The sequence below is a fragment of the Heteronotia binoei genome, chromosome 21, assembly GCF_032191835.1.
Source record: "Heteronotia binoei isolate CCM8104 ecotype False Entrance Well chromosome 21, APGP_CSIRO_Hbin_v1, whole genome shotgun sequence".
NCBI classification, from domain to species: Eukaryota; Metazoa; Chordata; class Lepidosauria; order Squamata; family Gekkonidae; genus Heteronotia; species Heteronotia binoei.
In genome coordinates, this window is record NC_083243.1 from 156,049,227 (window position 1) to 156,121,315 (window position 72,089).

A 72,089-nucleotide genomic window follows, 5' to 3' on the forward strand; every position below is an offset into this window, starting at 1 on the left:
CAATGTGGCTACTCATTCTGTCCTTGATAATGGTTTCTACCAACTTTCCCAGTATTGAAGTCAGACTGACTGGCCTGTAATTTCCCGAATCTCCTCTGGAACCCTTTTTTAAAATGGGGGTGACATTTGCTACCTTCCAGTCCTCAGGAATGGAGGCAGATTTCAATGAAAGATTTCATATTTTTGTCAGAAGATTCACAAGTTCAGCTTTGAGTTCTTTCAGAACTCTTGGATGTATGCCATCCAGACCTGGTGACATTAGTTTTTAATTTGTCTATCAGTTGTAGAACCTCCTCTCTTGTCACCTCAATCTGACTCAGGTCTTTCAACACCCCTTCCAAAATAAGTGGTTCTGGAGGAGGCAAACACTTCTCATCTTCCACAGTGAAGACGGAGGCAAAAATATATGTTTATTTACTCATTTATGAGTTGTCTCCAGGTTCATTGCAGTTATATATCAGCACCAAAAACAAAGCTTTAAATTATAGAAGCTAATTTTTCTGACAAAGGGTGGCATGGGCGGAGGAGGGGGCTCTGGCTCTCCCCCCCCCCCCCAGCCTTTTGCCTGATTCTAAAGAACCCCAGTGGAAAGTTTTTCACATATATTTGGAGTTGCACATAGACTGGTTGGAGAACTCACTCCTTGACACATAGCACTGAATCAGAAGGACAGAAGGGATCTCGAGAGATGTAGGCCTACTAATAATTTTGAAATAGATTTCTCAAGGCCCTCTAGGCCTCATGGCTTAGGCCCAGGCCCAGGCCCAGGCCCAGGGCATGACAGTGTTAATTAACCAAGTTGGCATTCCATCATAATCTTAGATTTTTCGCTCTCTGCCTATAGCAGCAAGAGCTATCATGTTGTCATAGACTACCCTGGTTTAGCATGGAAAGATGAGTCTTCGTTGGAGGAGAGGGAGGATGACCCGTCCCCATGCCATGCCTCGGCAGACCCTCCCTATGAGCTCAAAGGCTTCCTCTTGAGTTAGCACCATTGCTGTTCTCCGAGCCAGCAGGACCCTCAAGCCAAAAGAGATTCTAGCATGGACCCACCCACTGCCAGACCCATCCCAGTCTGCTGTAGGAGCCCAAGAGCAGAGAAGGTGAAGGGCAATGGCTGCGGCTTGGATGAGGCACAGGAGTGCATGCTTGGCAGCCTAAGATCTCCTCTCTGCTGTAGGAATATCAGGAGAAACTAATAAGCCATTGTAGGATCTGGCCTCCACTACTCATAAGTAAAGAAGCTAATTCAGCTTGACAAGGAAGCAGCCTAACCTGCAGGGAAATGTCCTATGTAAAGATACACTGAGGTTAAAGCCAGTATGGGATCAATGTTTCTGCAGCATTGTGAATGGTCCCATCAGTTGTCTGACCTACTTGAGGTTCATTTGTGGAACCTCATCAACTGACTTATATCCTGAGAAACCCTCCTGTGAGCCCCTGTGGTAGTTGGGACTTGCCTCCCATCTGAAGGCCAGGAGACATGTGCAGAATTGCCCAGTAAAGTAGATGAGATAAGAATAGCCTGGTATGGGTATGTAGATGAACAATCATTGAACCATCCACCACAAATAAATTTCCTTCAAATCATGTCTCAAGTGATCAAAGCTACCAAGATGTGAATGGCTAACTCAACCAAACCATCCAGTCAAATGGAAAATGTTCCCCTATCCAAAGCCAAAGTTCATAAATTAGAATAGATATCTTTACTTAGAGGAGGTTTTGAAGCTCATCAATACTTTCAGAATTTCTTCCATATTATATTCAGATGAAAACAATGAAGAAAACAGGGCTGAGATGTATTAGGATTAGAAATATGCAACTGCTTGGTTGGCCCCTTTCTTAATGACTATCATCTGGGTGCAAGGGCTGTGAGATGTGAAACAATTTCTTAATGTACACTGAGCAAAGGAAAGCCCTAAAGCAAGCATACCAGCAGAACAATTAGATGGTTAATCATAATTCTGGCTAGGGGACTCTTTCTCCATTTTTTCCACTTCAAAGAAACAATTATTTATAAACAGTGTTGTCTCTCCTTAAGCAATGACTCATTTTCCAGCCCGCACTGGAGTTATCCATATACTGCTTCACATTTCAGGGTTGCAGTATTGAATGTCAGGATGTACAATGACACATTGCTTAGATTCCATCTTGAGAACTTCTCATTAGTGCTTCTGAGTTGAGGTTTGTCTCCATAATTGTAATGAAGAGTTACCATAGGAAGAGTGTATGCTTCACCCTGGGGTTAGTTCATTATAAACTATGTTGCTTGCTATGCTGAGTCACTATCATTCACTGGTTTTGTTGGGATCTCCATACCTGGCCTCTGCATGCCAGAGACAACAAACATTACAGCTGTTTATTCGATCATATATCTCAGGATAAGAAGATAAATTAGCCAGTCAGAATGCTTGGCCTTTACTAGGGCTCTTTGAGCTCATTGAGGCCCACCACTGTAAAAACAAATCAAAGATTTACTGATCAGTCAGCTTTGCCATTTAGGAGTGCTAGCTCAACACAGCAATTACACTGTCTTCCATCCTTCTCCCAAGATATGACTTGGGAGGATCTGATGGACTATCTTCTCCCATACGTTCCTGAGAAATAGGGGCTGGACCATTGACACTGCAATCCCAGGAGACAGCAGAATAGAAAAAGGAAATCAGGATTGATCACTAATACCAAGACCTACAAACAGAGCTAGGGCATATCCAGGAGAAGAAAGTTACCATCTTGTCAGTTGTCATTGGAGCCCTTGGAGCAATGCCTAGAAGTCTCAAGAAATGCTTATTCTGGACATTAAGCAAATAACACCAGCTCAGCTCCAGAAGACAGTGTTGCTTGGAACAACAAGAATTCTGAGAAGACACATCTGCAATTCCGAAGAACTTGGCTAGATCTCGAATTGCAGAATGCCATCTACCAGTTTGTTTTAAACATAGCTTCTTTCTCATGGAGTGTTCCTTTAATTTCCTCTATGGACTGCTCTTGTGGTTTTCAGAAGTACCATAGAATCATAGAGTTGGAAGGGACCTCTAGGGTCATCTAGTCCAACCCCCTGCACAATGCAGGAAACTCACAAACACCTCCCCCTAAATTCACAGGATCTTCAATGCTGTCAGATGGCCATCTAGCCTCTGTTTAAAAACCTCCAAGGAAGGAAAGCCCCCCATCTCCCGAGAAAGCATGTTCCACTGAGGAATCGCTCTAACGGTCAGAAAGTTCTTCCTAATGTTGAACTGGAGACTCTTTTGATTTAATTTCAACCCTTTTGGTTCTGGTCCTACCTTCCAGGGCCACAGAAAACAATTCCACACCATCCTCTTATTGACAGCCCTTCAAGTACTTGAAGATGGTGATCATATCACCTCTCAGCCGCCTCCTCTCCAGGCTAAACATCCCCAGCTCCTTCAACCTTTCCTCATAGGACTTGGTCTCCAGACCCTTCACCTTCATCATTGCCCTCCTCTGGACCCTTTCCAGCTTGTCTATATCCTTCTTAAAATATGGTGCCCAAAACTGAACACAATACTCCAGGTGAGATCTTACCAGAGCAGATACCATCACATCACGTGATCTGGACATTATACTTCTGCTGATACAGCTCAAAATTGCATTTGCCTTTTTAGCCACCGCATCACACTGTTGACTCATGTTCAGTGTATGATCCACTAAGACCCCTAGATCCTTTTCGCACATACTATTGCTAAGACAAGTCTCTCCCATTCTATAACCATGCATTGGATTTTTCCTCCCTAAATGCAGAACTTTACATTTATCCCTGTTAAAATTCATTTTATTGGTTTTAGCCCAGTTTTCAAGCCTGTCAAGGTCATCCTGTATCCTGTTTCTGTCTTCTTCTGTGTTTGCAACCCCTCCCAATTTAGTATCATCTGCAAATTTAATAAGCATTCCCTCTATTCCTTCATCCAAATCATTCATAAAGATGTTGAACAAAACAGGTCCCAGGACAGATCCCTGAGGCACTCCACTTGTCACTCCTCTCCAAGAGGATGAGGAACTATTCACAAGCACTCTTTGGGTGTGATCTGTCAACCAGTTACAGATCCAGTTAACAGTAACAGGATCCAAACCACATTTTACCAACTTGTCAACAAGGATAGTATGTGGAACCTTATCAAAAGCCTTACTGAAATCAAGATAAACGATATCTACAGCATTCCCCCGATCCAGCAAGGTAGTCACTTTCTCACTTGCTCCATCTTGGTTCACTCACTTGCTCACACATTCTCTCCAAGAAAATGATAGGGTGAACACCACAACCCCCATGTGTGCAGTTTCCTCCGAATGATTGGGGTCCTATAGAGAAACATATAAGGGCTCACTGCAGACATGAGGCTGGCCATACAGACATCAGGGATAGGGTCAGTGGACCAGATCACAGTGTGTGCGTTTAGTGAATGGACAGGGAAAACCTCTGAAGAGCATTTTAGATTTTGTCAACTCAAAACTGCCCAACATTCACTCTCTCACACCTCCCCACACCCTACACCCTGCAGAACACATCTCATACTCCCATCTCTGCAGGCATTCTGCCCATTCAGGAAATATTCACTGCCATTAAACAAACATTAGTGCAGTTTTGTCAAATCCCATCAATGCAACATTTAAGGCAAATCCGCATTGACCCAATAATCAACAGGCAAAACATAATAATGTGGTGCCACCCTTGCCTTTCCTACTGATATCCAGGTTTTTGCCCATAAGACAGCACAGTAAGACACCATTTTCCTCACAGCTGTCCTCAACTTCAGAGCAGCATTTCCCTCCACTTCAGTCAGTGCTCTGGCTTGAAGAAAAGGGCCTATTAACTTGGGTTTCACTCTGCTGGGCCTCTATTCATTTCCCGGACCAAAGCTCTTCAAGGCCAAACCTGGGCTGTGTTCCCAGCTTAAATTTTAACTTCCACTTCAATATATTTCATACTTAAGCTGCTGTAAATTATCGTATGACAAGCCCTCCTCCCCTGTATTTTGGCACATTTGTACATAGACCATATATATCCTTCCCTAACCAATTCTTCCTTTATATAGCTGTTAAGTATATTATTAAAACACTAGAAGCTTGCAGCCCAAGAATTGGCAGTCTAATTCAAATCAATAAGTGGAAGTACCTTTCTCCCTTCACCCAGTCTTTTGGCCCTCTTTGCTCCATTTGTGTCGCTCTGTCACAAGGCTTCACTGAAACCAGAGCTGGCAAATTTTTCTTCTCTGAGGCCAGACCTAATAACCATATGCCCCCATGACTCCCTGGCCTACAACTCCTCAGCCTTCCAAATCTTCCTTGTAAGTCCTACTAGTATTGCATTTCTCCAGTCCCACTTCTCTAGATAACTGAACATTTCTTGTAAGAAGCCTGCTTAAAATCTACTAGGGACAGGGCCTTCTCTGTTATGGCCCCTACATGGTGGAACCAGCTGCCGGAGGAGGTGAGGGCCCTGCGGGACCTTACTCAGTTCCACAGGGCCGTAAGACAACCCTTTCCAGCTAGCCTACACCTAACTGACATAGGAAATTAAATGTAGCTCTATCAGACTTTTGCTATGCATACTGTCGCAATGTTTAATGTTTTAAATGTTTTGAATGTTTTAAATGCTGAAATATTTTAAATACCTAACTTAAATTTATGTCTGATCTACCTGTTGTAAGCCGCCCTGAGCCACCTCGGTGGGAAGGGCGGGATATAAATCATAAATAAATAAATAAATTGTAAACACAACACCACCTCCCATTCTCCATCAACAACTTCCTTGCCACAAGCAGAATACGAAATAGATAGTAAAATATTCACAAGACCCTTGGTTAAGGCAATGAACTGATAATTATAAATCCTAATACCATAACACTCACTTTTTACAGCATAGGTAAGGTTGCCAGCTCCAAACTTGGAAAACTCCTGGAGATTTGGGGAGGGCAGGATTTTTTTTGGTTTTTTTGGGGGGGGGGTGGTACTCCAAAGGTACCATTTCTTCCAGAGGACAACAAATTCTTGAAGAAATCCAGACCCCTGGAGTTGGTAACTCTAACACACAGGAGAAATTAGTTTGCTAGGCTATGTCTGCCAACTGGCATGAGCAGTCATTTCTAGGAAAAACTGGAAGTGATGTCATGTAGCTCTAGGAATTGCCAGATAGAATTTGCTGCAATTTCTGGAGTTACATGGTATCACTGCCAGGTTTTCCCAGACATGACATCACCAGGGCTTTTGGGGTAGAAAAAGCCCAGCAGGAACTCATTTGCATATTAGGCCACATCCCCTGACACAAAACCAGCCAGAACTGTTCCTGTGCATTTCTGCTCTAAAAAAAACCCCTGGACATCACAAAATGCATGACACTGGCATTTTTTTTCCTTCTACCACAGCTTGGAGTTGCAGCTGGCAACGAAGGTTGCTAATAACCCTAAAGGAGATACAATCAGTGCTGTGTGTTTACTTATTGCATAAAATAACAGAACAGAAAGCAAAGTGGAGTTTATGCACAGCATAATTCTATTGTCTTGATGCTTGAGAAATAGGTTTACATTTCTCACTGTATGAGAGCTCCATTCTGGACAGTAAAGGCAGAGTAAAGGATTCTAGCTATCTAAGCTAGGATGAAGAGAGATTGTAGAAAACATGTCCAGCCCTCATGGTGGACAAAGGGAGAGAGAGAGGAGGGAACAGACCAGAAGGAAAGAACTCCTGAGAGCAGCATTCTGAGTAACAAAGGGACAGCAGGAGTGGACAAAGGAAAGGTCAGAGACTTTAGCCCTATGCTTACTCTCTACTGCCCTTCCCTGGGGCTCCAAAGTCTGTTCTATCACTAAGTGACAGCTTCCAGTCTATTCAAGACTGGAAGATCAGACACCTTAATTAACTCCTTAATTAAAAGCCTGGGTGAACAGCAACATTTGGGCCTGCTGCTTAAATGAAATCAGACCACAAGGTAAGCTTCAAGAAGGACATTCCATGAATGAAGTGCCAGTACTGAAAAAGCACTGTCTTTGGTTGCTGCTGATCTTACCTCTGAAGGCGCGAGCACAGAGAGCAGGGCTTAACTTGTGGGCTGGACAAGATTGGAGGAGATGGTCTTTCAACTACTCTGGCCCAAAGCCATTTAGGGCTTTAAAGGTAAGAGCCATCACTTTGAATTGTGCCCAGAAACAAATGTGCAGCCAGGGCAGATCTTTCTGCACTGTATCCTGCCCCTGACTTTAGCTTGATTGCTGTATTTCAGATGAGCTGAAATGTCAAACCAATTTCAAAAGCAGCCCCATATAAGGCACAATACATTAATCTAACCTGGATGTAATCAGAGCATGGGTCATTGTGGCCAAATCATACTTTTTGAGTGTGAAAAACAGTGTTTTAATATTATTTAGTAGCACAAGTATCTCATGTATATTTAAAACATCTGCTAATCAAATTAAAAAAGGGTTTCAATTCAATGTAATTTTAACATGCTGCCAAAAATAAAGTCTGCTTACAAAAGAGCTGCATTTCCCATCCCTGATCATTAGCTAACATTTCACTTGCCTTACTAAACATTTTCACCACTCAGCTGTAGGAAAGCATAATGCTTTAGGATGTATTCATTAGGGTTGCCAGGCATGGCCTATCAACTGGCAGCAGCTGGGAGGACTTGAGGGCAATGGTGGCCTACGCACTAGGCAAATTAGGCATTTGCCTAATTTGGCATTTGCCTAGGGTGCAGGTGGTGGGGATGCCGAATTGGGCCTTCCACCCTGCCCTACCTCCCAGGCAAATGCCTAAATGCCCCCTCACCCCATCATCTTTCTCCACAGCACCCTCGCCTCACAGCACTGTTGAAAAGGCTGCATGACGTCCAGCCACCATTTCTCTGCCTCCCTTCTGGAGGGGCAGAAGGGGAAGGCACTGGCACACATGGACTCCTGCATGTGGAGGTGGCCAGGCAGCCAGAGGCCTCCAAAGTTCTCATTCTCCTCCAGCTGGGCCATGCTGCCACCGCTGCTGCCATGAGCCAGCCATTCAGATCCTCCTCCACCACCACCTCCTTCTCACCTCAGACAAAGCAAGCAGCACCTCCTCCTGCCCTCCGGGAGCCCGGGCCGAGGAGGAAGAGGAGCTGGCCACACCAGTGGCTTCAGCTGCCTGCCCGTCCATCCATCCTTCTGCAGGAGCCAGCTGGGGTGCAGCGCAGTTGAGCGCCTCCCAGTCAAGGGAGAGCCTTGGAGGGCAACGTGGCTGCAAAGCACTGCCTCCTCCAGCCAGTCACTTCATGTTGGCTGATGTCTCACCTCTTTGCATAGGGAGAAATCCAAAAGTGGCATCACACCTTTTGAGGAATCACTGTAAGTCCGCTGGTAAAATCGCAGAGTTCCTAGTGGTTCCCAGAGAGGTGTAACATCACTTCCAGATTTGTCCTGTTTATTTTCTGTTTGTTTCTTGTTTATTCTTCTCCTACTGCCACTCTCTACATCCCCAGCAGGTAGATGGCAGCCCTGGCAATGATATGGGGTGGTCCAGTATATCTGTGAAAAACACATATCTGAACATTCTAAATATTTTAGCTTCCCGTAACAATGCAAAATGCTAATTTTTATCAATGTTGTGTAGAGCAGCATGAGGCCCTATGATAATTTATGAATTATCAATAATTATAAAAAATATAAATAATATCTTCAGAGGAAGCTTGCTGTATGCAACGAAGGAACATTACCAACATCTGAGTTCTATTTCTGAAGAACCTCTGGATCTCTGATTACAAAATGGTCTCCTAAGGACACGCACCCTAACCTAACTGTTGTGTATGAGGACTCATGTGAGGACTGAAATGGGTGATCCTGCCAGGCTCATTGGAACCATACGAACGGAGCTTGGGGACTTGGGGAAAATGGGCAGCAGGATCCAAATGCCTGCTGCCCTGCACCAATCACGGACCCCCTGCTGGTTTGAATGACCCAATAGCGTGCTTGCACGGGAACCCTGAGTTGTATATAGTTGGCCCCGTTGGCCCAGTTCCTCAGTCTTAAAGTGCAGCCTACCTAATGCTGTACCTAATAAAGAGCTAATTTACACTACCACCTCACCTCTTCCATGCATTGAACCCACTGTATTATACTAACCATAATCCTGGCACAGACTTGTTTGACTTTCAGGTAATCAGAGAATACAATTTTTTCTGACATGCTTTTAATTGTACTGATTTGAGTTGTGTGTAGGGTTGTCAGGCAACCAGTAGGCGCCTGGGAGGGGGTATGCAGAGGCAAAATCAGTAAATGTGTGATTTCATTTCCAGGGGAAGCCCAGAAGTGATGTCATCTCTCAGTTTCTGAAGCCATAGAGTTTTCAGCAATTGCTAGAGTAGACTGATGTCACTTCTGTGTTTTCCCCAGAAGTGACAACACATTGTCACCCACAGCGTTTTTAAAACATTATTTTTCCCTTCTGGCCACAGAAGCAGCGGCAGGACACAGGAGATAGGAGAGGAAGATTCCCCACCACTGGGAGGAAAATAGCAGCCTTAGTTGTGTGTGATTATACTAACAACTAAGAATAAGGTCCATTGTGAGAGAAATACAATGGGTTCTAGAAAGAGGCTCGGGGCAAGTGCCCCCACCACTCTATCCCGTGCAAGCACCCTTCTCAAGGACTGAATATTGCTTTGGGAGCTGGGAGGAGGGTGATTGTTGGAGGAGAGGAAGCCAAGCCCTAGAGCTGTGGGGAACAGTGTCAGGGTGGGGAACACCTTCCTTTCTCCTGCTAAGGAGCCACCTTTCTCTATGCCAAAGCAAAAGCACCAGGGCTGAGTCAGCAGTCTGTTTGCAGCTGGGTTTTATATCTTTTGAAGGGCAGCAATAGCAAAGTCCAATGGCTGAGGAGAAAGGAGAGAGTTCAGGTTTGTCTCCTGCTGCAGAGCCCAGTCCTTGACGTAGAAGCTGGTGCAAGTGCACCTGGAGGAGAAAGCATCAGTGGCAGCAGCTATGATAGCAAGTGTTTCTGCAGGATCACTCACAGGGAGGAACTGGCATCAAACTGCTGCCTTGCAAGGTGAGACTACTCTGTAACACCCCTCCAACCTCCTGAGCCTAGAAGAAGGTCCAGGGGACTCTTCTCCATTACAGCAACCATTTCCCTTTGCAGCTGGCCATGGCAGCTGTGGGCCATCACCAGTGCACATGGCCATGACTTGCCAGCACTATTGCTCGGGCAATCCATGGTGGCACTGGGGATGTTACCACTGAGCGCTGTTGGTGGGACAACCCAGTGGCGACCTCCTCCTGGTGAGCCCTCATAGTGGTGGCACTGGGGATATTACCATTGAGCACTGTAGCTGGGGCAACCCAGTGGTGGCCCCCTCCTGGCAAACCCACATAGTGGTGGCTCCAGGGATGTTGGTTGTGGTGGCTGAGGGGGCTGAGCAGCACTCTATGGCAGTGGAGAGAAGTGCAGCAGTAACATCAGCAAGGGGGCAGAGCCAGGCATGGAGAGGCTGTGGTTTGAACAGTAAAAGATTTCTTGAGTTGTGTGTGAGGATTGCACCATTGATTATTGGTAGCAAAAAGCAGCTGTTGGAACAATGAAAGACATTTGATGTGAATGTATTCAGTTGATGTGTGAGGGCTGGAACTTTGTCTATTGGTAACAAGTTCCATCTGGGAAAAGCACTGGGGAAACAGACTACAGGTTGACGAGTTTATGGGTGGTGACTACAGAACATCCTTGCCTGGTTCCCTTAGAGTATTATTAAAAGAAGACTTTGGACTTTAAACATCATTATAGAGGTCTTCAATCCATATATGGCACATATAGCAACATGTACTCTGGTTGTATAAGAGCATTCATGGTTGTAATAGTTATATATGTTAGTTATAATATTGTATTAGGTGACACATAAAGACTTTGTTGTATACTTTTTGAGGAGATTTATGTTTTAGTGAATAGTGATTGTGACAGCCCGTTGGCTTTTTGTGTTTGACTTCTATATCACTGTCCCTCCCAGGTTTGGCTTATAGTTTAAAGTTTAGCATTCCCTTAGTTCTCAACGTTTGAACTAGGGATGGCCACAAATCAAAATACGAATTGTGATTTGTGCCTAAAATAAGCCAATTTGTGACTCGTTCCGAATCAGTTCAGGTACTCACACTATGCACGATTTGCAAAACGAAGCGGCTTCTTTTGGGGGGCAGTTTGTGTTGTTATCAGTGGGGGATCCTCCTCATGCACTGCGATGTGTCCAACATGATAATGTCATCTAGAAGTGACGTTATCATGCCAGGCACATTACCCCAGCAAACACACCCAGTGCAATAGCATCACTTCTGGGTAATGTCATCGCACCAGGCATATTTGTGGCACGCCAGTGCTTTCTAGCCCTCCTGAACCAAATGAACCAATGAACCACAATTCGTTCAGAAAATTTAAAAAAACACACAAAAAAACCCTGAACCACCAATTTGGGCAAACCAACGAACCACAAAATAAGCCACCATTTCTGTGTTCCTTGCTCATCCCTAATTTGGACTTCCTATTGTCCCTTACCACATGGTTGAGGGACCGTCTCCTCCATTATGTCCCCAGGTAGAGCGCTATACTCTGCTAGCAGCAATTTGCTGGTGATCCCCAGCCCCAAAGAGGTCCAGCTGTCTTCAACAAGGGCCAGAGCTTTCTCAGTTCTGGATCCAACTGGTGGAACTCTCTGCCTTTATCTGCCTTGTCAGATGGTGTTTCTTTCCATTTGCAATGATGATTTATAACCTCCCATTAGGAGAGATCATGTTCCTGCACAAAGGTTGTTCTGATATTCCTATCTCAGAAGGCTGAATTATTGGATTGAATTTTAGAGTGGAGCGCATTTCTCTACAAATGATACGTCTGGGAAAGTGTTTGATGGAGTTTGCAGGGGTGAGGGAGACACACTGAAGTAGGAAGGGGTTAACAAGAAAGCCCAGTGACTTTCTTCACTAGTTTCAGCAAAGGGGGAATATTTGTCATTACGGAAGAAGTCTCCCAAACATGGTTTTCCCGTCCTCATTTTCCAGCAGCCAATGGCAAGCGGATTATACAGTTCTGACTTAGGGCCATAAAGCAGCAGGGGAAAGAACAACTATGCTGAAAACTGGAATTGGCGAGACAAGGGTTTAGTGAGCATCTAAAGGCCCATTTCTGTTTTCAAAAACTAACCACAGTGAAAATAAGCCATGGTTTTGCATTATGTCTGAACTGACCCCAAAAGTCTTTGCTGACTTTTCTGGCCAGGAACACAAGGCAGAGAATGGGAAACGGGGGAAAATCATGCAGTAAACAAAAGCAATTCAAACACCCCAATCTGGAACCAACACATTATTTGGAACCCCCCACCACCTCAACAAGAAGCAAAACAGAAAGATTACTAAAAATGTTTCCTGTTTTGCTTTCTCACTCAGCTGTTCATAGGGTTGCCAAGTCTAATTCAGAAAATATCTGGGGACTTTGGGGGTGGAGTCAGGAGACTTTGGGGGTGGAGTCAGACTTTCCCATTTCCAAAATAAATGCATAAAAATATAGCAGTGCAGTTCACCTGAATAGTCATCATTTCCTCATCCCCCAATAGCTGCAATTCTAGTAAATGAAAGTGTAAACATACAAAAAGCAGCCAAAATGCACAGAGTTTGCAAGCTCACATTTTTGTGATCTCACTGGGACTTTACTCACAGGAACTGCTGTTCTTCAGCCTAACACAGGCAAACGAAAGAGAGAGAGAGGTGGAGTTTTCCTCTATCCCATAAACAGGCTCCTATACAAAGACTCTAAAAACAATGCAAAACAAGCACAAAGAGAGACACATACTATTACTGCCTCCCCTATAAATACTTCTGAAAAGTACTCTCTCTCTCTTTCTCACTGGGTCTGGTTCCACCACAACGTCATCTGAAAATTACAGGGGCTAGGCTGCTCTCTCTCTCTCTCTCTCACACACACACACACACACTCTTACTCATTCTATTAGGTGGGACACTTGGACCACAGATTTGTGGAACATTATGGGAGAGAAATCAACGCCTTGATCTAAAGTCTGTAATGTCACATGATGTAGTAGAACACAATTCTATCATGTGACATTACAGACTTTAGATCAAGGCGTTGATTTCTCCCTCATAATGTTCCACAAATCTGTGGTCCAAGTGTCCCACCTTCCTGCTGCCTGCTCAACTTTAAAGGCACACATACACACAAAGAGACATTTTAAAACGGGACCTGTTTGCAGGATTCTTAGCCTGCGGAAGATCTAGAGGTGGCTGTGGGAGCGTGGCTTCCCCCGCCGGCCAACTGGCTGGGGGCAGAGGGAAGCCTGTAAAACCGGGGGATCCCCCGCAGGGACCTGGGGATTGGGAAGCCTAGCTGTTCAGCTCCATCCCAAATCAATTTATGCCAAAAAAAGCCTGCCTCTGTTTTCTGTTCATAATAGCTATTTAACTCCAATACCAACAGCTAATTAGCTATACAGATGCTAGAATGCATCCTCATTTATATGGTGATCTAGGGCAAAATACCAAAAACATTCAGACATCCAGCATAAATAAAAGCTATTTTAACATGATAGAGAACTACATGGTGGACAAACATGGAAATTTGGATAAACCTGGTTCAAATAAAGATAAATTGGCAGCAGGAGAAAAGGGTTAATATGAATGCCTAGTAATTTCCTTCATTAGTTTCAGCAGAAGGGGAATGCTTGCCATTATGCTTGCCATTATGGAAGAAGACTCCCAAACATGGTTTCCCCATCCTCATTTTCAAGCAGGGATAGAATTATGTTCTACTGCATCATGTGACATTACAGACTTTAGATCAAGGCGTTGATTTCTCCCCCATGATGTTCCACAAATCTGTGGTCCAAGTGTCCCACCTAATAGAAACATTCAGCAAAGTCCAGTTGAGGAGGAAGAAAAAAAAAACGCAATAGATTGTGGTGCAGAGCTAAACTGTGGCCTGCATACCAAGCTGCTCCATCCCTTTCAGGGTGGTCAGTACTTTATATAGCCTTGATGACACATTGGCACATGTTGGGATATACACTTATTAATTGACTGTTACATCCATCATAATTTCATTGTGAGAGCTAACTACACAGTACTGATACATTTTGCCATGTTGGCATCAGTTCATTGGCTACAAACTGTGGCATAGCAAAAAAAAATTCAGTACTCATGTATCTTGACCAGTTAAATCTGGTGTTGGGACTAAGAACCCCCCGCCTTCTATTTTTACTTAGAAAATTAGTAGATTCAGTAGGGCATTGTGAAAGTTATGTTTCTGCTAAAGATAAGGGTGGAATGTTAGTTGTCTTCTGTCTTCTTTTCCAGACTGTGTGTTAACCCTTAATATTTTACTTCTACAGGCTTGCAGTCTTCCTAACTAAAACTGTGTCCCACAATAATGTCCCTAGTAATTCAGGTGACCTCTTATATTCTTTCATTTCAGCAGTGGTACTTAAACTTCAAGGTCACAGCTTTGCTCCGGCCAGCAGTCAGAATGCATTTTACCTAGCAGCTACTCTAGACTCCTGTTCTCATACCTATTCCCCTGCTTACAGGGTAGGGGACAGCTTCAGAAGAAAAGAGATCAGCAGAGAAAGGACTAAGCATTTCTTTCTCTTTCTCAAGGGTCCCTCTCTCATCACTCTTCTCCAAAAATCACTCCAACCTGTGGGCATTTTGTAAATTGAAAAGGGATTGCCAAGGTTTCCTAATACAGCCCATGAAGAGAACAATCCAGCCAGTAAAACACTTTAAAATCTCACCATATAGAGGTAACCAGGTGCTTAACTCTTCCACTGAAATTCACAAGACTTCAGAATGCTCATCTTTGACAGAATCATACCATAAACCAATGGCATCATCTACAGTGGAACCCCATTGTTCTAGCTCCATCTCCTGTTCTTCTTAATGGACCTTGCCAGTTGCAGGAAGCTTGAAAAGTACAAACATTTGTGTTATGTTTTGGTCAATTCTATACTTGTCCTAATTACTCATCCAGGAAATCCTCCATTAAAAATATAAGGCAGCAAGACTCAGGGAGGTCTGTTGCAAAAATGTGCAGGACAAATGGGGCTGCCTTTGGGAAACTTTGCTTTACTGAGCTACATTTATGCAATGAGTTGAAGAGAAGTCCAAAATGTAACTAATATGCAATACACAAGCTCAACTAGAACCTTAACAAATAATAAATAACATGTTCCATATGTGTGGCTCTCACTAACCACCCTCCTCCACACACACTTTTTGGCCAGTAGGTAAGGAATGTACAAAGTCTGAGATTTGCTGGCAAACTGGGGGAAGGGGAAAGAAGCAACCAGACTTTTAATTTTAAAAATTGAATAAGGAGTTATGTCCTTCCCAACATGTCCACATCACACCTCAGTTTCTTCTGCAGATTCACCTGGTTAGCTGCAATGGCCAGGAGTGCCTTTCATAGGTCACTATGTCTAGCCTAAAAATCAGCAAGAGACCAGGGGGCAAGGACCGGGGGGGCATTTCTGAGGAAATCCAGAAATTATGTCAGTCCTCTCTAGAACTTGCCAAAAACTCGCTAAGCAATTCCTAGAGAGGTAGATGTCCCTCCTCCAGAAGGCATATGGCATCCCTAGGTCACTTTTATCAGCTGTGGTTCTTGAGCCACCTGAAGTAATTTTCCTGAGTAAAAAAAGATCTTGCCACTGTGGTATATGCAGTGTGAACCTCTAAATTAGATTACGGTAGCCCTGACCTGAATAGACTAGACTAGCTTAATTTCATCAGATCTCTGAAGCTATGCAAGGTTGGCTCTGATTAGTATTTGGATGGGAGACCATCAATGAATTCCAGGGTCACTGTGCAGAGGAAGGCAATAGCTACTCACTGCTGTTAGTATCCTGCCTTAAACACCTTATGGGATTTCCATAAGTTAGCTGTGACTGGATGGCACTTTACACATAGAATCCTCTCCACATGGGGCTACCCTTAAAGAGTATCCAGAAGATACAACTAGTACAGAATGCTGCATCAAGAAAGCTGACTGGAATAGGTTATGGAAACTATATCAAAACATTCCCGTTCCATCTACACTGGCTTCCAATTTGCTTCCAGACCCAATTCAAGATATTGATAGGCTCTATAGAAGAAAAGTAGTTATTTATACCCTGCTTTTCTCTACCCTAAGGAGTCTCAAAGCAGCTTACAGTTGCCTTCCTTTCCTCTCCCCACAACAGCCACCTTATGAGGTAGGTGGGCTGAGAGAGTTCTGAGAGAACTGAGACTGGCCCGAGATCACCCAGCAGGCTTCATATGGAGGAGAGGAGAATCAAACCAGGTCTGCCATTCTTAACCACTGCATCATGCTGGCTAGACAGCTTGGGACCACCTTATCAAAGTACCCAACCATTACAGTCATCTTTCAGGGCTTGATTTGGGTGGTTTGTCATTTGAGGTGAGATGGCTGGCAATCCAAAAAATGGCTTTTTTCAGATGCGGGACCAAAGTTGTGGAATTCCCTCCCAGGGAAGATTCATCTGTCCCAGCTGTCATTATCTTCTGCAACTGAGTAAAAGCAGGTGAAGACCTTTTGATTTCATTTGGTGTACCTGTATTGAAGCCCCTTCCTATTTTTTATTGTTATTACATATAGGCACACATTTATGTATTTTTTAAAGTTGGTTTTCATTTTTAACTGTTTGCCATGGAGAGAGAAAGAGTACATTAGAAATTTAGAAGATGAAGAAAAGAAAAATTTTACAAGTTGCAAACATTTTGGAGTTATGCATATATATTTTTGAGGATTTAAAAGAAGTTTACGCCTGTTCATAGTCAAGTTTTACAGTGACATCTTCCTTTCTTCATTTTACTTTTTCCTCCCACTTTGGTGTTCTTCCTTTATTGTCAGTTATTGTTACAGTCCTGCCTCGAGGCCTCAGTGGAGATTAGGTCACCATAATATGAGAAGCTAGGCAAACATTAGTATAGTAACACATTTGTTGTGCCCACAGTTTAAACGGAAGGAGCAGGGTGGGAGGAAGAGGACTACAACAAGAAAAACAAAAAAAAAATGAAAAATTTATTCAGGCCACCAACAACTATCCCAAGTCACAGTTCAGAGTTCTAAAGCCAAACAGATGACAGCATGTCAATTCTCTCTGGCATCTTTCCCCCTTGTCCCATGGCAGGCAACTGTGTCCACCTGAAGTGCCTGCAGCAGCAGCAACAGCAGCGGAGCTGAGCGCTGCTTCCCCTGCAATGCCTCTTAGGCAGTTGTCAGGTTTGGATAAGTGTCTCTAGATTTCCTCATGGAACGTGCTGTTCCTTTTTGTACTATTCCTGTTTGTACTGTTAACCCTGATTTTCCACTTCAGTAAACAATAAAAAGGCAAGACAGATAGCCCTTCAGCCCATTCCAGCTGGGCAGACACACTTGAGCCGTTATCCATCTCTCCTCTCCCCCTGCCCGCATTCATAGCCTCGTTTTCTTTTCGATTCTTGACTTCATCTGAACTCTCCAGTAAATGTTCTGCAGGAGACTGTTTTCTTTGCTGTTTGCTCTTAGACACAAAGAGTTTCTCAGCAGGAGATAAGACTCCCAATCCAGCCACCCAATCTGAAGCAATCTGAAGCAAAAGCCTACACGGCTTCTTCCAGCCTCCCAACAAGCCCCAAGAAACATTAGTGCATGGCACAACACTAGAAAGAGATTATTCTAGGGGAAAACCTCCATGTCTCACCTTTTTTCATTCTCCATTACTTATTTTGTTGCTAGGTTTAAGAAATTAAAGAGATGTGGATTACTTCATCTTCAAATGTCACTATTTAATGCTTCCAGCAGGAAGAAAGAGAAAGAGATTGTAGAAAAAAAAGGAGACATCAGTTAATTTTCTGATCCAGGGCTTTTTACTGTATAGTTATAATGCGCTATCAAGTTACTAATCCTTGTGGCATGAAAAGAAACTGTATCTTATGCTCTGAACATGATTTCTACTGAAGGCCAAACTAGTTAGAAAATGCACACCAGTCACTACAAAAAGTGATCACAGGTATATATTCCTTTTTCCGTTCCAAACTCCATGATAGGGATTGTGATTCTGCGTACTGCTGTAAATCTTTTTTCCCCATATGTCCATGTGCAGTCAAGGGGGTTTACATACAGTAATAATTTTCTCTGTTCCTTCAGCTGTCACTGTGAATGCAAAGGCATTCACATGGCAGTGGAGCATCCACATGGTAGTATTCCCCACACTTTCCTTACCTCAGCCCATTATAGCCACCATTCCCTCAGCCCATGTATGCATAACCAGAGGGGTGGTAATTGACATACCATGATGCATGACATAACAGTAATATTTCAGTTTACCGTTTCTGAAGCCTAAAAGATTACAAAATACTTGATAAAACTGTAGTGTATCAAGAAATGTCATGCGACCCGACGGGGGGGGGCAACTGGGCAGTCCCAGGAGCCCCAGCGCCGGGAGCCTGTCCCCGCCTATCTCCAGCTGTGGCGGGAAGTTCAACGGGGCTGGATTGGCCCAACCAACCCAGTAGGCTGTACCCGGGATTGTACATAAGCGGGACCCGGCCCGCGTGTTCGCTCTCTTGCAACGTGCTCCTAATAAACCATGTTGCCCTACTCTCGTCTCCGCCTCGAGTACGTTACACTGGCGACGAAGGTGGGATTCTAGCCTCAGCGGCTACGACGGAGATCTGGGCAACAAGCGACTGCCGCCGCCATCATGGCCAACCAAGGCGGAATCACCGGCTACCTCGAGCCCTTCGACCCAACCAATCCAGAGGGATGGGAGTCCTACGCGGAGCGGGTCGAGTTCTACCTCCGGGCCAACAAGATCACTGACGCCGGAGCAAAGAGGGACGTTCTCATGAGCGTCTGCGGGCCTGCCACGTTCGAGATCGCCAAGGGTCTCTCGGCACCCGCCCGTCTGACAGAGAAATCCTACGACGAGATCATCCGACTCCTCACGGGACACTTCTCACCACAGCCTTCGCGGGTGGCTCGCAGGTTCCTGTTCCACAAACGGGACCAGATCGCGGGCGAGTCCGCCGCGGACTACCTGGCGGCCCTCCGCAAACTCGCCGGGAACTGCAACCTCCCCCAACTGGAGGAAGCCCTGGCGGACAGATTCACGTGGGGCCTCCGCGACGAGAGGCTCCAGCAGAAGCTCTTCGCCAAAGAAGAGCTTACTCTCCAGGCCGCCTTCAGCGAAGCGGTGGCATGGGAACGAACCGCACGAACGTTTCCCCGGGCCAAGATGGAAGCTGCCCACCACGGAGAGCTGGACCACGACGGCCCCGAGGAGGAGGAAGCCCATCAGCTACGCCGCCCAGCCGGGCCACCCAACAGAGCGACCCAACGCCCCCGAGCGACCGACCGACCACCAGCGTCGGAGAGAGCCCCGGCCACCAAGTGCGCCAGCTGCGGCGGCCCCCACGAGCGGAGAGACTGCCAATACCGGACCTGGGACTGCAGGAGCTGCGGAAAGACCGGCCACATTGCCAGGGCTTGCCGAGCCAAGCCCAACCGCAGGAAGCCGACCACGTACCACGAGTCCGCGGAGTCCCACGCGGTAGACTCCACGTCCCTACAGGTACTGAACTTGCCCCACGATTCCCCCGATAAAATCAAAGTGGCGGTCCTTATAGAGGGGAACCCCTGCCAAATGGAGGTGGACTCAGGGTCCTCCATTTCCCTTATTGCGGAAGAAACCCTAAGAGAACTGTGTCCCCGCCAGCGGCTGCAACTTCGGCCGGCAGACTTCATACTCCGGGACTTCCAGAAGAACCCGGTGCAAATTGCGGGGTGGGCGCGGGTACAAGTCGAGCGGGGGTCCTTCCACGGCCCGCTGGACATCCTGGTGGTTAAGCGCCAGCTGGCCACCCTGCTAGGTCTGGCCTGGTTCAAACCCTTGGGAATCCGCGTGGAGGGGGTGGGCCAGACCATAACGCCCCGGGGGTTCGGGGAGATTTGCAAGGAATTCCCCGAGGTATTCGATGGGTCCCTAGGGAGCTACCGGGGGCCGCCCATCTCCCTGCCCCTAGACCCCACGGTCAGACCGATTCGGCTCAAGGCCAGGAGGGTTCCGTTCGCCTTGAAACCTAAGATCGAGGCAGAGTTAGACCGCCTCACGGCACAAGGCGTCCTCGAGCCGGTGGACTACGCCACCTGGGAAACCCCCATCGTTACCCCCATCAAGCCAAACGGGGAGGTGCGGATCTGTGCCGATTATAAATGCACCATAAACAAGGCACTACAGGACAACCCCTATCCAGTGCCGGTGGTGAGCCATGTCCTGGCCGCCCTAGCGGGGGCTAGGATATTTGGGAAGCTAGACCTGGCCCAGGCCTACCAGCAGCTCCCAGTAGACAATAAGACGGCGGAGGCCCAAACGATCGTGACCCACAGGGGGGCTTTCCGGGTAAAGAGGCTTCAGTTTGGGGTTAGCGTCGCTCCGGGGATTTTCCAGAGCCTAATGGACGCTCTCCTTAAAGGGATCCCAGGAGTCCAGCCGTTTTTCGACGACGTTTTAGTCGCCGCCCCGGACCCCGATGAATTCGGCAACCGCCTTCGAGAGGTGCTCCGCCGGTTCCAGGCAGCGGGGCTCAAGGTCAAAAGAGAGAAATGCTTGCTGGGGGTTCCACGGGTAGAGTTTCTGGGGTTCGCCGTTGACGCAGCAGGAATCCACCCCACGGAAGAAAAGACCCGAGCCATCGTGCAAGCCCCGGCTCCCACTTGTAAAGCGGAGCTCCAAAGCTTCTTGGGGGTGCTCAACTTTTACCACTCCTTCCTCCCCCACAAGGCAGCCCTGGCGGAGCCCCTTCACCGGCTGCTGGACAAAAAAGCCCCTTGGGTTTGGGGCAAACGACAGGCCGCGGCGTTTCAGGCGGTCAAGGACGTCCTGGTGTCCAATGCGGTGCTCCACCATTTTGACGAGGCCCTCCCCGTCATCCTGGCCTGCGATGCGTCGCCGTATGGGGTGGGAGCAGTCCTGGGGCACCAGCTTCCGGACGGGAGGGAGATACCGGTCGCATATTACTCCCGCACGCTCACTTCAGCCGAGCGCAACTACGCGCAGATAGATAAAGAGGCCCTGGCAATCGTGGCAGGGGTCCGAAAGTTCCACGAGTATCTATATGGGAGAAGGTTCACCATTGCCACGGACCACAAGCCCCTCTTAGGTCTACTGGCCCCAGACCGACAAACCCCCCAAATACTCTCACAGCGCGTGTTGAGGTGGAACCAATTCCTCAACTCATACACGTACACACTGGTTCATAGGGCCGGCAAGGCTATGGGACACGCGGATGCGCTTAGCCGTTTGCCGCTTCCGGAGACGGGTCCGGACCCCGCACCCGCACACCAGGTCATGATGATAGAGAGCCTCCCAGAGCCGCCCCTCCACGCAACGGAGGTGGCCAAGGCCACCCAGAAACACAAGACACCGGCACGGGTGCTCGACTGGGTGGTGAGGGGGTGGCCAGAGGGAAACATGGGGGAAGAATTCAAGCCTTACAAGGCGAGGAGGGAGGAATTAGCCGCACACAAGGGCTGCATACTTTGGGGCAGTAGGGTAGTGATTCCACCTCCGCTCCAAAAGCGTGTTCTAGAATCCCTACACGAGACTCATCCCGGCATAGTGCGAATGAAGGCTCTGGCCAGGAGCTACGTCTGGTGGCCGGGAATGGACGGGGAGATCGAGGGCTGGGTCCGCGGGTGCCAGACCTGCCAGGAATCCCGGCCCGAGCCGCCCAGCGCCCCCGTCACTAGGTGGGAGTCCACCCGGAAACCATGGTCGAGACTCCATATCGACTTTGCGGGCCCATTCCAGGGGCAGACCTTCATCATAATAGTGGACTCCTACACCAAATGGCTGGAGGTCATCCCCGTAGGGTCCACCTCGTCCACAGCCGCGATCAGAGCTCTGCGCAGGGTCCTATGCACACATGGCATCCCGGACACCATAGTCTCTGATAACGGGGCCGCCTTCACCTCAGCCGACTTCCAGGCGTTCCTGCAAAGATACCTGATCAGGCACATAAGGTCGGCTCCCTTCCATCCGGCCACCAACGGCCAGGCGGAGCGGATGGTCCGCACAACAAAGGAGGCCCTCGGCCGAATTGTACAGGGGGACTGGGACCACAGGCTGGCCGCGTTCCTCTTCGATAATCGGATCACCCCTAACCCGGTCACAGGAGTCAGCCTGGCTGAGCTCCTCATGGGACGCAAACTCATAACCCGGCTGGACCGGCTGCATCCCGACCGGGCTTCAGACACCCGCGGGAGCCCCGAAGTCCGAGACGCCGCCCGGGGTTTCTTCGCGGGCGACCCAGTTTTCGCCCGAAACTATGCAAGGGGCCCCGATTGGGTGGCGGGGCGGGTACTGAGGGTAACCGGGTCCCGCCACTACGACATATCAACGGAGGGGGGCCAGTTACTACGGCGGCACATTGATCAGTTGAGGCGCCGCACCCTTCCGGAGGCCCCCACAGACACGGACGAGGCTATATCCAGCGAGGAGCCTAACGGAGACCGCCCAGATGACGCGATCCCAACATCCGTGATGCGGGCGCCGGAGGTACCGGAACCGACCGAAACCGAGGGATCCGCTGAACCGGACGGGCCGCCCCCGTCCACTCCAGGACCTACCGAGGCACCATCCTCGGCGGCCGCGCCGCCGCCACCGGGACCCCTCAGACGGTCCACTCGGGAGCGCCGGCCCCCCGCATACTTACAGGACTTTGTACATTAACCAGGGGGGGAGGGGTGTAGTGTATCAAGAAATGTCATGCGACCCGACGGGGGGGGCAACTGGGCAGTCCCAGGAGCCCCAGCGCCGGGAGCCTGTCCCCGCCTATCTCCAGCTGTGGCGGGAAGTTCAACGGGGCTGGATTGGCCCAACCAACCCAGTAGGCTGTACCCGGGATTGTACATAAGCGGGACCCGGCCCGCGTGTTCGCTCTCTTGCAACGTGCTCCTAATAAACCATGTTGCCCTACTCTCGTCTCCGCCTCGAGTACGTTACAAAAACAAAGGCAGTTGATTATGGGACAGGCAGTAGACAGAAATACTTCAAGCAAAGCAGAATACAAGATTGTGCTACCTAAGATGGAAATACTAAGAAGAGTTCAATGGTTGTAAGAGTTTTCAAAAATTTCAAAATGGCATCAAGCCCCTTTCTCCAGAGCTGCTTTATCCAGAAGAAGATGACTTAAAAGAAGATCCCTGCCACAATAGTAATAGGAAGCAGAGAGTCAGTATAAATGGGGAGTCTTCGCAGTGGAGGACGGTAAGCAGTGGGGTGCCGCAGGGCTCGGTGCTGGGTCCCATGCTCTTTAACTTGTTCATAAATGATTTAGAGTTGGGAGTGAGCAGTGAAGTGGCCAAGTTTGCGGATGACACTAAATTGTTCAGGGTAGTGAGAACCAGAGAGGATTGTGAGGAACTCCGAAGAGATCTGTTGAGGCTGGGTGAGTGGGCGTCAACGTGGCAGATGCGGTTCAATGTGGCCAAGTGCAAAGTAATGCACATTGGAGCCAAGAATCCCAGCTACAAATACAAGTTGATGGGGTGTGAACTGGCAGAGACTGACCAAGAGAGAGATCTTGGGGTCGTGGTAGATAACTCACTGAAAATGTCAAGACAGTGTGCGTCTGCAATAAAAAAGGCCAACGCCATGCTGGGAATTATTAGGAAGGGAATTGAAAACAAATCAGCCAGTATCATAATGCCCCTGTATAAATCGATGGTGCGGTCTCATTTGGAGTACTGTGTGCAGTTCTGGTCGCCGCACCTCAAAAAGGATATTATAGCATTGGAGAAAGTCCAGAGAAGGGCAACTAGAATGATTGAAGGGCTGGAGCACTTTCCCTATGAAGAAAGGTTGAAACGCTTGGGACTCTTTAGCTTGGAGAAACGTCGACTGCGGGGTGACATGATAGAGGTTTACAAGATAATGCATGGGATGGAGAAAGTAGAGAAAGAAGTACTTTTCTCCCTTTCTCACAATACAAGAACTCGTGGGCATTCGATGAAATTGCTGAGCAGACAGGTTAAAACGGATAAAAGGAAGTACTTCTTCACCCAAAGAGTGATTAACATGTGGAATTCACTGCCACAGGAGGTGGTGGCGGCCACAAGTATAGCCACCTTCAAGAAGGGTTTAGATAAATATATGGAGCACAGGTCCATCAGTGGCTATTAGCCACAGTGTATGTGTGTATATAAAATTTTTTGCCACTGTGTGACACAGAGTGTTGGACTTGATGGGCCGTTGGCCTGATCCAACATGGCTTGTCTTATGTTCTTATGTTCTTACATCACATGGAATTGGTTAAAGGAGCATTTTCTACCCCACCGTCAAATGAACCAATTAATTGCATAGCGGCAGGACTTGTGACCCTCTCATGGATTGCTGCCTTGACGTGGCGAAAGGGCTTGAGAGGTTCAGTGAGGCTGTGGGTTATGCCATGGAGGGCCACCCAAGATGGACAGGCCACAGCTGAGAACCCAGACAAAATGTGATCCACTGGAGAAGGAAATGGCAAACCACTCCAGTATCCTAGCCAAGAAAACCCCATGGACAGTAACAAAAGGCCAAAAGATATGGTGCTGGAAGATTAGCCCCTCAGATTAGAAGGTGCCCAATATGCTTTTCCCATTCTGCATATGCCCTCCCCCTTTTTTTTGTATCTATGCTTACGCTTCCTTCTTTTGTAGTTAAAATCAATAAAAATTATAAAATCCCAAAAATGACAATTATCTCGGTCCATATCCAAGACAAATCATTCAGTATTACAGTAATCCAAGTCTATGCCCCAACCACTGATGCAGAAGAGGCTGAAGTGGACCAGTTCTATCAAGTACAACACCTTCTAGAATTAACACCAAAAAAAGATGTCCTCCTCATCACAAGGAACTGGAATGCCAAAGTAGGAAGTCAAAAGGTAACTGAAACAACTGACAAGTTTGGCCTTGGAGAACAAAATGAAGCTGGGCAAAGGCTAATAGAGTTTTGTCAAAAGGACAAGCTGGTCATAGCGAACACCCTCTTCCAACAAACTAAAAGGCGACTCTACACATGGACATCACCTGATGGGCAACACAGAAATCAGATTGATTATATACTCTGCAGTCAAAGATGGAGAAGCTCCTTACAGTCAGCAAAAACAAGACCTGGAATTGACTGCGGCTCAGATCATAAGCTCAGATCATTGCAAAATTCAGGCTTAAATTGAAGAAAACTGGGGAAGCCATTAGGCCATTCAGGTTTACCCTTGATAACATCCCTTATGAATATACAGTGGAGGTGAAGAATAGATTTAAGGAACTAGAGTTGATAGACAGAGTGCCTGAAGAACTATGGACCGAGGTTCATGACATTGTACAGAAGGCAGCAATCAGCACCATCCCAAAGAAAAAGAAATGCAAAAAAGCAAAGTGGCTGTCTGATGAAGCTTTACAAATAGCTGAGGAAAGAAGGAAAGCGAAAGGCAAAGGTGAAAAGGAAAGGTTCACCCAACTGAGTGCAGATTTCCAGAGAACAGCAAAGAGAGTTAAGGAGGCCTTCCTGAAGGAACAATGCAAAGCAATAGAGAAAAATAATAGAATGGGAAGGACAAAAGATCTCTTCAAGAAAATTGGAAAAATCAAGGGAACGTTTCATGCTAAGATGGCCATGGTAAAGGACAAAACCAGTAGGGACCTAACAGATGCAGAAGAGATCAGGAAGAGGTGGCAAGAATACACAGAAGAATTATACAAGAAGGATCTCAATGTCCTTGACAACCATGACAGTGAAATCACTGACCTTGAGCCAGACATCCTGGAGTGTGAAGTCAAATGGGCCTTAGAAAGCATTGCCAACAACAAAGTGAGCGGAGATGATGGTATCCCAAATGAGCTTTTCAAAGTCCTAAAAGATGATGCTGTTAAAGCGATACACACATTATCTCAACAAATTTGGAAAATGCAACAGTGGCCACAGGATTGGAAAAGATCAGTTTATATTCCAGTCCCAAAGAAGGATAATGCCAAGGAATGTTCAAACTATCACACCATTGCATTGATTTCACATGCCAGCAAAGTCATATTAAAGATCCTACAAGCTAGGCTTCAGCAGTATGTAGATTGGGAACTACCAGAAGTTCAAGCTGGGTTTTGGAGAGGTAGAGGAACTAGAGATCAAACTGCCAACATTCGATGGATTATAGAGAAAGCACGGGAGTATCAGAAAAATGTCTATTTCTGTTTCATTGACTACACTAAAGCCCTTGGTTGTGTGGATCACAACAAACTGTGGCAGGTCCTTAAAGAGATGGGAGTACCAGATCACCTCACATGTCTCCTGAGAAATCTGTATAAGGGTCAAGAAGTAACTGTCAGAACGGGATATGGAACAACTGATTGGTTTAGAATAGGAAAAGGAGTTCGACAAGGATGTATATCGTCACCCTGCTTATTTAATTTATATGCAGAGTACATCATGCAGAATGCTGGCCTGGATGAAGCACAAACTGAAATTAAGATTGCCGGGAAAAACATCAACATCCTCAGATATGCAGATGACACCACTCTAATGGCAGAAAATGAGGAGGACCTAAAGAACCTCTTGTTGAGGGTGAAAGAGGAGAGCTCAAAAGTAGGCTTGAAACTCAGTATCAAAAAAACTAAGATCATGGCATCCGACCCCATCACATCTTGGCAAATAGAAGGGGAAGACATGGAAGTAGTGACAGACTTCACATTTCTGGGATCCAAGATCACTGCAGATGGTGACTGTAGTCATGAAATTAAAAGACCTTTGCTCCTTGGGAGGACAAGCTATGGCGAACCTGGGCAGTATAATAAAAAGTAGAGACATCACCCTGCCAACAAAAGTCCGTATAGTCAAAGCGATGGTATTCCCAGTAGTAATGTATGGCTGTGAGAGCTGGACCATAAGGAAGGCCGAGCTGTGGTGCTGGAGAAGCATCTTGAGAGTCCCTTGGACTGCAAGATCCAATCAGTCAGTCCTAAGGGAAATCAATCCAGACTGTTCCCTGAAAGGTCAGATGCTGAAGCTGAAGCTCAAATACTTTGGCCACCAAAAGAGAAGGGAGCACTCACTGGAGAAGATCCTGATGCTGGGAAAGACAGAAGGCAAAAGAAGAAGGGGACAGCAAAAGATGAGATGGCTGGACAGTGTTACTGATGTAACAAACATGAATTTGAGCAGACTTCGGAGGATGGTGGAAGACAGGAGGGCCTGGCGTGACTTTGTCCATAGGGTCGCAAAGAGTCGGATTCGACTGTGCAACTGAACAACAACAGGACTTGTGAAAAGCCTATGAAGAAGATTGGTGCCAATAGGATTTCCCATTCCCCAGAAGGAAGATCAACTCATCATAACTGCAACACCTTCCACAGAAATTGCATCCTACTACAGAGTTGCATAGCTTTTGCTGCCAGGAAACCAATTCACGTTTCAAATGGGGGATTACAGAGAAGATGATTTTGATCTGGTCAAAATTCACAATCTAGCTCTCTTAATGAGAGAGGGAATAACACAATACAACTGCCTGCTTTGCTTGCTCCAAAATAGAGGGGGTGGACTGTTTGAATTAGAAGCCATAACAGAACTTACTTCATGTTGTGACATCACATTATGTACTGTTTTCCTGTACCCACTGAATGCTCTATCATAGACTGTGGATGGGAGTTTTGAATGAATAAAATGTCTAATAGATTGCATGCTTAGGAGATGCCTACCTGTATCCAACCATGGCACGTTGAAGAGTTAATGACTGGTAAATATTCAGAATAGTGGGTAATAATTTGCATTGATTCGTTGCTCCTGCTTCAGTCTGCCAATTGGCTGTAGTTCCAAACAGGAGTTGTGTCAAAGCGTAGGCACCATGGTCCCTCCCAGGCAAACTCTTAAGCAGTGCAGACACCCAGGGCAGCTGCCAAGGCAACCCCTCTTGTTCCTAGATTCTACAAGAGCTCTAATGATGAGAGCTCCTCCAATGGAGCCTCTGTGGCTTTAAAAGGGCTAAAAGCTGGAGGAAACTGCTCTTTGTCAGTATCAACTCAGGCACACTTCAGGGCTGGGGCAGCTGTGGGGCTGTGAGAACAGGTAAAAGTATTCCGATAGCAGTCAGTTACTGAAACGGGTCTGTCTGAAATGACAGCAGAAACCCGTTACTGTTCAGTAACTGGCCAGCTGCCATACCAGAATATTTAGCCTGTGTGAAATTCTTCACTGTGCCTCCCACTGTGAAGGGCAGCATGTGAGAGCAGCTTTGGAGGAATTGCAGGAAGGGATTAAATTCTATCACGAAGGGCTAAATAAAGAACTAGATTTTATGGCACGTGAATAAGCAACAGCTTTGCAAGGACTTCACAGATGATTGTTCTGTACCTCTTCCAGACAGTGTGGACTTAACTTTCTGGGCTAGGGCTACCGACAGGAAAGAACATCCCTGAAAATTTGAAGGTGGATTCTTGGGAGGGTGGAGCTTGGGTGGGGAGGGACCTCAGCAGCATATAATGCCATACAATTCAGACACACAGCTTCCATTTTCTTTGGGCAACTGATCTTTGTAATCTAGAGATAAGGTTGTAGTTCTGGGGGATCCCCAAAGTTCACCTGGAGGTTTGCAAACCTATTCTAACAAGTGTTTGACTGCCTGGATACTCACCACCTTGCAGCATTTAGAGATTATGGAGACATTCTGAGAGATGTCCCTGCTTGCATATATCATTATGGCAACTAGACTGGAGAAAGATTTTGCTTTGAAACAGGTTCCTGTCATCTGATGATTTACTGCCTTTCATTAAGAGGATCTTCTGCTCCCTTGAACTCCTGATGGGAGGACTTCATATTTACTTGGTTCTTTGGACTCTTACAGACATTTTGATGTCCCTAAGAAGATTTTTTTTTCTTGACTCTATTGCTTTAAGGGGACATTTAGATTCTTTTGCCTGTATTTATCTGTGCTTCAAATAACCACTGTAACACAATATATATTTAACATTTGGTTATAGTTTATTGTGATTAATTCTGTTTGGTCACAGTTTTGCTCGCCACTGCTGTATTGAAGGCTTGGCTGGTGGGTTCAGCTACCAGGCTCCTTGTATGACCCTGCTACCCCACCTCCAATATTGATCCAGCTTCTAGCTGTGATCTTGTATTGTGATAGCAAAAAGGTCATGCTAAAGCATTGCCAGCATCCCTGAGACTCATGAGATGGGTCCTGATGATGTCATGGGGTGGGGGCTGATGTTAGATACTTTTGCAGTGAGGCCCACTTAGCTACAACCAAGCTCAGTTATGGCCCATATAACAGTTTGAGTCATGCTTCCTGGCCAAGATTAATTATGGGTCAGTCAGGATGCAATGCTGCAAATATTGGAACTAATTAAGTATTGCATTGAAAGTAATTAAGTATTGCATTGTAGAACCCCTACATGTGTGTCCTCACACACCTGGGCAAATGCTAGTGGTGTTAATTTTACAGCATTATTAGTAGGGATGTGATATTCCCATTGGAGGCACCAGCTTCCATTGCCCCCCACAACTCTAGCAGCTGGGCAGGAGAGGAAACATTTTTAAATTGCCATTAGTGGGACAACATTATGTCACTTCTGGAGAGAACCCAGAAATGACATCACTCTACTCTAGCAATCACCAGAAATCCTATGGTTGTACTGATAGTGCTCCCTCCCCCAGACTGCTAACCCTAAGCTTTTGCTTGTTGTTTTTATATATATATAAAGTATAGCAAGGTTCTGCATCTGCAAGTGCAGATAATTAGCTGTAATTCCCTACGTTTATTACTATTAGTAAAAGAATAAATAAGCCAAATAAATATATACTAAATAAATACTAAATATCATTGAGGTATATGCATTGCTGCAGACTACTTTTGTCCTTCAGGTGCCACTCCATGTATCACAGATTATTACAGTTCTGCTGCTAATTTCTTTTATGGGAAGAGTACTGCAAAAACAATGATTTTCCATATATCATCAGAACAACATTCAACTATATATACAATCTAACTTTAGCTATTTTTCTGGATTGATCAGCAAACTGCAATCCTTCTGTTTCCCGCAAAGTTGTTCTCAGTTGTAAAGAATGAAATAAATTACCTAAGGTGGAAAGTTTTAAAACAAGCTCATAGCCAAAACTGGGGCTTGATCCAAGAGGAAGAGTGAATAAAACCCGTAGCAGGAAGCCAGAAGGTTTATCAAGGTCTTTTCTGTTTCTAGAAAACCTGCTTTTCATTAAAGGAGGAACTAGCACCAGTTCTCTCCTCCCACAGCCCAGTAACACATAACACACCATCATCTCTTTCATTGCCAGTTTATTCTAATAAAAAGCAGAATCACTCTGGGGGGACATTATTGTACAAAGATGGCCCCTTTGCGCAGTCAAGCATAACAGGCACATGAGCCAGGGCTTACACACATGCATACGCATTTCCATTACTTGCCTGTAAACAAGAGAGATCTCATGATAACTTTCATGCTGTGGTTGAAAAATATTCTGCCAGTATCTTGGGATGGAATCAGATGGCTGTCAGCCATGAGGTAGCCACTTTCAAACATACCACATAGCAGCTTTTTCTGCAGCTGCTCTGAGATTATATGTGGTCTCTGGCCTCTGTGGGGGAAACACGAGGAAGATCATCTTTTATTTCTCACTGGCCAAAAGCTACAGATGATCCCTACCCCATGGCCAGGAATGTTCACTTGTGTCAGTTGTGATGAAGGGGATAGGTAACAAGGCATCCCAGTCACAAAATATAAGGGCAGCATCACTAATGGCTTGAATTCTGAACAGACCAGCTGTTATATCCTGCATACTATGAAAAACAGGAAATATTACAAAGCAGGCACCATACAGAGTTCTTCTGACATGTCTTCTTAATTCTAAAAGTCATAAACAGGTGTTCTGACCTGCATATGTTTATCTCTCAGTGACTACAATATCAAGGCGTTGCTTGCATGATTGAAGGAGCCCACCAGATTATACAATGCACACAGCTTTTCTATTATTCGACATAATCTCAAACATAATCCTTTTTAATGTTATCTGCAAATGATATCACATGTCTGCAAATCTCTGCAAATCGACCCTAAAACGAAGGGGATGAAGAGGCATGTAAGAAAACGATCCTTTCATGAAACTTTCTGCTTTCCCCAAGAATCTTTTTATGCAATTTACAACCCAGTATTATGTTTACTAAGGTTGTCAAATGGCCAGGGCCAAGATTTAATATACAGACATGGCCTGTTGAAGCGTTTCATGGCATGGAGTTAAATGACATCACTTGATAATTTCTGCAGATCAAACATATTAAAAGGGCAGCTAGAGGGACCATTTTCTCTAAAGGTCCATAAAGGTCTAAATCATTTACCAAGTGGTAACTTACTATGCTGCATGTGCAACCATCTGGGGAGACTGCATCAAACAGCATACATCATAATAATTTTACTGTGTTTTCACTTCTGTTTTAACAACCAGTAGTGTGAACTGGTGAAATTCTTCTTGCCATGTGGGCATGTACCACTAGCTCTCCATGAGCACACTGTTGTAAATTGCACCTTGATAAATGGTTGTCTGTACACATTCTTATAGGTGACACAGCTGTATGTTCCACACACAGCTTGTCATATTTGAATGCATTTATCATATGTGTTGACCTTTTCTATGTAGCCTTAGCTTTCCAGTGATCAGTAGCCAGGTGGATGGGTTGCCTGCATGCTAACGCTCATGTAAATGGATGAGTTCACAACATAAGTGCATTTTAAAAATATGACAGGGTGCACGTAGCATTCACACATCAGTACTTTACCTATACAGTACTCTTGCCTATAAATCAGGCCTTAATGAGAACAGGTAAAGAATTAAAATGCAGTCATTTCCCTATTAAACATTGCTTCTCTGCCTTATAGTCCTTTCCTTGCCTTTCCCCATAATTTACAGACCTCTTCCCAGACTGGGCAAGGCAATGGCAAACCACCCCGTAAAAAGACTGCTGTGAAAACGTCATGAAAGCAACATCACCCCAGAGTCGGAAACGACTGCTGCTTGCACAGGGGACCTTTCCTTTCCTTTTTCCCATGTTTACATATTAGTACAACTCTGTTATGTCTGCTACTATTTATCCACAGGATTGCATGGGATGAAAATTAAGAAACTCTTATAATTTGAACTCAGTGTTCAAACAACACTGTCTCAGAAAAAAGCAAGGTGAAAGACATTAAGAAATACATTCAAGGTCAATACTCTGTTTTTTAGTTTCTTGCACTGGGAATAAGATCTTCAGTGATGTTGATTGAGTCATACAGTTCCTCTGTGTCGTCAAAAAAAAGAGGTGACAGTGTTCCTTCCCACCCAGGGTGATTTGGGGTAAACACATCAAGAGTTGTGAAACACACACTACAGTTGTAAATCCAATAGAGTGAGGAGCTCCCAAAGTAACTAATATGGAACAGCTTTAATAGGTTGCACCTGGAAAAACTCTGAAAAGTTGTTCTTGTGCAAGTGGAGGCACTGAGAATTTTGTGTAACATTCAGAAGCCAATTCTGCCAATGTATCATGCCTTCTGCCCTAGCAGAGAGATCCAGTCATATGCTACACTATGTATGTGAAGTGTTCACTTTGGCATCTTGCAATTCATTGGTTGTGACTAGGCGTGTATAACATTATCTTTGCTTAGATTAAACTTTTTAAAATGTAAGACTAAGCAGTGACGAATAGCCAGGAGAAGTCACTCACAGTTCAACATTTTGGGATAAAGCAATGATTTCTTCTAGGGTTTGCGAGACATTCTAGATTCATAAACATTTTCTCTTGCTACCAAGAGGTTATCCAAGTGCAAGCAGATCCAATTATATGACTCCATAGAGACCACCAGCAGGGCCTAATCAGATGGCCTGTTTGTTAATGTATTTACAATTCTGTTTTTCATTAGCCCAAAAATGTATTTGATGCTGTCCCTTTTTAGGAAAAATTATAGCCCAAAGTGCAAAACATGTTTTAAAGTGTCATTATCCATCACAGTGACCTCCGAACAGTACATGACTTTCTCCTTGCAGCTTATTTTGCAGTTAAGTATTGCCGTCATCTCTATCTGAGATGTCAAACGATGAGGTCCATAAAACAGCTTTATTATAAACACCAGCATCCTGTCTGAGTCGATTTGAAGCTTTGTAAAAAACCAATGAGCTTTAAATTCAAACCTAGGCCTATTAAAGCTGCTAATGTAACTGTTTTCTGAACTGATCGGCCTGATTCCAAGCATGCCAGAGGGGAATGAGGGATAAAAAAAACGCACACACAGTTGTAAAAAGAAGTGCAAACTTAAAAGTTCCAATTGCCATGTTTTAAACAAAACACAGTGTTTTATTGTACTGTGCTTCTGAAATAGGAGCTGGACTCAGGAATTTTTAGGCCTCTGGAGGTTTGAGGTATAAAAATGCTGGCTCCTCCACTAACCAGACCTAGGAGTTTTTAACCTTTTCCCCTTTTACGAAGAAAAAGTAGAATGCAGTCAATAACTAGAATTTAAAATAAAATTGTCTGTTATGTTTTGCACCCATGTAGAACATGGGAAAAAAACATTACAGCCTCGTATATGCACTTATGAGTACATATGTGGGTTCATGTGATCAGATCTCTTTCTTCCTTTGGAGTTTAAAAAGGAAATAGAAACCCTTGTTTCCCAAAAGTTGCCTCAGTTACTTTACAGAACGTGTCAACATGAGTAATGATAGTGAAAGATCTGCCAGAAAGACCATAGGGGGGGGGGGGAGAGAGAGAGAGAGAGAGACAGAAATCTGCTGCACTCCAAAAACTACTCATAAGATATTTCTTATCTTTAAGAGCTCTATAGCAGGCAGAGACTGAGTATAAATATGTGAAAACTGCCCTATACAAAAGTTAATGGACAGATTCAGAAGAGATTTATTGCTTCCAGAAGGTACTTCCCAATTTGCACTAGAACCCAACTCTTCTTCATAAGGAGCTGGGCCCTGAGAACTTTACTATGTGGGTAGGGATCTTTAGTAGTATTTTTAGTAAACTCCAGTGCCAAGGATTCTATGGGGAAACCACAATGGCTAAAGTGGTACAGTGTAGAAAAATTGCTACTGTCTCCTTTTGCATTAAGTAAATCTTTAGGCAGAATTTTTAGGATATACACTTCCATGTGCAGCAGAGGTCAGAACTCCAATCTTACAGAGTGCTTTCTAACTGAAAATTTTTGTCTTCATGTGTTTTTAGTGCAGGAGCACTAGAAGCTTTTTAAGGCATTACAAAGATCATTTCATCTCAAAATGTTTCATACCTACAAGAATAGCAACTTAGGATGTAGGTCTACCAGAAGTAAAATCAGCTGCAGAATTGTCCATAAAATATTTGCTCTTGATCTCAAAGTCTGCTCACCCCAGAGTCTTCCATGTCAGCATGTACAAATGCTCAATAAGGCATTAGGCTAGTGATTCCTGAGATCATGCTGATCTAACTGACAGTCAGTGCCAATATGACTTCAGTGCTTATCAGGTCTCAACAAGGTGAAACCAGTTCTGACTGGCATTTGGTAATGAGTGCAAAGGTCGAGTGTCTAGGGCACAATGACTCAGCACTTGTAACCCATTGGTGTATATTCTATGTAAAATATGTATATAAGCAGTGATGTACTGTTCACTGCATCCTTCTCTAGATGGTTTGCTTGGTGAAGCACTTTGACGGTGGCTGTAAATTATGTAAATAAATTGTATATAGTTAAGCACAGAATGTCGTTGGACTGTTGCTTGCTATACTGACTCATCTACCAGGGCTAACAATAAAATGACAGGGTTATGGGCCCAGTCCGCTATGCTCTGGAGGCTTTAGGTGAGGCCAGCCTGCTATGGTGAACTGAGCCAGAGTGGATGTCTGCTGCCATTTTTGAGAACGAGAGCGAGGACGAGCTCAGTCAGGCTTTGAACAGCAGTGCAGAGATGATGTCAGCATGGCTCATATTTCAACAGCCTAGCTTGTCGAGAAACTCACCTCCACAAACTATAGTGTGTGGGTTCTCTGTATGGAACATTTCCTCAAGCAAGAGGATCTGTGGTTGATGGTTGAAGCACCTCCAGCCCAGCTTGCTGATGGAGATGAGGTAAAGAATGAGAAGGCGCTGGCCAACATCGTCCTTAGTGTGGGAGACAACCAGCTGGTTCATGTGTCCAGTAAGACCACTGAGAAAGCGGCTTGGGACAGTTTAAAAGTGGTCTATGTACAAATTACTGCCAGCTCCCTGATTGTTATTACTCGTTGGCTATACAGGACGGTAATGAAGCCAGCAGAGTCTGTCAGGGCACACTTAAATGCCCTGGTGGAATGTTGCCAACAGCTAGAGCAGAGGGGTAAGACTGTGCCAGAGGAAGACAGAGTATACATGATTCTCAGCTCGCTGTCTGCTGAATTCAACATGCTCATTCACTTGAGACAGCTGAAGCAAGCAAACTGATCTTGGCATATGTCACCGGTTGACTTCTTGAGGAGGAGAAGAGGCTACAGGAATCGAGTTACACTCAGGCTTGGCAGCGATCCAGACTGGGGGAGAAGGCGAAAGCCAGCACCAGCATTTCCCTTGACGACACCAGGAATCGGCAGGGAGAGGTGTCGGAGGTTGCTCTAAAGGTATGGAAATGTTATTGTTGCAGCTCAACAACACATCTCAAGCATGCCTGTCCTGAGTGGAGGAACAGACGGAGACAAGGAGGAAAGTCTAAGAGTTCAACAGATTGCTCCAAGGCTTCACTGGTGGTGACAGATGTTACTGCTACTCCACGAGTATGGATCTTAGACTTGGGGGCATCGCAGAATTTCTGCAGAGATGAGCATTTGCTCTTCGAGAAAAAGCCTTCCAATCTTCAGCATGTTAGTTGGCTGATGGACGTAATTCTGAGGTACTATGTCAGGGTCTGTAAATTTTCCAGCTTTGCAGCACACTTTCTCTGAGGTGCTATGCATTCCCTCATTAGAAAACAATTTACTGAGTGTGCCTGTCTTAGATAAGACTGGGTCTACGGTCACTTTTGCTGATAAGACATGTAAAGTCATAAAGGGAGGGAAAGTGCTTGGAGTTGGGAGATTACAGAACAGTGTTTACGTTCTTGAGAACTCATCGGGAATAGCTAAGGCTGTAACCAACTCTAACCCTCATGACAATTGCGTACATTTGACTCACTGGAGGTTGGGGCATGATAGTTTCCATGCTATAAACAAAACACCCTCTATTGTGGGGAAGGGAGGTGTGAAAGATTGCATTCAATTCCTTGACTGTAAGGTATGCAAGTGCACTAAATCACAAACTTTCCCCTTAGCTCGCAAGAGCGATAGAGTGTCGGCAAGGCCACTAGTTTTAGTGCATGCAAATGTGATTGGTCCATACCCCAAAAGTCATTCCAATAACAAAGTCGCTTTAATCCTAACTAATGACTACTCCAGGTTTTCTTGGGTGTATGTATTAAAGCAGGAATCAGATATATTCACCACTGTGAAATACTGGTACGAAAAGGTTCAAAAACAGCTAGGTAATCTGTGTGCTATTCAAACGTATATGGGAGGAGAGTTTATGTCCTCTGCGTTTAAAAGGTGGATGCAAATACATGGAATATCTCACAGAGTGGCTAATGTAGCAATGCCTCAGGAAAATGGGGTTGTTGAACAAAAAGGTGGGGTGCTGCAAACAATGATGCATTCTATGTTAAAGGATGCTGGGTTATCTATCAGTTTTTGGGCAGAAGCTTCAAAAGCTGCTTGCTATGTTAACAATAGAATCTGGTCTAAACCAATTGATAGCATTCCGTATAATATGCTATACAACAAAAATCCCAACCTAGATTACCTAAGAGTGTTCGGTACAAGAGCTTGGGTAAACATTCCGGTTAACCAAAGGAGAAAAGGGGGTGCAAGATCTAAAAAAACTTCTATTTGTGGGTTACCAAACCGGCATAAAAGTCTATCAGTTTGCTAATGATCAACAGAATATTAGCTTCAGCAGATCTGCTAACTTTTGTGAACACCAGGGGTGGCAAAGAATCCATGCCAATGATTTGCCTGATCAGGTTGCACTGCCTATAACAACTGAGGAACAAACCACTACTGTAAAACAGGAGATGGGTTCTCCTTCACCTAGTGTCTCTGACGGTGAACAAAGTGCATCAGTACCTAGAAGGTCAACTAGGAGTACTAAGGGTGTGCCACCTGACAGATATGAGTTTGAGAGTACCTCAGTGAATCATGTTTATGTGAGAGAGCCAAAAAGCTTTCAAGAAGTATTGAATATGCCAGGACTGGAAAGGGCTGCTTGGCAGGAGGCCATGCAGAGGGCGTACGGCTCGTTATCAGAAAATAATGTGTTTTCTTTGACTTGTCTGCCAGTTGATAAAAAAGCTATTGGGTGTCGGTAGCTGTACAAAGTGAAAACTCTGCCAGATGGTCAAATGCAGAGAAAAGCCAGGTTAGTTGCTAGAGGTTTTTCTCAAATAGAAGGTGAAGACTATGATCAAGTGTTCGCTCTGACTGTAAAAGCAGACACTTTAAAAGCAGCATTGCGTAAAGCAGGGCAAGACAAGATGCAGGTGCATCACTTTGATTTTACCACTGCTTACTTAAATGCACATCTGGAGAAAGAGCTGTATATGGAACAGATACCAGGCTTTGAGAACTCAAACAAAACTTTGGTATTGGAGCTCAACAAAGCATTATATGACTTAAAACAAAGTGCCAGGAAATGGAACCAGTGCTTGAGTAAGGCATTGATTGATTTTGAGTTTGAACAAGGTATAGCTGATCCCTGTATGTTTTGCAAAACAATTGAGCAAACAAAATGCTATTTATTAGTTTTTGTGGATGACATATGTTTTTTGTTCCACACTGATACACAATTGAAATGGTTTATGGAGTCAACTCAAAATCTGTTCAAGATGAAACACTTGGGTAACATACGACACTATTTGGGAGTTGACATAATCAGAGACGCACAAGGATGGTTTAGTCTGAATCAGAAAGAGAAAATGTTTAAAATCCTTGAGAAGTATAACATGCTGGATGCACATTGTGTAGACTCACCGATGACAACAGGTTATAAAAACGAGCCTGATGATAGAATATTTGAGAACATTTGAGATGATAGATTTGTATTAATCTCTAATTGGTTAATTGCTGTATATTGCCTGTTGGTCCAGACCTGACATATGTTTTGCTGTACACATGTTGTGTCAGAAAAGCTCAAATCCTTATGCTAAGGACTGGGTTGCAGCAAAAAGGGTACTCTGATATCTTAAGGGTACTGCCAACTACACATTGGTGTTGAAAGCTAATGAGGCACAACAAATCACCGCCTACAGCGACTCAAGCTGGGGTGATAGGCAGGATGGTAGATCCACAACAGGGTATATGTCATGTACATAAATGGAGCATTGGTACAGTGGAAATTAAAACAGACCTATGTGGCCACTAGTACTTGTGAAGCTGAATATGCTGCGCTTAACGATTGTGTAATACAACTAGAATGGCTGTACCAATGACTGCTTGATCTAAGAATACCATGCAAACTGCCAATACATATGTTCTGTGACAACACTGCAGCTCTGCAGCTAGCAGATGCACAAGGAATAAAACCACGAAGCAGGCACATTAACATCAGGTATCAAAATGTTAAAGATGTTGTGCAAAGGAGGTTAATCGTGTTACAGGATTGTACATCTGTAATGAATGTGGCTGATATGTTTACTAAAAGCCTGTGTAGACAAGTGCACAAATCTGAGATCTAGATTAGGTCTCACCGCCTATGCCTTAGGGGGAGTGTCAGCATGCACTAATGCTCAATAAGGCATTAGGCTAGTGACTCCTGAGATCATACTGATCTAACTGACAGTCAGTGCCAATATGACTTCAGTGCTTATCGGGTCTCAACAAGGTGAAACCAGTTCTGACTGGCATTTGGTAACGAGTGCAAAGGTTGAGTGTCTAGTGCACAATTACTCAGCACCTGTAACCCATTGGTGTATATCCTATGTAAAATATGTATATAAGCAGCGATGTACTGTTCACTGTATCCTGCTTCTCTAGATGGTTTGCTTGGTGAAGCACTTTGACGGTGGATGTAAATTATGTAAATAAATTGTATATAGTTAAGCACAGAATGTCGTTGGACTGTTGCTTGCTATACTGACTCACCTACCAGGGCTAACAATAACAATAAAATGACATTCCAGCCTGAAAATAAGACAAAGAACCAAACTTTCCCACAACCACATAACATCCAGTAGCATCCATAAAAGAACATGAAATACACTGCAAACTTGGCCAACCTGGAAAATCAGCAGTGGCCAAACATAGCCTAACTCAACAAGGACACAGTATCTTATTCGAAGACACTGTAATGCTGGGCAACACATTCAATTACCATGTCTTTCCTCTTTCCTGGAGGGTCGGGGACAAAGGGTGGCAATTGGGGGGGAGCTGTCCCGAAGGCACCTACTTAATTGTGGGGTGCCTCAGGGAGCAGTTCTCTCCCCGATGTTATTTAACATCTACATGCGCCCCCTTGCCCAGATTGCCCGGAAGTATGGGCTGGGTTGCCACCAGTACGCTGATGACACCCAGCTCTATCTATTGATGGGCGGCCGAACTGTCGATGTTCCTATAAATCTGGACCGGGCGCTGCAAGCCGTGGCAGATTGGATCAGGTCGAGTGGGCTGAAATTGAATCCAGCGAAGACGGATGTCCTGTGCCTGAGACGCGGTGCTCCGGATGGAGGGATCTCCCTTCCTGCTTTTGACGGTGCATCACTGGTACCAGTGCGCAGGGTCAGGAGCTTGGGAGTGCTACTGGAGTCTTCCTTGACAATGGAGGCCCAGGTGGCAGCCACTGCCATATCCGCCTTTTTTCATCTTCGGCGGGCGAGGCAGTTGGCTCCCTTCCTGGAGCACAGTGACCTGGCAACAGTGATCCATGCAACGGTCACCTTGAGGCTAGACTACTACCCCTGTGCCGAGAGAAAGCCCAGTCCCTCTGTTCATTTTGCACTCCTTTTATTTGTATAGTGAAAGGGATAGTAAAGAGTTAACTAGAACCTGATTAAGGGATAGAGGAAAAGTCCACTCCTAGACCTCTTTCTCCTTAAACTGGTTGAAATACAGCAGATTGTTACATTCAGCAACTCCAGTGAGTAAAACTATACTGTTGTCCCAGGGAGATCACAAAAGTATAAGCATGCAAACTGTTTATTTTTGCTCCTTTATATGTGTGTGTGTTCACACACACACACACAAAGCCTGCCCTCCTCAGGAACTACCCCCTCCAAATCTCAAGGTGTTCCCCAGCCTGAAGCTGGCAGCTGCTGTTCAGGGTCCTAAGTGGCAGCTGCAGCAGTGAAGCAGGGAGGAAGCAGTTTTTGCTGCAGCCTCAGGCAACAGTATTTCTTGAGCTGTTCCAAGGTAATGGGTGGGTCAAGATAACCCCCTTCCTCCTAGCAGGGAACAGAGATTTGGAGGCATGTGCTGGAAGTGGAGGGCAGTCTTCAGAGGCAGCACCATAGATTTAGATAGACAAAGGGGGTCAAGACACATAGGGCATCTGTTCTTTCCTGTTATCTGATACTATCCCTTTGAAGTAGAATGCTATTTTTAGGGACAAGACTTCCTTCCTTCCTTCCTTCCTTCCTTCCTTCCTTCCTTCCTTCCTTCCTTCCTTCCTTCCTTCCTTCCTTCCTTCCTTCCTTCCTCTCTCTCCCCCATACACCAAGAAGGAGCGTGCTCTCTATCTTTGGCACCATGGATGCAGGACATACATTCTGCATATGCATCCATCCAGCTAGTTAGATAGATAAGATTCTATCCCCATCTCTCAATCTATACTATCTAGAATGAAGTTCCATAATAAAGCTTATGAGCTTGAAACTGGCAATTGGCTCAATGTAACTTTTGTATCCTTTTTGCTAGTACACCCAGAATACCAAGAAGCTGCTGCTACATGGGGAGGGACGGTGGCTCAGTGGTAGAGCATCTGCTTGGGAAGCAGAAGGTCCCAGGTTCAATCCCCGGCATCTCCAACTAAAAGGGTCCAGGCAAATAGGTGTGAAAAACCTTAGCTTGAGACCCTGGAGAGCCGCTGCCGGTCTAAGTAGACAATACAGAATTGCAGAAGCAAGAGGGCTTTGCAGGCATGAATATCACCCAGCTGTTAGAGATAGCCCAGAAAGTGTTTGTAAACCGTGACCAAGAGACCAAGAGGGCAGAAGAGAAAAAGATTAAGATGAAGGCAGCTCTGCTCGCAGCCGCTATTGGAGAATGAGGTGGCACCAAGGGTCCCAAAGAGGGAAGGCAGAACCAAGACAGGCCCCACTCAGCCTCGAGGGCAATGAGACCCCCTCTGGCGCGGAACGAGTGTGCGTGGTGCCACGGGATTGGCCATTGGATGGAGTCATGCCCCAAGAGAACCCAGAGTGCACCCCCGAAGCCGAGGGAAGGGGCACGGCTGTGGGGGATTCCCGCCAGCCAGGGGTCGAAACACAAATCCCAGGTTTAACCAAGGGCCACCGATGGAAGATGTGGACTTTATTGGGATGGTCACCATGGGGGCTCAGGATCCTTGGGAGTATTAGGCCAGACCGGGTTTCCTGAAACTCGGCCCCCAGGAGCCCATGGTCAAAGCCAAATTGGGGGGCCAGGATTTGTCCTTCATGATTGATACTGGGGCTGAATACTCCGTTGTAAATACTCAAATTGCCCCAACCACTAAGCAAGTTATCCCCATAGCTGGAGCCACTGGCCAGTCAGGCCTGAAGTCCTTTTTGCAAGATCAAATCTGTGATTTGGGAACCTACCTCATCCAGCACAGATTCCTGTATGTTCCTGAGTGCACTCTTTCACTGCTAGGACGAGATATCCTGTCTAAGCTGAGATCAGCCATTTACTTCAAGGAGGATGGCCAGGCTAGCATGGAATTTAGAACCCACCCCAGGGGGGGGGAGGTATATGTGCTGTCCTGCCCCTTAGAAGAAGAATGGAGATTGTTCCAAGAACACCCAAGGAAGACTATAACCTCTGATCAATAGACTTTAGTGATCCCTGGGGTGTGGGCTGAAGACAACCCACCAGGCTTGGCCAGAAACCATGCTCCAACTGTGATAGAGGTTTTGCCAGGGGCCCACCCTTTCCGTCTATGACAGTACCCCATCCCCTGGAAAGCTATAGAGGGAATTCAGAAGCATTTGGACAGGTTACTGAAGTATGGCATCCTCAAAGAGTGCCAAAGCCCCTGGAATACTCCCCTGCTTCCAGTTCCAAAGCCTGGCACTGGTGAATTTAGGGCTTGCCAGGATCTGCGAGCGGTGAACAAGAGAACTGTGACTTTGCATCTGGTGGTGCCAAATCCCTATGTGTTGCTAGGACTAGTGCCTCAACAGGCCAACCATTTCTGTTTTGGATGTTAAAGATGCTTTCTTTTGTTTGTGCATTGCTCCCATGAGCCAGCTAATCTTCGCATTCCAGTGGCAAGAAAAGGAAACAGGGAGGAAACTCCAGTACACCTGGAGCCAGCTACCCCAAGGGTTTAAAAATAGTCCCACCCTCTTTTCTAGTGCGCTGGCACAAGATTTGCAGGCCTTTAATGCAGAACCCAGAAAATGTGACCTTATTCAATATGCTGATGACTTGTTGATAGCGGCAGAAGGGCAAGAGCGCTGCTACCAAGCAACCTTGGAGCTCCTGGACTTACTGTGGAGGTCCGGATATAAGGTGTCGAGAAAGAAAGCCCAGCTATGCCAGCCCCAAGTTAAGTACTTAGGATTCCATATCTCCCAAGGTTTGGGTAAAGAAAGAAAAGAAACTGTGTGTGCATTGCCCAAGCCCACCTCTAGACAGCGTGTCAGAGAGTTCCTAGGCACAGCAGGGTTCTGCCGTGTCTGGATCCCCAACTTTGCCTTAATCACTCCCTTTATGAAGCTACAAAGGGGGGAGAGCATGAACCATTTGAGTGGGCAGCTGAGCAGAAGAATGCTTTCCAAGAGCTCAAAAGATTGCTGCTTGAGGCTCCAGCCCTAGGACTCCCCGACGTGGGAAGCCCTTCACTCTCTTTGTACATGAACGCAGTGGAGTCGCAATTGGGGTCCTAATGCAAGTGTTGGGATCATGGCAGCGCCCACTCGCCTATCTCTCCAAGCAACTGGATTTGGTGGCCAAAGGCTGGCCCGGCTGTCTCAGAGCCGTTGCGGCTACAGCGGAGCTCATTAAGGAAGACAGCAAGCTGATCTTGGGCCAGGAGCTCGAAGTGAAGGTGCCCCATGCTGTCCTAACACTCATGGACTACAAAGGAAACTACTGGTTCACAAACAGCCGCATGACTAAGTATCAAGCTATGATGTGTGAAAATCCCCGAATTCGGTTAACTGTCACTGGCACTCTGAATCCCGTGTCCCTGCTTCCCATCACTGACCAGCCAATTGATCATGACTGTATCCAGACCATGGATGAAGTGTATTCCAACCGTCCAGACCTGACAGATGTCCCTCTGTCCGATCCAGAAGTGGAATACTACACAGATGGAAGCAGCTACATTCAGGATGGGATTTGATATGCTGGATATGCTGTGGCCATGTTGCAGAGTATTGTAGAGGCTAGACCCTTGCCGCCTGGTACCTCTGCTCAGAAGGCCAAATTGATCGCCCTGACATGAGCACTGGAACTGGCTGAAGGCGTAAGAGCTATCATCTACACCGATTCTAAATTTGCATTTTTGATTCTTCATGCTCATGGGGCACTGTATAAAGAAAAAGGACTGATCAATTCTGCGGGAAGAACCATTAGATATGGACCAGAGATTTTAAAGCTCCTTGAAGCTGTCTGGGCACCAAGAAAAGTCTCTTTCATGCATTGCAAAGTTCACCAGAAGCCCCTTAGCCCAGTGAACAAAGGAAACCGGAAAGCAGACAAGGCTGCGAAACAAGCTGCTGTGCAAGGACAAGACTCGACAGCAGGCGAATCAGTCTGCCCAGTGTTCCAAGTCCAGTTGTCTGAATGGGCCCCCCGATACAACAAACCAGAAGAGAAATGGGCAGAGACTCAAGGAGCCTCCCCAACTCGTGTGCAGGGATGGATCCAGTTACCTGATGAGCGACTGTTAGTACCCAAGGCAATTGCTTGGCCCCTAGTGCTACAGACCCATGAGGGAACTCATTTTGGGAAGACTGCCATGGCTGAATTATTAGATAGGCAGCTATATATTCCCAAACTCCATAGCCTATGTGCCAAGGCAGTCACTAGGTGTGTGCCCTGTGCTTGAAACAACCCTAGGCAAGGCCCAAGCCAACCCCCAGGAATACAGCATGTAGGTACCACCCCCTTTGAGTCCATTATCACAGATTTCACTCAGATGCCCCAATCAGGCCCTTGGAAATATTTACTTGTATTTGTTTGTACCTATTCCAATTGGATAGAGGCTTTTCATACTAGAACTGAAAAGGTGGCTGAGGTGGTTAAGCACCTGTTGAAGGATATTTTGCCATTTTGGGGCCTTCCAGTAGTAATTTCCTCAGATAACGGGCCCTTGTTTGTCCATAAGGTGGTGCAAGCAGTGTCCAAAATGCTGCACATTGATTGGCATTTGTATGCCGCCTACAGGCCACAATCATTGGGTAAATGTGAACAGGCAAATAGATCAATCAAAGCCCAGGTGGCCAAGCTGTGCCAAGAGACTAGCTTGAAGTGGCCAGATGTCCTGCCAATTGCATTGTTCAGATGCTTGCCCAAAAAGGGATTATGAGATTGTTTTTGGCAGACCCCCTCTGATTGTGAAAGGGGTAACAGGGGACCCAGCGCAAATCGGAAATCTTGTGTGGTTCCAGGAGATTCAGTCATTAGGAAGAGCTATGAATGATGTTTCTAAATATTTGCTAGAAACTCTCCCCCTCCAGATCCACAATCCTGTCCATCCATTCCAGCCCAGGGATATTGTTTGCGTAAAGAGTTGGAGGGTGCTACCACTCCTGCCCAGATGGCAGGGCCTGTTCACTGTCTTGCTTTCTACCCCAACTGCAGTTAAAGTCCAAGGGCTAGCCAGGTGGATTCATTGTTCGCACCTTAAATGAGCCTCATCCGACTGGCAGGTGCAGCAGGTTCCCGGAACCAGAATAAAACTGAGACTCACTCAGCAACCGAACTCTGGACCTTCACCTACCGGCACGGTGGGGTTCACAGACAACTGAGATGACTCCTAGCTGCCGTCACGTTAGCTGATGTGCTCAATGCTCGGGAGAAGAAGACTTCAAAGGAGCAACTGGCTGGACAAGCTGAAGACATGCAATTAGCCCTAATTGATATTCTGTAGTTCATTATTTTCCTGTACGTAGAACTTTATGGACAGATATTGGACTTGGATTTTACAAAATCCAGTTCCGCTAACCCCAACTGATAATTGGGAACTGATTACCCAATTATCAGATATTTGATAACCCAAAGGATTTCTGTTAAGGAATAGGGGAAATGGTTGGCGCAAATTGGTTGGTCAGTATAAGACTTGCCCTCATGAGGATTTGTGTTATTATAGGATTGAGAACAAGCAAGAATTGAGACGTTAAGTGTCCCTTGGGTGATCAGGGCCCCCGAGGGCCAGAATAAATGGAACATGCCAGTGTCCCCCGACCATATCAAAGGGGATAGAAGTGAGTGGAGTTATCAAGACAGGTTTATCAATCTAATTAAACCTTGGTTGAATGAGTCTGGGACCTCACCCAACACCGACCTTCTGTGATTGGAGGGCCAAGGGTGGTTTTGCCCCCATTTAAGTGTGCAAGTTTGGGGATATAGGGACTCTTCCCTCTTTGTCTTATTGCTATATAGTCAGTCTGCTCACGACATAGGAACCACTAGTAGGTGGAAGCCTTGGTGGTTTGTGAGGAAATTGTCAATTCACCCGGCAAAAGCCTGGGTCCTTTGTGATCCCAATTGCTGTCTTGGGTCTTGGCCTGCAAGCTGGGTAAGAGAAGTGCTTCACCAGCCCCCTCAGTGGAATAATTTCATATCCAGGGCGTGCTGGAGGTGTCGACAAGAGACTAAGTAAGGTTTCTATGATATGTATGAAGTAGGTGCTGGGATATATACTATTGCTGCGCTTGCAGGGGGAGTAGCAGGTGGTGTGTTGTTTTGTCTCTTTCTTTGTATTCAGAGGTGGTGTGTTGGAGGAGACCTCGACAGAAGCTGAACTGTAGCAACTTCCCCAAGAGGCAGATCCTTGCAGAGCCTCCCTGACTCCCAAGAGTCTATAACCTCTAACGATATTTGGTGGCAAGAGGCCTTAGTGCAAGGGTTGCAGCCTTGGATCCCCCAGGACATAGAATTAATAAAGACTGCTCATAAAGAGGAAAATCGGTTGCTTGTCGAGGCCCAACAAGAAGTGATAGCTGCTAGAGAGGGGTCAAGGAACCCTGAAAAAGAAACACGGCTATAGATGGGCAAGAAATTCTTTCAAGAATACGCATTTATCTTTCCTTTAATTGGTGGAGCTTGTTTAAGCCTTTCTTTAATAGGCTATATCTGCCTTCATTATTGTGCCTTGCTCACAAAGAAAGAGCAAAAGAAAGAGCAAGAGAGAGGAGAAGGAGAGATGCTGCCCATAATCTTGTTTGTACTATGGGAGGCGGCTACCATCAGGCAGGTCCTGACTCAGATCAGGGGGAGTGTAATTATGCATGCCCCAGCGAGGCTAACATACCTGCCGATGGTGATGCCACCAGTGCCTACAAGGCCGCAGGTGGCAACAGTGGCAGTGACATCGCTTGCCCCAAACAGCACCCAGTCCCGGGAGCACGCTGGGAGATCTCCTCCCCTCCAAGAAGCCACTAAATTACTTTCCTATGGTCACACTCCTATTCATCCTTTTCATGAGCCATTAAAATATATCTCCAAGGTAGCTAATTTGTTCCAATGTTGGCTGTGTGCTCATATGCATGAAGCCGGAGGCGCCCTAAACTGGGAGCCCTCCATGGCCTGGATTGGATTATGTCATTTTCTAGTTCTCCAGACGTGCACATAGGGTTTCAAACCTCTGGTCAGCGTGTCTTCCAGAGAACCAATGGGAACAAGACCCTTTGGAACCCTCATGATAGTTTTCGGGTGAGAAATGCAAGCGACTTTGTGTTTGATTTGCACCCGATGGTTGCTAAGCACCATAAACATTACCCTTGGTGTATGATAGGTAGTGGTTCTGGTCCTGATGTAGGATATTTGAGAGCAGAAGATTGCGAATATGTCCCATACCTAGACCCGAGTAAGGCCAGGTGGCAAACAAATGGTTCAAAGTATCTGGCATACTTGCACATCAAGTGCAAGGAGAGTGATTCATAATAATAATAATAAACTTTTATTTATATCCTGCCCTTCCCGCCGGAGCAGGCTCAGGGCGGCTAACATGACATGGTATACCATGATTTATAAAACAATTTTAAAATTGTTTATGGGGCAATTGTACAGGAAAGAATGCTGGAAAAGCTAAGTGGAATGGCACACAGATCTGTCTTAATTGTTCAGTGATGGGGGAGCATAATTATACTTTACAACTGAATACCAGGGGCCTGGTGTGGGCGACAAGTAGTGACCGCCCACATGGGGAGGCTATTACACCTCCATCTGGTTCAGCAGTCTGGCATACCTACAAGTTTGTAACACATCTGCTCACCCCAAGATGCTAGCCCTGTTTGGTAGCAGGTGTAATGAATCTTATACCCAGATGGATGGAATATACATAGACCTGCCAGGTGTCTATTGGGCTTGCGGAACCACGGGCTATAAGTATTTGCCCATGTTCTGGAAAGGGATGTGCACAGTAGCCTACTTAACTGTTTCATGTTACAAGCGAGATGATATCATGATGCACGAGGTGTTAAATCTTGGAAACCCACAACTCAAAAACCCCTAGACCTAGAGTATGCCAAAATGTATTGGAAAGTGATTCAGGATTTGGATTTTTGGGCCTCCTGCAATCAGTAATACCAGGATGAGAAGTCCATGACTTGCAAGTTTACGCAAGAAACTTGTCTAAGATCTTACAAGAAGGGTTAGAGAGCACTGCCTCATCCCTCTTTACCTTGCAAAAGTAAGTCTACAGCATATCAAATGTTGTGCTTCAAAATTGAAGGGTCCTGGATCAATTGCTTTCAGAGCAGGGCGGAAGTTGTGCCTGCCTTGGAGAGGTCTGTTGCTTTTATGTTAATTAATCTGGCCAGATCCTCACAGGTGTAAAAACCCTGAGAGGCCTAGTTAAGAAAGCTGAGAGTGCTCATAAAGCCTTTAACTCGGGTGGAGAGTTGTTTAAGTGGCTAACCTGCTGGCTTCCAAATCTCAGCTGGTTACAAGAAGGATTCATAATTTTCATTATTTTGTTCTTGATTTGTATTGTGTTTTGTGGATGTGCTCAGTGTTTCCCTGGATGTGCGCAGGCCTTGAAAAGTAGCTGTACGGGTTTGAGAATCTCCCGTGAGAAGGTAGCGGTGGACCCTGTATATGAAATGATGCGATCTAATCGTGAGAAGTATTTAGGAGATCAGGCTAAGCCATGATAAATCAGGCAAGCCTGAAAGGGGGGGATGTGGCAGGTGTTAAATAAGGATGAAAATAAAATAGGCTATTGATTGGCTATTGATAGGTAAAGATTGGGATTAGAACTGTTTAGACTAAAGGGAAGCAAATAAGCTTGCTTGCAGAGCAGTGTAATAAACGCTTCAAGTGATGTGAAATATGTCTGTGGTATTGTGAAAAGCTGTCCTTGCTTGGAAAGTCCCAAAGAGCCTAGAAAATGGAACTGTGGTTAGCTAGCTCGCAAACTGATGTTAAAATGTGCAGCTTGATGAAGCAGAAATATATGTAATGCAACCCAGGAATTAAATTCCTGGAGAATCCCAAAGAGAGTTATTTACTAAACCGAAAAGTTGCGGTTTAGCTTGTGTTATGACTGCAAACAATGCTGCCATGTAATGCCACGTATGGAAAGTACCAAAAAGACCCAAGTATGTCCCGCCTGTATTGTGACGCGTTTCCAGTTTGTGATGTGTTTCCAGTTTGCTTGATTTTTGCTGATGTATAACTTTAAGCAGTATAAAACCCTATGTTCTGTCTGTAATCAAGGTCAGACCCACAGCTTTTGGCGTGAGCCACATGGACCTGATCCATGCGCATGTTACTTCAATAAAGAGAAAGCAGTTTTCCTGATTCTGCCTCAGGCCTCATCTGTCACTGAACCAGCCACCAATTGTCTACTGCAGGGGTTTCCTGCTGCAAAAGGAACAGAGGATTTGCATTTTACTTATTTTTTGGGGAAACTCTTGCTCAGTATGATGCAGTGCTAAAAGTATGTTTGTAAAAATGTCTTTTTAACAAATACTTTATAACCTTTGATGCTGGAAGTCATTCTCTGTAACACAAAGACCTCCAGCATCTTGGACATGCTATTTTAAAGGCAGAGCCATGGAAAAGGCAGACAGTTGGCAAGTGGCTATTCCTGCAGGAGTGTGCTAGGCAGAAAATCGTCCCTGTGATGACCAGGCACTGGGCAGCAGGAGACTCAGGGGCAAGGCCTTAGAACTTGGAAGGGAAGCTGATAGCCCTGATCTTTCCAATGGGCAATTCCTTACAAAGGTCAGGTGGTGGCAACAGGCTACCCAAGTGGCAGGGAAAGCCTCTCCAGGTGTTGAGAAAAACCTTGGAGGGCTGGGTAGAAAAAGGGCCTGCAAGCCAGAGCAGGCACATTCCACCAAATAGACCAAGAAGTCTGAGAGATGAGAAGGCCTCAGGAAGGTTATCTCATGGCCAGGGATCACACACACTGAAGTATGAAAAAGTAGTTATTTGACAAATGGTTGCCTGAATTTACTGGTCAAAATACATTAATCTTCTAAAGAGGGAATATGCTGAACTCAGATTCTGGCTATTGACCCAGCTTCTCCTCTTCCTCCATTTTAGGAGCTTCCCACAACCACCACTCTCTTTAAAAGTATATTGACATTTTTACCAGTTCCCCATTTCTCATCCAGCCCCATAAACAAATCCCTCAGGGGACAGGGTTCTGATTTTGAGACTGGGAAATGGCCCTCTGTTGTTGCTGTTTTTTAAAAAAAGTATAGATAACATATCATGGTAGTGAGTGGACAAAGAAATTATGATGATGGGGAAATTCTTGGAGTGCCAGAGTTGTTTTGATCAGGAGTAATTCTAGATGTGGCTGGAAGAACATGGAAGTCTGGACAAACATAGAAATTAAAGAATTTTCACACTCATGAGCACTATGATAGAAAATCTTCACCTGACTGAATTCTAAGACTGAAACTTGATAAATGGATTTGTGATGCTCCTGAAAGCAGCCATTTTGTTGTTCTCTTGCCTTTATTGTTTAGTAATATAAAATGTGTGACACAATATTGCCACACTGTTGCTTTCCTACTACACAAACTTTCACTTGCAGGAATACTTTGAATTAGCATTCAAGGCTGCATCCACACGTTTTTTGATATTGTGCATTCATTTGCAGCAGGATTGGCTTATCCACCCAAGAAAATACCATTGTGAATTACTGTTATAATAATAATAATAATATTTAATTTATATCCCGCCCTCCCCACCAAAGCAGGCGGGTCACCAAAAACAAATATCCAATGATGTGTAGAGACATCCAGGGCTGGCTTCAGGGCATCTGGTGCCGAAGGCAAAGCCCCACCCACACCCTTCCTCCCCACACCCTCACCCCCAGCAAAGGCAAGGGCAAGTGCCATAGCAGTAGCATGGCACAGCTCCTGCACATCAGAGCTTGTGCGTTGCCCGGCCATCGTTGTTCAGCCTCCTGGGTGCTTCTGAGATCTTCCAAACCCAAAAGGCTGAACTACAGCAGTTGGGTGGTGCACGTGCTCTGAGATGCAGGAACTATGCCACACCACTGTGCTCACCTATTTTCCTTGCTGAAGAGGCAAGGGTGGGGGGAGCAACCAAATTAGCACCCCCCCCAAGGGCTGCACTGTAGGAAGCTGCCTAGGGCTGCCTAATGGATGGACCAGCCCTGGAGACAGCCTTAGTAATGACACATCACACTTTTTGTAGTATTGCAAGAGAGGGAAAGGAGAAGTAGTATTTTGTATTTCACAGCAGCTATCCAGTTTCCAACATGCCTAGCTCTTGTCAAAATGCAGATAAGCAATGGGCATTTGGTTTGCTTCCCAGTTTCCGTCTCTTAGGTTCATATGAAAAAGGCCCTGTTTCAATGCTGTGTTCAATTCACTTCACTAAATAATTTCAGGGAAGGCTGCTTTCCAAAGGATGAATATGTGAGGAGGACATTTCCTTGTTGCTAAAGTTAATAGTTTTCTACTTCCATGCTGAGCCACAAGCCACATCGCATTATGCCACTGACCACCAAATCAATATCAACATATTTCTGAAATAGTAAAAAGAAAATGCAGTGACTCCTTCCAATATAATCTCCTGAGATTCAAAAGACCCATGTGTCTTGGAGCTAAGAAAGGAAAAGAATCAACATTTTATTGACTCATAAAAATATGACAATAATGCCAAGGCAATTAAATTTCACCAAATTGTGTTCAAGTGACAATATGAGTCTATACTGAAACCAAAGAAATGCAATCACTGTAGTTGCTCTTCAGTCCTTAACTTGCCCAGTATTGGCTGAGGTAAGGTAAGGACAGCGTTACAGTAACTTACAGTTTTAAAGAATTTCTTGAGTCTTTCACAGTCTTGATTTAATTGAACTAGCATATTTTTCCAACACCTGAAAAGGCAGACACGCTGCTTTCTGGACAAAGTTCATAGCATATCCCTTAAATAAAATATTGATAATTGAGGGAGGAAAGTGTGACTGTGGTGAGTACTAGCCATCTCTAAAAGAGTGTTCTGTGTTCTGTTTCCTGGCATCTCCACTGAGGCATCTCTTCGTTTGCTGCTGCCAATGTATATGCATGCACACACATAAACACACACATGGACACAAAGTCCTTTTGTGAAATAGAAATGATTCCCTTAAAACAGAAAATCTCATATCTAATCCAGTATCTATTTAATGTTAACATGATTTCACTACACAAATATGGAATTGGATGTTGTGAACAGAAACCAGCACTCTGAAATTTCAAGATCCCTTCCGACCTTTAAGCAAGTGTATCTAAGCCTTGTGATTGTAAATAGAGTCATACTCACAAGCAAACAGAAACCAGTGAGCTCAAAAATGGTGTCTTCCACACAGGAAAAGGATTTTGTGGTTTTCCTCATTGTTGCTGCAGCTGCAAATAAGGTACAGTGCAATAGGGCCACCTGGGCTTTTGCATTTTTTTTAAAAAAAATAAGTGATCAAATACTGTTATATTAATTCAGGGCATTTTTTGAGCAGGAATTCACAGGAACACAGTTCCAGCTGGCTTGGTGTCAGGGTGTGTGGTCTAATATGCAAATTAATTCCTGCTGGGCTTTTTCTACAAAAAGCCCCAAATATAGAAGAAGATGATGATATTGGATTTATATCCCGCCCTCCACTCCGAAGAGTCTCAAAGCGACTCACAATCTCCTTTACCTTCCTCCCCCACAACAGACACCCTGTGAGGTGGGTGGGGCTGGAGAGGGCTCTCACAGCAGCTGCCCTTTCAAGAACAACCTCTGCCAGAGCTATGGCTGACCCAAGGCCATGCTAGCAGGTGCAAGTGGAGGAGTAGGGAATCAAACCCGGTTCTCCCAGATAAGAGTCCACACACTTAACCACTACACCAAACTGGCTCTCTTAATATAGTGCTGTTAACAAATTTCCAGCTTTCATTTTAAAAAACTAACCCCTTTGTTTGCAAAAATATGCCCCCCCCCTCTTATATCTCTGCAAGGTGCAAGACAGACTTATTTCATAAAAGGAAGTACTTCTTCACCCAAAGAGTGATTAACATGTGGCATTCACTGCCACAGGAGGTGGTGGTGGCTGCAAGCATGGACAGCTTCAAGAGGATATTGGATAAACATATGGAGCAGAGGTCCATCAGTGGCTATTAGCCACAGCATATTGTTGGAATTCTCTGTCTGAGGCAGTGCTGCTCTGTATTCTTGGTGCTGTGGGGGAGGGGCAGTTTGAGGGCTTCTAGTGCCCTGACCGCACTGATGGACTTCCTGATGGCACCAGGGCTTTTTTGTTTGTTTGTTTTTAGCCATTGTATGACACAGACTGTTGGACTGGATGGGCCATTGGCCTGATCCATCTGGCTTTTTATAAGAACGTAAGAGAAGCCATGTTGGATCAGGCCAGTGGCCCATCCAATCCAACACTCTGTATCACACAGTGACCAATATATATATAGTGGCTAATAGCCACTGATGGACCTCTGCTCCATATTTTTATCCAATCCCCTCATGAAGCTGGCTATGCTTGTAGCCACCGCCACCTCCTGTGGCAGTGAATTCCACATGTTAATCACCCTTTGGGTGAAGAAGTACTTTCTTTTATCCGTTCTAACCTGACTGCTCAGCAATTTCATTGAATGCCCATGAGTTCTTGTATTGTGAGAAAGGGAGAAAATTACTTCTTTCTCTGCTTTCTCCATCTCATGCATAATCTTGTAAACCTCTATCATGTCACCCCGCAGTCGATGTTTCTCCAAGCTAAAGAGCCCCAAGCATTTTAACCTTTCTTCATAGGGAAAGTATTCCAAACCTTTAATCATTCTAGTTGCCCTTTTCTGGACTTTTTTCAATGCTATAATATCCTTTTTGAGGTTCGGTGACCAGAATTGTACACAGTATTCCAAATGAGACCGCACCATCGATTTATACAGGGGCATTATGATACTGGCTGATTTGTTTTCAATTCCCTTCCTAATAATTCCCAGCATGGCGTTGGCCTTTTTTATTGCAATCGCACACTGTCTTGACATTTTCAGTGAGTTATCTACCAAGAGATCTCTCTCTTGGTCAGTCTCTGTCCGTTCACACCCCATCAACTTGTATTTGTAGCTGAGATTCTTGGCCCCAATGTGCATTACTTTGCACTTGGCCACATTGAACCTCATCTGCCACGCTGATGCCCACTCACCCAGCCTCAACAGATCCCTTTGGAGTGCCTCACAATCCTCTCTGGTTCTCACCACCCTGAACAATTTAGTGTCATCTGCAAACTTGGCCACTTCACTGCTTACTCCCAACTCCGAATCATTAATTAATAAGTTAAAGAGCATGGGACCCAGTACTGAGCCCTGCGGCACCCCACTGCTTACCGTCCTCCACTTCGAAGACTGTCCATTTATACCCACTCTCTGCTTCCTATTAATTAGCCAGTTTTTGATCCACAAGAGGATCTGTCCTTTTACTCCATGACTCTCAAGCTTACTAAGGAGCCTTTGATGAGGAACTTTATCAAAAGCTTTCTGGAAGTCAAGGTAAATAACATCTATCGGGTCTCCTTTGTCCACATGTTTGTTCACCCCTCACAGAAATGTAACAGGTTAGTGAGGCAAGATTTTCCCTTACAGAACCCATGCTGAGTCTTCCTCAATAACTTGTGTTCATCAATATGCCTACTCATTCTGTCCTTGATAATGGTTTCTACCAACTTTTCCGGTATTGAAGTCAGACTGACTGGCCTGTAATTTCCCGGATCTCCTCTGGAACCCTTTTTAAAGATGGGGGTGACATCTGCTACTTTCCAGTCCTCAGGAACGGAGGCAGATTTCAATGAAAGATTACATTTTTTTGTCAGGAGATCCACAAGTCCAACTCTTCAGAACTCTTTCAGAACTCTTGGATGTATGCCATCTGGACTGGTGACTCATTAGTTTTTAATTCGTCAATCAGTTGTCGAACCTCCTCTCTTGTCACCTCAATCTGACTCAGGTCTTTCAACACCCCTTCCAAAATTAGATGTTCTGGAGCAGGAAACACTTCTCGTCTTCCACAGTGAAGACGGAGGCAAAAAATGCATTCAGCTTCTCAGCCATTTCCCTCTCCTCCTTTAGTAATCCTTTTACCCCTTGGTAATCCAAGGGCTCCACTGCCTCCCTGGCTGGTTTCCTGCTTCTAATATATTTGAAGAAAATTTTATTGTTGGTCTTTATGTTTTTTGCAATATGTACCTCATAGTCCCTTTTTGCCTGCCTGATCACAATCTTCCATTTGATTTGCAGCCTGTGTTCCCTTTTATTAATCTCACTTGGACTAGCTTTCCACCGCTTAAAGGAATCCTTCTTGCCTTTTAAACTTCCATTACTTTGTTTGTTAACCATGCAGACCTTCTCTTATACCTGTTTGTCCCTTTCCTAACTTGTGGTATATATTTTATCTGAGCTTCTAGAATTGTAGTTTTAAATAGCTGCCATGCTTCCCCAAGGGTTTTGACTGTATTTACCTTTCCTTTCAGTTTCCTCTTCACATGTCCTCCCGAACCAGAGACATTTCATCTCCTGTCAGCTTTCCCCCAAGATTTAGTTTAAAAACTACTCTGCCACCTTTTTGATTTTAAGCACCAGCAGCTTGGTTCCATCTGGGGACAAGTGGAGACCATCTCTTTTGTACAGCTCCCGCTTGTTCCAGAAAGCATCCCAGTGCCTAACAAACTTAAAGCCTTTCTCCTTACACCATCGTCTCATCCACACATTGAGACTTCTAATTTGTGCCTGTCTCTCCAGCCCTGCACGTGGAACAGATAGCACTTCTGAGAAGGCTACCTTGGAGGTCCTGGCCTTAAGTCTCCTGCCTAGCAGCCTAAATTTTTCCTCCAGGACCTCATCACTGCATTTCCCCACATCATTGGTGCCAACATGCACCATGACCACTGGCTCCTCCCCAGCACTGTCTATCAGCCTATCTACAACACACGTAATGTCCGCTACCTTCACACCAGGCAGGCAAGTCACCAAACGGTCAGTACGCAGTTTTGCCACCCAGCTGTGTACTTGCCTAAGGATCAAATCACCAACTACCAAGACCCCCCTTCTCTCCCTGCCCAGGGATGGTTCCTTGGTGCAAAAGGATACCCACTCACCAACTGAAGAAGAGGTCCCTACTGAGACTGGTTCCAAATGCAACAAATAAAAAGTCTGATGGAAAATGATATGAAATCTGATGGAATTAGACGTGAGCAAACAGAATTGGAAATGGTTTTGCTTGGAGACAATGAAAAATTAATATCAAAAGTATATAAATTATTATTGAAATGGTCTACAGAAGAGGAAGTAGTAAAATCTCAAATGGTTAAATGGGCAATCAATATAAACAGAGAAATCCAAATGGATACTTGGGAGTACCTTTGGAAGAACTCGATGAAGATATCAACATGTCAGAATATCAAGGAGAACTGTTTTAAAATGATGTATAGGTGGTATATGACTCCGAAGAAACTGGCAAAGATGACTAAAAAGATGTCAGACAGATGTTGGAAATGTAAGCACCATGAAGGTTCTTTTTTTCATATGTGGTGGACCTCTGAAAAAGCAAAAAACTTTTGGCGGATGATACAACAAGAAATTTCTAAAATTTTGGGTTATGACTTCAAGAAAGTGGCAGAGACTTTTCTGCTAGGATTACAAATAGAAAAATTTCCAAAAGAAAATAGGACTTTAATTTGGTATCTGCTCTCAGCTGCTAGGACATTGTATGCGCAGCTGTGGAAACAAGAAAAAATACCAGAGAAATGGGACTGGATTGTGAAAGTTTTATCGTGGAGCGAGATGGATAAATTAACAAGAACTTTGAGAGACTATGATCTGGAAGTGTTTAAAAAGGAGTGGAAGAAATTTAAAAAATATATAGAGTTAGAATGGAACGTAAAAAGACATTGGACAATCTTTTAATATGAATGAGAAGAAAAAGACAGTGTGTTTTGATGGGTTTGGGATACCTTTATATTTGGATTTAAATATATAACTTCGGGGTAAGTCTAATAATGGAGGGAGGGGGGAGTGAAAATATCATATGGGTTAGGGATAGAAAAGATATAACTAAATATCGTAACCGTAGGTTATTAATGAATTGTTAAAATACAACATTGGAGGGAGGGGGGATTGAAATGTCATACGGACTAATATTGAGATAATTAAGAAATAACTAAGTTGTATAACCATATGATATCAATAAATTGTTAAAACTCAAGAGGTCCCTAAGGAGGGCGCATTCAATGCAAAACACTGGAAAGCCCTCACCCCCCTGCTGGCATTCTACCTTCATGATAGCTTTTTTCAAAAATATACGGTCCCCTTTTAAATCCTGTTTGTTTATGTGACTCTCCTTCTGAAGGGTCTACTTTCCTTATTGGGAAATAGGGATCTGGGTTCCTGGTCCTTACAGAGTCCCCAGGCTAAGAACCCTTTAGCTCCTGCCCTTCGGCTCACGCCAAAGGCTCGCGCTTCTGGCAAGGCGCAGCTTAATAATGCAAAGTGGGGAACACAGCCACTCTTAATCAATCAGCAACAATCACCTTCAGCCCACTCAAACCAAACAAACAGCAGTTGCCCAGCAACCACAAACTCAGAATTTTCAGCAATCACACAGTCACACAAACGCAGAAATTCTCAGCAACTTCCCCAGCTGCTTAAAAAGCCATATCTCACCCTTGTAGCACTTCTTCTCTGCTCTCTTTCAGAGCTCTCTGAAATGTGCTCAGCCTCTGGCAAGGCACAGCTTAATAATTCTCTTATGTTCTTATGTTACCTTTATCTCCCCATCTTATTTCAAGAAGCTCTGTGTGGTATATATTGAATGTTTTCACTTTTGCCTCACTATGATCCCATGAAGTAATTTAAAATTGTCATTGGCTGCTTCACACTAGGGGGTGTTTCTACAGTGATCTGCTTGCTGATGCAATTGTATTTTAAATCACCCTTGCAATGGAGATTCAAGATGGCAAAGGGTATTATTTTCTCTTCATTGTTAGCTGTCATTTCCCTTTGATACTTGATGCACATTGAATCCTTCTCCTACCCCAGCTTTCTCAAGTGACCCTCAGGATTTTCTGCCCACCCTGGTTTTTAATTGTATTTTTATAAACAAGGGTAGCATTACATAGGAATAAGTCAATACCTTTTAAAACCATTTAAAAAAAAAAAACCCTCCATGTATTTGCAGTGATACCTCCAGATGGTCCCCTCCCCTTCCCACATCTAAAAGGGAGGCTAAGGTGTGGGCAGTTCTTTTCTGTTATGGTAATTCCTACAACTCCTGCAAGCAACTGAGGCCCTCGCAGTCATCAGTAATGAAAACAGCAATCAACTAGTACTTTACAGAAGTTCTGCAATTCCATTGTTTCCCTTTCAGACACAATAAAGTGCTTGTGCGGAAACCCGGATTTTTTTTTTTTAATTTACAAGTTTAAAATAAAGCAGAGATAGGCAGGAATGGGAGTGGACAGGGCAAATGAAACTATAGAAACATTATGCAGAAAGAAAAGGCAGCTCAAAATCAACATCCAGAAAAAAGATCAGGGTAAACATGGTCTTAAAAGGACTGGCAAAAAAATTGTGAGGCAGGGGGAATGAAAACATGAAAATTAAACAGCAAAAACTAAAGGCGCAAAAATGCATGCATAAATCAGAAGATAAACCAAAACAGTGTAGGATCATATATATATATTAAAACCCTTTGTGTGGAAATATCCTTTGTATCATATGAAATAAGCCTACAGATAAAGTACCAATATATTTTATTATTTATGTAAAACATTTCTATCCCATCTTTCTTGGCAAGTAGTCTTACTGTTATAAATGCCTTCCTCATGATCAATGTGAGTGACCAAGTCAGCAGGAACATTAGTTTATTATAGTTATCTTAGGACATAATTTGCCCATAGCAAATTGCCCATAGTAGCTATCACACACAAGCAAAAAATCAGGCTTAACATAACCTCATAAATCAGATGTAGAACTAACATGTTATTTATTAAACTTTTCATCTCATATATTTTCAATGAGAGTGAAATGTCAAAACAATCTTGTCAAGACTTTGATTTATCATGTATGATAATTTCAGATGACACCTTGTATGTGTAAAGTGCCTTCAAGTTGCAGCTGATTTACGGTGACTCCATAGGTTTTTCAAGTAGGCTTATGAGTCCCCAGGTCCAGCTGGAACAAAGCCCGAAGGCATCCATGAAAAACCAGCCTCAATTATGAAAGAATTTTATATAAATTACTTCCTGCATAAGCAACAATACTTATAATAAATACAATTACAAAAATACCCCGAACCAAAAGTCCTTTCATTCAGTAGCAAAGTTCATTTTTTAGTAATGGAAGTCCGGGGAAATCCTTGACAAGCCGTGAAGTAGAAGTCCAACGTTTCAATGGTCCTTTCAGCAAGGAAGATGCATAGACGAAAAGCAGCACAACGCTATTTCGCATAGGCAGCACAGTGCAACAATGCTACAGGGAAGTGCATATAGCCCTGTTTCACCTGAGGCTTTAACAAGCTGCACAAAAGATAATAAGGGCTAAACATAACTCCACGAACAGGGAAGACTTTGAGGCTGAAAAAACCCGTGTTTATACCCAATTTGTTTCGTATGGATATCCAAAACACATAATTAATTCAGCTTGCAAGTGGGTCAATAATATATCTAGAAGGACTATGTTTTCTAAACAAAACCGCTATGAAGAAAAGGCAGGGACAGTGAAAAATAGATTGACATGTGCTTTTCAATTTTCCCCTTTAGCCCATCCTATCCAAAACGTTCTTTAAAAATTTTGGTTTATAGTAAGACACCTTCTTGGTTATAACTTTCCCAAAATTGGATATAGGAGGACTAGAAATTTATCAGATTCTCTGGTTTGATCTGATTTTAAGAAAACGCTTGTGTTTAAAGGGAATCATAAATGTGGGGCTTGTTCCGCTTGTCCATTATCTTTGGACTTGAAAGAGTTTACACATCCTATTACAGGCTTTAAGATCATCTTGAACGATATTACAACTTGTTCCACTAAAGCTTGTATCTATATTATTTTGTGTCCATGTTTGAAAATTTATTGTGGCAGTACAAGACATGCTGTTAGGACATGCGTCTTGGAACACAAGTCTTGTGTGAAGAATTTAATTTCTGAAGCTCCTCTCACAGAGCATTTTCGCCAATTTGCACATGATTCTAATGATTTGAGGTTTTTTGTTTTGGAAAAATTTCCCCTATGGCTTCAGGGCAAAGTAGATATGCATAAATGGTTGCTCAGGCAAGAAATGCGTTGGATCTTTAAATTGAACTCCCTGATACCAAACAGACTGAATAATGACTGGGATCTTTCTTGTTTTTTATAGTAACAATGGTATGTAAGTTCTATTGTAGATCTCTGTGGATACTGTGTCTGTAACTTTATGACTTTAAGAGTTAAAGTATGTAACTTTAAGGGTTTAAGTAATGTTTAACACCTGTTCATATATATATATCATGTGAGGTGTGGCCATGTGGTGCCATTCTAATCTGCAGAAAAAAAGTTCAGCTATTGCTATGTGTGGATTATTTAAGATTAGTGAAGGTCTGTATGTTTGCTTATATATTTTTATTCCATTCTGTTCTTCAGCTTGTTGGTGACTTTTTTTGATATTATCTTTTGTGCAGCTTGTTAAAGCCTCAGGTGAAACGGCTATATGCGCTTCCCTGTAGCGTTGTTGCGCTGTGCTGCCTATGCGAAATAGCGTTGTGCTGCTTTTCGTCTATACATCTTCCTTGCTGAAAGGACCGTTGAAACGTTGGACTTCTGCTTCACAGCTTGTCCACCCCCAAAGACTCTCAGCTCCACCCCCAAAGTCCCCAGATATTTTCTGACCTGGCAACCCTATTTTCAAGGCAAGAGACATTCAGAGGTGGTTTGTCATTGCCTTCCTCTACATAGCAACTCTGGAATTCCTTGGTCATCTTACATCCAAATATTAACCAGACCTAACCCTGCTTAGTTTCCAAGATCTGACAAGAGTGGACTAGTCTGGGCCAACCAGGTCAGGGCAAGGATATCATACAAGAGTGTCAAAACTTCTCCAGCAGGACAATGTGGAGGGGTAGTGGGCTCCAGACATAGTTCATGTAAGTATGATTTGTTTCTGATTCTCATTTTATTTTAATAAATACCTTTTCCCCATGTACAAAGAGCAAAAATCGTCAAAATAAAATCTTGCTCTATAACCCAAATAGATTGGATGAGTTATTTTCTTATCAGCATTAATTTCAGGATGCAACAATTTTATAGAGCCTAAAGTACAGACAACACAGTTGTACAGAACATAGTTGACTAACACAGCATTGCTAGATATTTCATTTTCAGTATATTTGTTTGAATCTGTTCCAGCATCTTCAGTGAGCCAAGTAGTCTTCTACCTATGGAGTTCTAGCTATTGTACTGACTACGTTTCCATTGCTTTATTGTTTTCCTGTATATCTACACTCACTCTGGCATCTTGCTTTCATGGCCTTGCAATTATTTGAAATATTTTAAATATTCATATTGAATGCTACTTAGTTTTGGAATTCACATCTCAGAAATCTAGATCCATGACTAAACAAACTCAAACCCTACCACACCATGGTGACATTTGTTTGTGTAATAATATTCTGGTACAACTCAATCTACATGAATGCTTCTTCACTGCTGATGTTGAAGAAGTCTTATTGGATGATGGCTTCATATTAAGGCCAGATGCGATAGCCCCTGGATACAGGGAGCAGATTTTTAAACCTAAAAAGTACAAGGTTTGCTTCTCAAAGTTGCTCTCAGAATTGTTGTTGTTGCTATCATCATCATCTAAACTCTTTCCTTTCTTCAGGGTAAAATACCAATATAAATAATATCAACCAAAATTAAAATCCAAAAAGCAAATATTGCACCAAACAATAAATACAATACACAAAAATAAGAACAGTCCTTAAGAACAGAACTGGACTTGAAGAAATGGCTAAAAGGAAAAAAAGACTAGAGTAATGGTGAAGGAGGCATCATAACAATGTTGACTGAATATCATCTAGAGGTCGCTTTCCAGAGTACCATGTGGCAGTGATGGTAGATCAGTAATTTTACTTTTCTGCCACTAATGCATTCAGTCAGACTCCCAGTAATGCTGCTTTGTGCGGATCAGAGCCTTTTACATTCTGGTCCCTAACAGGATTTTGACCCCATGGCAGCTCATTGTGATCAATTACACTCTACAGATAAAATTGCTCTCATTCTATCTGACTTGGATTTCACATTAAATACAGTTGTGGTGGTTGTTTCTGAGCTTCTGCTGGTCATTTTTTGTGGGCAGAATCCCTGGAGAGATAAGGACACCAGCCAGTAGAGTGTAGTGGTTAGCATGTCAGACTAGGATCTGGTAGGCCCACATTGGAAGCATGGGAGTGACCTTGGGCCGATCATACACTCTTAGCCTAATCATAGGATTGTTGTGAGAATAAAACAGATAAGAGAAGAATGATGTAAGCAACGTTGGGTCCCCATAGATGAGAAAGGTGAGGTATGAATTAAGTAAATAAATATCCTATCTTGGCCCTTATAGCTATTAAATTTTGCCAGGGAATGTTTTAGACTAATTAGTAGAGTTGATAATCTACCCAAAAATCCTAAAAGAAGATGTCATTAAACCTTCAATAAAGAACCTTGGGCCCCCATTATTTGAAGAATTTGCTCACAATGACCGACTTACTCTTCCTAGACAAGGTCTCTGAGAACATAAGCATTATGCTTCTAGGATTTTCCAGATGAAATGGATTATCTGAACCATTTTCAGTCTGGTTTCCAGATTCAGTATAGGACAGGAACCTGGCTTGGTTGTCCACAAAAAGAAATTTGTCAAACTGATGCTGGGAGGTGTAGATTTCCTAATACTCCTTCTGGACAACCTCACAATGATTTTTGATACCATGGCCAGTGTGGCTAGATTGGCTATATCCAAGAGAGGACACTTACTGAGCAAGATGTAATTTCACGAAGGCATTCTTAGCAACAATGCTGACTTGCTTCTCCATTTGTAAAGCTGGCTCCAGGAACACCCCTAAAATCTTGACTGAGTCTACCAAAACCAATGAAATCCTGTTCCAAAGATGATAATGTTACCCCATGCAGGGTATCAGTCTTTTCAACCAGCACCACCAAGGGCCGACATGTGGGAGTAGGCGGGGTAGGCAGCTGCCTAGGGTGTCACCTTGCCTGGGGGTGCCACTAGGTGCCCCCTTACTTCCCTTGCCTCTTCCCCGGCACCGCTCAGCTGCCATGCTCTTCGGAGGCTTCCTTAGAAGCCTCGAAAGAGCACGGTGTTTTAGCACCGCCCGGCTGCTTTCAAGCCGAAAGTGGCCACCGAACTATTCGGAGGCTTCCTTGAAAGCCTCTAAAGAGCGCAGCGGCTGCTTTCGGCTTGAAAATGGCCAGGAGCAGCAGGGGGAAAGCAGCAGCGTGGCAGCACTCTTGTGCACTGCCCATCACTCTCTACCCCATGTTGCCATGCAGGAAAAAAAAGAGAAAAAAAAGAGGGGGCTTGGGGGGGGTCCACAACCCCCATGTGCCTTTCCACCTCCGGAGGCTTCAGGCTCCACTTGGAAAGGCTTCCCCTTGTGTCTGTAAGGCTGAATGGATGGTGTGCCTGTGTCTTTAAGGCTGAATGGGGGCGGGGGAGTAAGCAGAAGAACATGGCTGCTCCCAGTGGCTGTGGTTGCACAATCTTTTCAGAGATCCTTTGCACAGGAAAGGTAAACTTGAACCTTTGGTTGCTCTGTGTTACTTTGAAGAAGTTGGAAGTTTAGCAACTTGTGAGTAGAGATGCCAATTCCCCACTTCAGAGTCGTCAGAAATGGGCGGGGGGGGAGGGAAATGTCTGTCAGGCACTTCATTATTCCCTATGGAGATAGATAGGAGAATTGATCTGGGGGAATCTGGGGCTCTGGAGGGGCTGTTGTTTGAGGTAGAGGCACCAAATTTTCTGTGTAGCATCCAGTGCCTTTCTTCAAAACACCCCCCAAGTTTCAAAAAGATTGGACCAGGGGGTCCAATTCTATGAGTCCCAAAAGAAGGTGCCCCTATCCATTATTTCTAATGTAGGGAAGGCATTTAAAAGGTGTGTGATTCCTTTAAATGTGATGGCCAGAACTCCCTTTGGAGTTCAATTGTGCTTGTCACAACTTTGCTTATGGCTCCACCCCCCAGTGTCTCCTGGCTCCACCTCCAAAGTCTCCTGGCTCCACACCCAAAGTCCCCAGATTTTTCTTGAATTGGACTTGGCAACCCAAGTTTCAAGCAATCTAACAAAATCATCAACAAAGCATTATTCCTATCTATTTGCACTAAAATGGTATTTAGATTCTACGGAATATATACACCAATACAAATGGGATAAGAAATGAAAATGTATTTTAGAAGAAGAAGAAGAAGAAGATATTGGATTTATATCCCGCCCTCCACTCCGAAGAGTCTCAGAGCGGCTCACAATCTCCTTTACCTTCCTCCCCCACAACAGACACCCTGTGAGGTGGGTGGAGCTGGAGAGGGCTCTCACAGCAGCTGCCCTTTCAAGGACAACCTCTGCCAGAGCTATGGCTGACCCAAGGCCATGCTAGCAGGTGCAAGTGGAGGAGTGGGGAATCAAACCCGGTTCTCCCAGATAAGAGTCCGCACACTTAACCACTACACCAAACTGTGTATATGTGAGATTCTCCTGCCCCAGGGAAAGCTTCCCACCTTCACTGTTTCCTTCCAATGAAAGGGAGTGATGAGGAGGCCTTTACTCCAACCTCAGAATTGGGAAGGAGAAAAGGTCTGGCACCCAGGTGCTCTTTCTACCCTAGACTGGCTCACTCAGGCCTTCTCTCACACTGCCTGGGAACTCAGTTCCTTCCTGCCTCCCTGGCTGGGTGTGGCACCTTCCCTTGTTATGGGTCTCCCTGGTTCCATCCCCACCTGGCTTGGCTCCAATCCCTTCTGCATGCTGTACCTGGGGATATACAAGGAAAGGGAAACCTCCCCCTGCTGCCTACCTCCCTGCCCCGCCCCGTCCCTTCCTCTTGCAACTCAGAGCTGCCTCTTATCTTTTCTCATCCTGTTCTTCCCTAAATCTGGGCTCAGTCTTGCCTTCTGACCATGCCCTTCCATGCTGGTTCCAATCCTTACTCTCGACTGGGTTGGGGACCTCTGTCTGGGTCCTGGCTGCCTCTCTCTCAGCCTCACATCGGTGAGGCAGGCCACTGGCCAGTCATGGCTTGGGCAGCCAAGGTGGGCTCAGTAGGCTTGCCAATCCCCAGGTCCCAGTGGGGTTTCCCCCCACTTTCACAAGCTTCTTCCCACCCCCAGCCAGCTGGCTGGTGGGGGGAAGCCCTGCTCAACAGCCCCCATGTGTCTTCAAACCTCAAAGGCTTAAGAAGACTGTGGGAACAGCTTTTTTTCTAGAAGCCAGTTTGGTGTAGTGGTTAAGTATGCGGACTCTTATCTGGGAGAACCGGGTTTGATTCCCCTCTCTTCCACATCCACCTGCTGGGATGGCCTTGGGTCAGTCATAGCTATCACAGGAGTTTAGCTTGGAGAAACGTCGATGGTGGGATGACATGATAAAGGTTTACAAGATTATGCATGGGATGGAGAAAGTAGAGAAAGAAGTACTTTTCTCCCTTTCTCACAATACAAGAACTCGTGGGCATTCAATGAAATTGCTGAGCAGTCAAGTTAAAATGGATAAAAGGAAGTACTTCTTCACCCAAAGGGTGATTAACATGTGGAATTCACTACCACAGGAGGTGGTGGCGGCTACAAGCATAGCCAGCTTTAAGAGGGGATTGGATAAAAATATAGAGCAGAGGTCCATCAGTGGCTATTAGCCGCAGTATGTATGTATGTGTGTGTATATATATATATATATATATATACATATACATATATATTTGTGTGTGTGTGTGTGTCTATATATATATATACACACACATATATTGGCCACTGTGTGACACAGAGTGTTGGACTGGATGGGCCATTGGCCTGATCCAACATGGCTTCCCTTATGTTCTTAAGTTAGTTGTCCTTGAAAGGGCAGCTGCTGTGAGAGCCCTCTCAGCCCCACCCACCTCACAGGTTGTCTGTTGTGGGGGAGAAGATATAGAAGATTGTAAGCAGCTCTGATTCTCTGATTCAGAGAGAAGGGTGGGGTATAAATCTTCAGTCTTCTTCTTCTTCTCTGTGCCTTTAAATCTTAGACCAGGGTGCGGGTGGAGCAGCCTGCAAAACAACGTGCCTGGTGGAAGGGAAGGAGTCCAGAAACTGTATTGGTTTTATAATTGTTTTAGAGGCCATTTGCACAGGAAAGGGTAAACCAGAACCTTTAGTTTGCCCCCAAAGTCGGAATGAAGAGGCTGACACAGTATTTTGGTAAAAATGGGCCGCTTTATTAAACATAACAACTTGCACGGCAAGGCCACCTAGACTGGACAAGCCCCGGGGTCATAACATGACCCTTCCTTGTCCAGATATGGGCGAGCCACCCTGCCCCTGGCATGAGCCACCGTCTTGGCTCATGTCAGGCCAGCCAGGCCAGGTCATCCTACCCCACATTGGCATAATCACCCAGGAAGAGCCAATCCTGTGGGGAGGCATGACATGATCAGCATTATGCAACATTGAGTCGTGAAGCCCATCTGCCACTCCTGCCAATCGCCTGCACTAAACTGGTGCTGTGCCCTGGGTGCTCACCTGGGCTTCTGCAACCCCTTACCCATTCTGCCAATGCCAAGCCTCCGCTTAGCATTAGCGCCCCACCGGGCTGCCCAGAGCCATCCAAAGCCCTTGCCATAGGTCATTTAGAAAGGCCCAGTTACCAGCATCCGATAGGTGTAGTCCATCCGGTCTATACAGAGCAGCATATTCGGCTCTTATTGCCAGATGAGCCAAAAACATCCCTAACCCCCCCCCCCTCCATTTCCTTCTGCAGGGCCCAATTGGCTTTTCTCCTAGCCCTTTCGATGCCCACAGGGTCCCAGGCCTCTCGCCAGACCCTCCAAGGGAGAATTGCCGACTACACTAGGCGGACCCCAGGCCACCTCCTCACAATGACCTGCACGTCCGCCACCACCTGTAAAGAAAGGGCCTTCCCTTTCATCCATCCAAGGTCATTCCCACCAAGGAGGGGCCCTTTTCCCCTGAAATAAGAGAGGCAGCAAACCAGGCCAACGAAGCCCCCTGCGGCCCTTCCACTCCACTACAGCCCATTCGCTGAAACCCAATTGAGAACCAACTAGAGACCTCCTTGCATAGTGGTCCGCCCAGAACACCATACTGTGCCCGCAGATGAGGATCCTCAGCCTCTCCTGACGAGCCACAGCACCTGAAAGGAAACAACAGTCAACAAAGAACCTAATTTGCCCAACAGAGGCCTGAACTGGTAACACAAGATCTCTGCTATTCACACTGGAGCAAGTAAAGGATGCACATAAGAACGGTAGGCCACAGAACGCCACCTACCCACTTGCTGTATAACTGGGCCAGGATACCCCATTGCCGCCGCTGTGGAGGCAGCCCCAATTCTGAACGAGTGGGTACCAAATTTAATTCCTTTGAGGCCTAATTTGTCCAAAGCCCTTTTGGTTACTGCCCAAAATTGAAATTTGGTAAGCGGGGAACCATCACTATGCTGAAATAATGTCCCATCTGCCTCCCCACTAAGTGCCACGTACTGTCGCAGGGCTCTGACCGGGCACAATTCAGTCTCCCCACACGGCCCAAGTGTGACAGCTGCGCCCCTACCCTTCTGGTCTATTTTGGATCACCTGACAAACAAAACTACCTGGTCACCCTTAAAGGAGACATCACTGGCCCTCAGGGCACGGTTGGACTGATCCCCATGAGACTGTGACACCAATTCACCCACTCGGAGAGCACCAAAAAAGGCTGTCAATGCAGCTGCATAGAACAGGGCAATTTCATATTGTGACACACACACCACAGGCCAAATCTTGCCCAACTCCTTGAGCAGGGTGGGGGAAATAGGCTGACGCAAATCAGCTCTTGCCACCTTTTCCCGGGACCGGCCCTCAAGCATTTTTCTAACCCTAAAGTCTCCCGTGGTCTCAGTAAATCCTCGAGCCTTACTAACAAAGGTGATAGCTGCCAACTGTCCTCTCATGGATTTAACAGCTAGGCTCCTTTCCTGTTGACGTGCCAAAAACTGCATCAAGTGGGGTACAGGCACCGGCCAAATGTCCTGTAATCCCACTGAAGCCCTAAATTCCTTGAACTGCCGGACCGCCCTCTCATAAGCTCTACTGGTACTTGGAGCCAAAGCTAAACCAATTGCCCTACCAGCTTCGACCCTCCAAGCTGCCACAGGTCTTGGGGCATCCTGACCGGCCTGGGGTCAGCTTCCGGAGCCAGCTGTTGGAAACACTCCATCTGTTGGCGAGACAGGGCGACCGCCACACCATTACAGACACTGGGAACATGCTTAACCATAAACAACAGATTCAATTGAAGGCAACGAAGCGTAAATGCTCTGACCAGGTTCATAACTGGTGCAGATCTGGATGACAATGAGTTGATCACATGGACCACCGCCAAATTGTCACACCAAAAATGCACCACATGGTTAGCTAGTTGTTCCCCACAGAGCCACAACGCTACAACAGTGGGAAAAAATTTCAAAAATATTAAATCCCTGCAGAGCCAACCAGCCAACCATTCCTTGCGCCACCTTTCCACACACCAGTGCCCCCTAAAATATACTCCGAAACCAATGGAACCCACAGCATCAGAAGTTATCTGGAGGTCCACCTCAATCCGCATGTCCTCCCTCCAAAAGGAAATCCCGTTAAAGGATTCCAAAAAAATTTCCCACACCTCAAGATCCCTCCGCATGCCTGCAGTTACTCTCATTCTATGATGAGGCAAACGGAGGGAGCCCATTGCATCGCATAGTTGCCTCAGGAATGCTCTTCCTGGGGCGACTATCCGGCATGCAAAGTTAAGATGTCCTACGAACTGTTGCAGCTCCAACAAAGACACCCTACGCTGCCCTTTGATCCCAGCAATGCATTTTCTTAGGCCCTAGACCTTATCATCGGGAAGCCGGGAAGCTTGCTGAAAAGTGTCCAGCTCAATGCCCAAAAATGTCAAAACCGATGCTGGACCTTCCATTTTCTCATGGGCCAACGATACCCCAAGCTCCACAGCCAACTGGACAAATGCTTCCATCAGTCTGGCACATTGCCCCGAGCCCGCCGGGCCCACAAAAAGAAAGTTGTCAAGGTAATGAACCGTTTCGGTTAACCCAGACTTAACTCAGAGCGCCCATTCCAAAAAGGAACTGAATCACTCAAAGGCTGCACAGGAAATTGAACAACCCTTTGGCAGGGCTCGATCCATGAAATATTTCCCATCAAACATAAAACCCAGGAATTAAAATCCCTGGGGTGGACAGGTAACTTAATGTCGCATTTTGCCATTTCAGCACCCTACCACACCCCCTCACTACTCTGACTGCCTGGTCAAAGGATGTGTATCACACAGAACAAAGCTGATCAGGAATGGCGTCATTCACCGAGCCCCCTTTTGGATAAAACAGGTAGTGAATGAGCCGGTACTCCTCGGGTGCCTTCTTAGGCACCACCTGAAGGGGGGATACCTTCAGGTTGGGCACCGGAGGAGCATCAAAGGGGCCAATCACACGACCCTCCCTACATTCCTTAGCTATCTTTTCCCGCACGACTTGCTCCGTACCCCTGACAGAACGAAGATTGGACGCCATACAAGGTGCCCGGGTACCCTGATATGGAATCTGAAACCCATAGGTAAATCCTTCAAGCAAATAGACTCCGTCTGCCACCACAGGGTACCAGGGTACCTTCTAAGTACCTTCAGCCGAATGGGGCTGGGACCCTTTTCCAGATTGTGGAGGGTTACCCCCACCCCCCGTTCGCTTGGTGCCACTTCTTGTCTTGGCTTTTGTACAGGCCAAAAAGGCATGAGACCCCCCGCAAAGCGGGCATTCATGCTTGAATTTACATGTTTTCCTTGAGCAAACACCTTGAGATGTAAACTCCCAGCACAACAAAATCAGTATACGCCTGGTAAATAATGTCGCAGTACTGAAACAAAGGCGCTGCCCTAAATGGCTGCGCCCACGCAATAACCCCAGCATAAATCAAGAAACCTGGCAGCCAGTTGGCCCATGTCCTGTCGACCTTCCCGCGCTTCAATTTTTCTTTCTCTTTTTCATCAAGGTCCTCCTTCTCCTTCTTTTCCAGCTCCCTATATAGCAGGCTGGATACATCTACTTATTCACCCCGAAGAATCTTTTCTCAGGTAGCCGGAGTAAAGTGGTCCCCTAAGGGCATTGCTGAATCACCAAAGGGGAGGGCCTGAAATGGCACTGACCCATAAGGGTTAGGCAAATAACCCCATGTGGTCCACTGCCCTTTAGGCCATCCAGCCTGTTGCGGCATCATCAACTGCCCCCCCATGGGAGAACACCAGTTGACAGCTACCCTGAAACCCCCTGTGAAGGCAATGTTGTCATCACTCCAACTTGGGGCTGGATAACCCCTCCTATACCACCTGACTCGTACTCTGGTGAGAAGGCGCGGGCAATGCCCATGATGGCCCTGGTTGTCCGGGGTATGACCACAGCGCCCCTTGCCCCAAAAGATGTGATGAAACCCCCACTGAGCCCTGTCCCACTGATGCTACACTGATGGTACACAAAGGGGCCCAAGGTCATGTGGAAACCTGTTGCAGCTGCAGGTACTTACCGTCCTCCATAGGTGGTGTAACCACTACAGCTACTGGTACTGACTGGACTGGTAGCTCCTGCTCAACCGCCACATCGTGAACCTCCGTACTTCCATCCGACTCTACTTCCATGTCCAGCTCCAGTTCCTGGGCTCGATCTGCTGGCTGCTCCCAACCACCACTGGCTTCCTGCAAAGCAGAGAGTCATGCGAGTACCTCCCGCTCAAAGGTCATTTTACTCGACCGCCCAGAAACTTTGTAGCACCCGGACTTAACCAAAGATGCCCCAGCAGAGCCCCTTTCTCGCTGTAGGGCCCCAAATGATCAAAAATTGCCCGCTGTATCCGGCTCGCATCCTCAGCCTCCTGATTGGGGTTGGCTACACGCACCCTCCTCTTGGATGGCCTAGCAGGCTGCTTACCCTTAGAGGGCCCCTGCCCTTTCTTTGGCCCCATCTTAATAATTAGGTGAAGGGGGGGTGGATTCAAAACCACTGAAACTAGATCCCCCTTTACAGCTCAATGCCTTGCCCCTTCCAAAAGGCACTCACAATGAGCACAATGTAAGGGGGGGGGGATGTCACTCACCCCTCACCCTGATGGCCCCACTTCCCTCTAGGACTTACAAATTTCAATGCTCCCAGCTGAAGGGGCCCACAATAGCCGCCCGAGCCCCAAACCCAAGGCCTCCCTCACCCAGACACCAAGCCCCCTCAGCTCCCTCGCTCGCCAAGGCCTTAGCCCCACGCAATACACCAGACGACCATCGCGATCCGCTGCCCACTCCGCCACCAATGTCTGCTGCTGCCCGAATCCCAAGCGGACTCTTAGCCTCCGTTGCACGTGCAGCCACCAAAAGCCCCGCTTGCCTGCCGCCGCCTTGTCCACCGGCCTTTGATCCTCCAACGAAGCTCTCGACGTGGCTACATGTGCCACCACCGAGAGCTAAAAAGAACTGCTCATTGCAGAGTGGGGTCAGGATTCTTATAGTCCTGACACTCCACTCCCAGCAAAGTCCCGGATGCCCGAGAAGCCGGCGCAGCCTCCAACGACGATGAGGTGGCAAACGTGGCCCCCCAGCCTCTGGCCGCTTTTGCGGCATGGCCAGAGATGGGCCAAATTCCCTGTGTTATTCTTTAGAACTTGGAACTTCAGCAACTTGTGAGTAAATAGCCTTAGTGAGACCACACTAGTATGGGACTGCAAACTATTTTGTCTGCTCTTTGTGTGTGTGTGTGTGTGTGTGTGTGAAAGAGAGAGGAGGTGTAGTTGGTTGGGGTGAGGAAATGAACACTGTAGTCTGGGAAACTGCACTGCTGGGTTTTTTTTACTTACTTATTTTAGGGAATGTGAACATCTCCTGGCTCCACCCCCAA

General features: G+C 45.4%; 1 protein-coding gene across 1 annotated transcript; it reads left to right on the forward strand.

Annotated features, from left to right (window-relative positions):
* Positions 1-18,739: 18,739 nt before the first annotated feature.
* LOC132588880 (uncharacterized protein K02A2.6-like) lies at positions 18,740-22,075 on the forward strand (the record flags this gene model as incomplete). Its single annotated transcript, XM_060261339.1, has 4 exons — positions 18,740-19,069; positions 19,622-20,734; positions 20,864-21,303; positions 21,463-22,075. Coding segments are annotated over 4 exons (2,496 nt in total), but the record flags the coding sequence as incomplete, so codon positions are not given.
* Between the last annotated feature and the right edge of the window lie 50,014 nt (positions 22,076-72,089).